A 58498-nucleotide genomic window follows, 5' to 3' on the forward strand; every position below is an offset into this window, starting at 1 on the left:
ACAAAAAGCTAACAATATGAAATACAAGAGAATGCTTGAGTGTGTGTGTGTGTGTGTGCGTACACATATGGATAGAGGAAATGAATACACTATTTATAAGCTCTGAAATGCAGACCAAAAGTCATGTAAAATTAATTAACTCAATTAATTAATCTTGCAATTAACTCAAGAATACGAAAAGTCAAAATTTTCGACTTAACTCAAGAATGTAGAAAATCAAAAGACACTTCCGCAATAATGAGCCACAACTAACTCAAGAATGTGGAGAGCCAAAAGACACTCCCACATTCATGAGCCATATTTTCATTCAAACTTTAAATTTAATTCAAATTTCCAACAGTCTTCAACATGAATGAAATTTACAAATCTTGGTGATGAAATTTTACAATCAAATCATGCATAAAATAGGTAGGTGTTACCCTCTGAACATTTTCTTGTGAAATATATTTGCTTTACTAACTGCCCAGTAGGCATGATGTCTTTGAATTGTTCTGCTGTATATGTTAATTAAGATATATTTCACAGATACATTTTTTGCCATGAACACACACCTGGTTATGCAAGAGGGTCTAGATTTGAGTTTAACAATTCTTTCGAAGCGGTCACACTTCTCTCTCACACATGTGATTCTTTATTGCTTCTCATCAGAATCATTAAAAGTCTGTTTATCTTCAACGTTCACTATTTCATGATAGGAATAAAATAACTTCTACAGTGATCCACCAAATCAGTACAATTATGCTGTCTCATTGTGTAGTAGCCCGAATTCCAAATTGGGTAATTAACGGAGTAATGGTGATTAAGAAGGTTTAAGGTGTAATTTTGGCTATGGTCATGATCGGACGGACCGAAGAGGGTTCGGAAGCACCGAAGAGTTCGGACGATCCGAAGTGTAGTTCGGTGAATCCGATCATAGGTGTCAAGTGTTGATCGACACGTCATTTTCCATGCATGTTCGGACGGTCCGAAGTGTATGATCGGAGGATCCGATCATGAGCTGTCAAGAGCCAATGGACACGTAGCGTTCGGACGTTCCGAAGTGTTGTTCGGAGGATCCGAACATGGCCTATAAATAGTGCTCGGATTTCCTCATTTTGACTTGCCAATTTCTTGAGTTTTCTCTCATTTTGGAGAGTTTGGAAGGTTTCTAGGGTTAGTTGTTGGTCGAGCGATAGCTAAGAGCTGCCAGGAGTAGTAGCGTAGCGGCGCCTGAGTTTCAAGGCAATCGACATCAAAGGGCTGTCGACGGACGAAGGTAAACCCTAAACCTTTGGTAGTACTAGGGAGTACTGGTTTTGCTAGTCGAGCATGGTAGTATTGATTGAGTATGCTTTTGATGCGTAGGCTTGTGCTAGACCTGATTAGCGGTGTTGCGTAAGGCTAGGCTTGCTGTGATAGAGGTACGAAAGTACTATCCGAGATATCCTGGTTGAGTATACATTCATATATATGTTGCATGAGTATTTGCTGCATTGTTATATGTCATATGATGCATGTTATTATATCACGGTTATTACTGCACGTTGCATTTCATGTTGAGCCGTATCTCCTTCGAGATAGCCTTTACTGTTGAGCTGTATCTCTTTCGAGATAAGCTATATCTTGGGGCCGCTCAGCCCTGTCTTGTGGACGCATGGACACCGAGAGTACACAGTGGCCGACGGGTCGGGAGGGCTTCGGTGGTCCGGGACATTTTAGGTCCACGTCTGTCTTGTAGTGGATGCAGTGACCCAGAGGTTGGACCGCGCGGCACTATCCACTTGGCGCCTCTAGACTGAGCATTTTGAGATCCTTTGTGATTCCTGTTTCTTGACTACCCTGGTATCATATCATAGCATGTGCATTTCATATAGGTTTGTATACTCATACTTTTGTACTGGGCGTTCTTATCGCTCACGTCCTCGGTTTTGTTTATTCTTGGACACCCCATTCCCACGGGGCAGGCCTCAGGTTGGATGGCTCAGGAGGAGCAGGAGGAGGACGTTGAGTAGCTGGTTGGTTTAGTTTTCAGTGTTTTCCATTTGATTCGATATGGTTGTACTGGATATTTCATTTTGAGTTAGTCTAGACTTCGATTTCGATTGGGTTGTATAACTAATGTTGTTGGCCATATTTCCGCTGTTATCTCTGATTATAATTAATTAGGTTAATTGCATGCTTAGTTTTTGATTAGTAGGTGATTCTGGAACGGGTCACTACATTTATGGTATCAGAGCATGCGTATGATTTTGGGATATAGATTCTGTTTTGGGATTTCCGTTGACCATTTTACCATTTTCCCTATTCTATCTTGTAGCGATGGCTGACCATTTTGATGACGGGAGTAGTCAGGGGAGTGTAGGTCGATGGGGTGACCAGGACGATCATAGACGTCATCGTGAGCATCGTCATCGTCGGGATGGTCCTATGCGTTTCGATATGCATCGTTTCATGCAGATGGGGCCTAAGCCTTTAGTTGGCGGTGAGACTCCCGATGATGCGGAGGATTGGTTAGAGCGCATGGAGAGTTGTTTCCGCGCATTCCAGTGCACCGATGAGCAGAAGATGGAGACCCTTAGTTTTCTTCTCGAGGGCCGTGCTCGCAGGTGGTGGCGATCGACTTCTGCGCCGATAGTTCAGTCGCAGGGTAGAGCGACTTGGGTCGATTTCCGTGCAGCGTTCATGCAGCTGTACTTTCCTCCAGCCCTTCGCCAGGCCAAGACGATTGAGCTCCTGAACCTTAAGCAGGGGAGTATGTCTGTTGATGAGTATCAGCAGAAATTCTTTGAGTTGTTACCCTTCGCTCCTCATATCAGTGGCAGTTCTGAGGCCAAGTATGATCATTTCCTCCAGGGCCTTAATCAGGAGATCTTTGATCGAGTCACTGTCTGTGATAATCCTACTTCTTATGATGGGTTAGTGAACCGGTGTCGCCAGGCAGAGATCAGTCTCCAGCGTGGTAGGGCTATTCTTTCTTCTTCTAGACCTCCGAGTACTTTGAGGCCTCGATCTCAGTCATTCAAGAAATCTGGTTCATCTTCTTCTGGATCTGGATCTCGATCTAGTGGTGTTTTCCGCTTTGGTAAGAAGAAGGAGTCTTGTGCGCATTGTGGGAAGAACCATCCATCGGAGCAATGCCGAGTAGCCGCAGGAGCTTGTTATCAGTGCGGAGAGATGGGGCATATTAAGAAGAATTGTCCTCAGTTGCGAGGTGGAGCAGGATCCGGTTCTGGATCTCAGACGACTGTTCAGCAGAGGAGGCAGGGTCAGGCAGTGGGTAGTTCGAATCTTCGACCTCGTGCCCAAGGTCAGGTTTTTGCGCTGAACCAGGATCAGGCTGCAGATGAGACGGAGAGAGTCATAGCAGGTACTTTTCATTTATGCGGTATTCCTGCTTTTGTTCTTATTGATACAGGAGCCTCTCATTCCTTCATTTCTGCACGATTTGTTAAGCGTCATAGGTTACCCTATGTTTCTCTAGACGTCATTCTTTCTGTTTCTACTCCGATGGGTCATTCGGTGTTAGCGAAGCGTCTAGTGATGGGTTGTCCCTTAGATTTTGAGGGTAACGAGTTGACTGCGAATCTTATGATCCTAGAGATGGAAGATTTTGATTGTATCTTGGGTATAGACTTATTGACTACCTACCGAGCTACTGTGGATTGTTACCAGAAGCTTGTTCAGTTTCGTACGACTGAAAGCTTTAGTTGGTTTTTCTATGGTGAGGGAGCGCGACCTCCGATGCCAGTGGTATCTGCTCTGAAAGCCTGTCGTGCTTTAGAGTCGGGCGGGGAAGGCTACCTCATCTATGCGATTGATTCATCCACCGGTAGTGTTGGTCTAGAGGATATTCCAGTGGTTTGTGAATTTCCTGATGTTTTCCCAGATGAGATTCCTGGTTTTCCTCCGGTTAGAGAGGTGGAATTTGGCATAGATTTAATGCCAGGGACTGCACCGATTTCTCGTGCCCCCTATCGTCTTGCTCCGTCAGAGATGAGAGAGCTGAAGCAGCAATTGCAGGATCTTCTTGATAAGGGTTATATTCGCCCGAGTGTTTCGCCTTGGGGAGCTCCAGTCTTGTTTGTCAAGAAGAAGGATGGATCGATGCGGTTGTGCATTGATTATCGCCAGCTGAATCGGGTGACGATCAAAAACAAGTACCCTTTACCCCGTATTGATGACTTGTTCGATCAGCTTCAGGGTACTTCTGTTTACTCCAAGATCGACTTGCGATCGGGTTATCATCAGATGAGAGTCAGAGATGATGATATTTCCAAGACTGCATTTCGTACTCGTTATGGGCATTACGAGTTTCTAGTTATGCCATTCGGATTGACGAATGCGCCAGCGGTGTTCATGGATATGATGAACCGAGTCTTCCGAGATTTTCTGGATCAGTTTGTGGTGGTTTTCATTGACGATATCTTGATCTTTTCCCACAGTGTGGAAGAGCATGCCCAACACTTGAGGATTGTGTTGCAGATTCTTCGCGAGAAGCAATTGTATGCTAAGCTGAGTAAGTGCGAGTTCTGGATTGATCGTGTGGTATTCCTTGGTCATGTGATTTCCAAGGAAGGAGTTTCTGTGGATCCCAGCAAGATTGAAGCAGTGCTGAATTGGTCACGTCCGACGACGGTGGCTGAGATCCGTAGTTTTCTAGGTCTGGCAGGGTATTATCGTCGCTTCATCGTGAATTTCTCTCAGATAGCCAGACCATTGACGCAACTTACTCGGAGGGATGTTCCATTTGAGTGGTCATCCGAGTGCGAAGATAGTTTCAGAGAGCTTCGTCGACTTCTGACTTCCGCACCTGTTTTGGCGTTACCGTCAGGATCTGATGGTTTCAGTGTTTACACCGATGCCTCCACTCAAGGCTTAGGGTGTGTGTTGACGCAAAACGGTCATGTGATTGCTTATGCTTCCAGACAGCTGAAATCTCACGAGGAGAAGTATCCCACTCATGATCTGGAATTGGCAGCTATTGTGTTTGCGCTGAAGATTTGGCGTCATTATTTGTACGGTGTTCAGTTTGAAATCTTTACTGATCATAAGAGTCTGAAATATCTGTTCACTCAGGCTGAGTTGAACATGAGGCAACGTCGTTGGATGGATTTGCTGAAGGATTATGATTGCGAGATCAAGTACCATCCAGGTTCTGCGAATCTCACAGCTGATGCGCTTAGTCGCAAGGTGAGAGCCTCTGCACTTCAGACTTGTGCTATGACTAGTGCCATCCAGGATAGTTGCTCGTTGGGGTTTAACTTCAAGCATCGGAAAGGTATGGAGAGCATTCGTGTTGCTACCATTTTATCTGAGCCCAATTTGTTCACTCGGATTCGAGAAGCTCAGATGTCTGATCTCAAGACTCAGAGATTAGCTCGGTTAGTTGGTGGTGATAGCAATTTCCATTATCAGTCCAATGGTCTTCTGTGCTTATCTAATCGGGTTGTAGTACCAGAGGATGACACTTTGAGGGACGAGATATTGTCTCAGGCGCATCGAAGCAAGTTAAGTGTTCATCCAGGAAGCAACAAGATGTATAGAGACTTGAGGATGCGGTTTTGGTGGAAAGGGATGAAGCGCAGCGTGTATCAGTTTGTCTCCAAGTGTCTAGTTTGCCAGCAGGTTAAGGCAGAGCACCGTCAACCGGGAGGATTGTTGTTGAACTTACCTATTCCAGAATGGAAGTAGGAGCATATTACGATGGATTTCATTACTCACTTGCCATTATCTTCGAGGAACAGCGATGCTATCTGGGTAGTGGTGGATCGACTCACCAAGTCTGCTCATTTTCTGCCGTATAATCGTGATTTCACTTTCGATCGTATGGCTCGATTGTACATTCAGGAGATTGTACGTTTGCATGGAGTGCCTGTCAGTATTGTTAGTGACAGAGATCCTCGTTTTACCTCACGGTTTTGGGGTAGTTTCCAGTCAGCTTTGGGTACTACACTGAGTCTGAGTACTGCTTATCATCCGGAGACTGACGGTCAATCAGAGAGGACTATCCGTACGCTTGAGGATATGTTGCGAGCCTGTGTTATGGATTTCGGACCCGCTTGGCAGGATCATTTGCCTTTGATTGAGTTCGCGTACAACAACAGCTATCATCGTAGTATTGGTATGGCACCATTTGAGGCGTTGTACGGGCGACGTTGTCGTACTCCATTATTCTGGGATGAAGTCGGGGAACGACAGGTAGAGGGACCGGAGTTAGTCCAGCAGGCTATAGATAAGGTTGCAGTAATCAAGAAGCGGATTAAGACTGCTCAGGATCGACAGGCTAGTTATGCGAACACAAAGCGTCGACCTCTTCATTTTCAGCCAGGTGAGAAGGTGTTTCTCCGAGTTTCGCCTTTTCGCAGGATTTTGAGATTTGGTCTCAAGGGTAAGCTGTCTCCGAGATTTATTGGTCCATTCGAGATACTGGAATGTGTGGGAGATTTAGCTTACAGACTTGCGTTGCCGCCGTACCTATCAAGTATTCATGATGTGTTCCACGTATCCTTGTTGAGACGTTATGTAGCAGATGAGTCGCACATCTTACATCCATCTGAAGTTCAACTTGATACGGATTTGTCTTACGTGGAGCGACCAGTTCAGATTCTAGATCGCAAAGATAAGGTGTTGCGGAATAAGATCATTCCTCTTGTCTTAGTGCAGTGGCAGCGTCGAGGCACTGAAGAAGCCACTTGGGAGTTAGAGAGTCGTATGCGTTCGGAGCATCCAGAGCTCTTTTGAGTTGTGCTTTGTATAAGTTTGTGTTTTCAGTTGTAATCATAGTATCAGTTGTATTCAACAACAATTGAGATGTATTAATGATGTTGTTATTTCATTTTGTTCATTCTCTAAGCCTGATTTCGAGGACGAAATCTTTTAAGGGGGGGAGAATGTAGTAGCCCGAATTCCAAATTGGGTAATTAACGGAGTAATGGTGATTAAGAAGGTTTAAGGTGTAATTTTGGCTATGGTCATGATCGGACGGACCGAAGAGGGTTCGGAAGCACCGAAGAGTTCGGACGATCCGAAGTGTAGTTCGGTGAATCCGATCATAGGTGTCAAGTGTTGATCGACACGTCATTTTCCATGCATGTTCGGACGGTCCGAAGTGTATGATCGGAGGATCCGATCATGAGCTGTCAAGAGCCAATGGACACGTAGCGTTCGGACGTTCCGAAGTGTTGTTCGGAGGATCCGAACATGGCCTATAAATAGTGCTCGGATTTCCTCATTTTGACTTGCCAATTTCTTGAGTTTTCTCTCATTTTGGAGAGTTTGGAAGGTTTCTAGGGTTAGTTGTTGGTCGAGCGATAGCTAAGAGCTGCCAGGAGTAGTAGCGTAGCGGCGCCTGAGTTTCAAGGCAATCGACATCAAAGGGCTGTCGACGGACGAAGGTAAACCCTAAACCTTTGGTAGTACTAGGGAGTACTGGTTTTGCTAGTCGAGCATGGTAGTATTGATTGAGTATGCTTTTGATGCGTAGGCTTGTGCTAGACCTGATTAGCGGTGTTGCGTAAGGCTAGGCTTGCTGTGATAGAGGTACGAAAGTACTATCCGAGATATCCTGGTTGAGTATACATTCATATATGTGTTGCATGAGTATTTGCTGCATTGTTATATGTCATATGATGCATGTTATTATGTCACGGTTATTACTGCACGTTGCATTTCATGTTGAGCCGTATCTCCTTCGAGATAGCCTTTACTGTTGAGCTGTATCTCTTTCGAGATAAGCTATATCTTGGGGCCGCTCAGCCCTGTCTTGTGGACGCATGGACACCGAGAGTACACAGTGGCCGACGGGTCGGGAGGGCTTCGGTGGTCCGGGACATTTTAGGTCCACGTCTGTCTTGTAGTGGATGCAGTGACCCAGAGGTTGGACCGCGCGGCACTATCCACTTGGCGCCTCTAGACTGAGCATTTTGAGATCCTTTGTGATTCCTGTTTCTTGACTACCCTGGTATCATATCATAGCATGTGCATTTCATATAGGTTTGTATACTCATACTTTTGAACTGGGCGTTCTTATCGCTCACGTCCTCGGTTTTGTTTATTCTTGGACACCCCATTCCCACGGGGCAGGCCTCAGGTTGGATGGCTCAGGAGGAGCAGGAGGAGGACGTTGAGTAGCTGGTTGGTTTAGTTTTCAGTGTTTTCCATTTGATTCGATATGGTTGTACTGGATATTTCATTTTGAGTTAGTCTAGACTTCGATTTCGATTGGGTTGTATAACTATTGTTGTTGGCCATATTTCCGCTGTTATCTCTGATTATAATTAATTAGGTTAATTGCATGCTTAGTTTTTGATTAGTAGGTGATTCTGGAACGGGTCACTACACATTGAACCTAGTTCTTAGGATCTCCAGTCAGCTTATGTTGGGTCTTTCTTCACATCAATTTATTCTATAGACTTGAGCCTTATTCCGCATGATGATTTCACAACTAACTCTCTGTTTAATTTTTCAGTTAACGGATCCTCTATATTATTTTTTGATTTTACACAGTCAATAGAGATAACTCCAGTTAAGAGTAGTTATTTAATGGTATTATGTATACAGCGTATATGTATATACTAACTATTACACATATTGTTTTGTGCACATCCAATCTGCGACTGACTATCACAATCTATATATATAGTTGGCATATGTTTTTCCATCTTGGAAGATCTTCTAAAAATTAACGCAATCATTTAGCTCTTCAGTAAGTTTTCCAAGAATTATAAACTCAGATTGGATTTGACTATATATATATATATATAAAGTCAAATCGAATCTGAGTTTATAATTCTTGGAAAACTTATATATATATATATATATAAACACACACACATGACAAGTACATGTACAGTACATGGAATACATCTGTGTCTGCATGTTGCATACGCATAGAATAAAAATATTATTTATATTTAAAATTTATTTTTCTAGCTTTTAATCTAATTATAACTTTTAGTGCATGGAGTACATGTGCGTGTGTGTAGAATAAAAGTATTATTTATATTTAAAATTTATTTTTGTAAATTTTAATTTAATTATAACTTGTGCTTCTATGTTAGGATAAGATGATAGTCGAAATTTGAAAAAAAAAATCAGTGAAGAATTTGTTTTTCTTACATCTTAATTATTAAATATTTTAGAAGAATAATAAGAGTAAATTAGTCTGATCACGTCAAGATTATCATTGTAAAAGATGAGAGCACTATTTAATAGTAAAAATAGACACATACATAAATCGCTAATTATGGTTTGATTCCAAGTATACACGCTCTAATTTGACAATTTCAAAAGTGAATTATTCCAATAATTATATAATAGGAGATATATTTAATCCAATTCAACCTTATTTTCTCCGTCAAGAACTTATTTTACAAGATCTTATTATGTTGGATGCGACAGGCTTCTATGAAATCAGACTATTTAAACTAAAATTTAAAGTCGTTTTATTTTAAAAAAATATATAATTTTATATTTTGATAAAGAAGTAAAACACAACCTTTTTCTTTTAATTTCTCAGAGAATTTATACGAGAGGTATAAAACCATATTTATCTTGAGTAGGTCTCTTGTGAAACAATCTCACGAATATTTATCTATGAAACAGATCAATCCTACCGATATTCACAATAAAAAGTAATATTCTTAGCATAAAAAGTAATAATTTTTCATGGATGACCCAAATAAAAGATCTGTCTCATAAAATACGACTTGTGAGACCGTCCTTATTTAATAAATAGGACAATTATTTTCTAAAACAAGTTATTTTGAATATGTTCAGCTTGTTTTGGATCAAGTTATCATCGAGTCACAAAGTAATAATTTCTACATGACCATAAATTACAGTAAACAATATTCAAATTCGAGGATTCTAACACGATATCCAAATAAAAAGAGTGTGAACCTGATAAAAGTGCTTTCAAGAAAAGAGATACAAGTTACAAGACTTGTTTGTCGCCATAACCACAACAAGAAATACCTTTTAGAGCAGTGATCCACAAACAGGACACTTGAAAAGCCAACGAGCTTGAGTCTGACTTAATTCGTAAATATCGTATCAACCATGCCTCCATCCTTTCCCAACTCCATCGAGGTTGATTCTACTAGTAACTGCAAGCAATAAGTCCGAGTTAACGATATCAGCATGACTCGAGTGTTACAAAGATTTCCCAAAGACAGTATTTGGATCGATGAATTTGGAGTTATAAAATTTCACATTATCGATGGACATCGATTCAACTTGTTTTAAATAATTTCCAAATAAATGGATTTGAAATCATTATAAATACACCTTCAGCCAAACAGAACACCCTCATCTCACATCGAAGGCTTCCTAAAACTTAGAATTGCAATATCTTACTCCTTACAACTAGTTTCCTAGGCGTAGATTAGGTGATAACAGAATTCACCTCCACGGGCTGCTAAAGCCCATACGACTTTGATTTGTCATCTATTACCAGGTAACTTGACTCATCGATGGAGTTTTCTTCATCTCTCACCAGTTCTTTCCAAACAAAGTAGCTAATGAAGAAAGATAAACATGATTTTCTGCTCAAAAGAACTATAAGTGAACTTGTAAGCTTTATGCTACCTGATGAAAACTTAAAGCCAAAAGGTTTATAGAAAAATAACTAGATAATTTTTAACTGAGAAAAAAACTAAAACAGACGGGGAACATGAGAACATCACAGTGACCAAAGCCATTGCGTAGACTTGCAAATGAACATATAGACAGATATACGGATTCTAACCTGGAGTTCTTGTTCAGAGCTTTTGAGTCTCTCGTCATAGTCTCTCACTTGTAGATATGATTTATGCAACTGTGCAATTGTAACATTCAGGGAAGATGATGACCAAATTTAAGAATTTATACTGGGAATGGAAAATTGGTTCCTGATATATCATGAATTACCTTCGCTAATTGTTGATGTCGATGTGACGTGAGCTTTTTAGCGGTGATTAATGAATCCTCCAATTTCTAAAGGAACGGGAATATTCTTTCAAAAGGAAACATAGAGCAACCACAGCAGTGGAACTTTATATTTGGAAACTCCAGAAAAAACAAATTTTACCTGGCATTTTGCCCGTAACTCAGAAACTACTGCTTGTTGGTCTACGGCCACTCCTCGCATATGAGATATCTGATTGAATGAGTTGAGCATCATTCTCTATGATAATATGAAACATGACGAAGATTCACAGAACAAGAAAAGATGGACCACTGACTAACGGTCTCCAAACAACAAAACAATTGCATGCTAAAGTGTGTGTGTGCTGTGTTTCATTGCAGACCAGAGTATGAAAGTGCTTCAGAGTATGGTTATGATAAAGAATTTCATGTACAGAGTCAGCAACTGAACAACAGAGTCAGCAACTGAACAAACGAAAATTTGATTTTAGGGAAAACATTCCTTCACTTGAAGCTAGCTGCAACAAATCTACACCAATTTATCAGGTAGGTAATTTTGTGAGAAAGGTGAAGTACATGTAAAAATATCAACCCAACCCATTAACTCAACCAAATCCACTCATCCTTATTGGGCAAATACAAATACTGAAATGCACATAAAGGGGTCTGTCAGGATCGGTTAATGAAGATGCTATGTTTAGAAGAAAGTTGAATAAACACTTCGGTTTTTGAAATCTTTTTGGATATAAATAAGTTCTTCAAAAAATTGATTCTGCAATCTTGTGTGTTGATATCTATCCGTTAGTAGTAGTGCATAAATAATCTGAAGGATAAATTGAATATTTTTTAGTAAGGTATTGAAAACAGAATGTACATAATGATAGACACAGAGTTTTATGGATGTTCGAAGACTTCCACTGCTCCTACGTCGCCCCTTCTATCTCAAGGATATGAATTCACTAAAAGACTTTGATTGATTACAAAGTATTTAATAACTCACTTCAGTTGAACTTATACACTGTCAAACTGAAACTCTTAGCTTTTCTTTTTACTTATCGGTTGACAACTGATTTGCCCTAATAAGTAACTTGAATACTACGAATAAATCAATGAAGAAAGAGCTAAATTTTGCGATTTGTAAACTGAATAATCTTGAGAATGAATCGCAATTGACTGACAGTTGTTCGTGTATAGTTCATTCACTGTGTATCATCTTTCTTCAACTGAATTCATCAGCTATATATAGTCTGCGATTCTAACGGTCACATTGAATGCATTTAATCATCAATATCCGTTGAATCGTTGTTTAGTCCATGTAGATGACTTTTTCTAACAGAAGTACGGTGTATCAGACTGTTCTGCTTTGGTATGGACTATCAATTTGTCTGATGAGGTTCAAATTGCAACTGAGGACGTGGCTAACTGATCAAAAGTCAAACTGGTCGATTGATCAGTTTAGCAGGTCTCCATCAGTTCTAACTAATGTCTTCTCAGTTTGAGCATTTCAATTCAGTTTTGCGAAGTCTTTAGTTCTGATATTTGATCTATTTCACGAACTTCGAATCATTAGTTTTACGACTTATTTATACTTAAGAACTTTAGTATATTTACTTCAGTTCTTTATCCAGTTCATTCCGATAAGTCTTATTTGATATCAGTACGAACTTTCAATTGTGTCACTTCAGATTAGTTTTTCAGTTCTTTTACCGATTTGTTTGTCAAACTTTGAAACTCATAAATTCTAACAGGGTCTAATATGGTGATGTATTTCTCATTGGGGCATCAAATCAAAACTCAATAGGTCAGTTATGCCTAAATTTTAATCCAACCACGTCCACTGGTGTTGTCCATTCCCTCTTCCACGACTCTCTTCAATATACCAACATGACTCTCCACTATACCGTCCATCCACCACAAGCTTTTTGTCCACACCACAGCCGCCATCCACTACCACCCCCCATAGTTTTCTACTTCAACCAATTCACCATCCACCAAATGAATAAAAATTTTAAATGGACGGATTGGGTTATTGCCTATATATTTATCACCCCTTTAGACCCATAAAGCTGCATACCAGGGTCAAGTATTAAGGAATTTTTAAGCCCGATATGTTGGACAAATAACACAACGAAATATGGCTGCCTAACAATATTAAAAATTTCAACACAAGAGAGCAAAGCTATACACAGACTAAACTTTAATCTAATGAACATGTTTGCGATGTTATGGTGCTACTCTATTCAATGAAAAATATCCACATTTCCTAAGAGTCAACATGTTAGACACTAAGCATGATTGCTGATGTTTTTGGCCAAGATATCATCTGAAACTGAAAAATAGATATATGAAAGCTTCCAAAGAACTAATAGAACACATGACAGTGAAAGAAAACCTAATAGCTAGGCCATATGCATATCTCGAACTCAAGTGAACAACGTCCTAGCAAATAATGGAATTAGAACAATAACCTAACTAGGCAAAATGATCAAATTAAAATGCAAGCATAACTAGCCAAAACATGAGAGCCTGACCTACAGCAATGTCAGAAGCATGTTACAGCATATTCTCAGGTTTAACTCAATTAAAAAATGCAGACCTCCATCTGAAGTTCTTCAAGATTCTGACTTGAAATTGCCAGTTTTCGCTCGACCTGTTGACACGTAAAATTCTAGAACTCAAGCAAACTTCTAAAAAAATTTACTCCTATAATATATCTAAGCAAAGGAACAAGAAATTCAACCTGATCCTGATCATTGAATGATTCTGATGAAAGCTCTCTATTCGCATGGTTGTCAAAACCAGATCTGATTAGGGGTACTTCGTTAGAACACTTGTAGCAGCTTGTCATAAAATAAATTACAGTGAAATTCAGCACCAATTCACCAAGTGAGGCTCTTGATGAATTCCAAAAAATCTTGCACAGTGTAGGGATCAATTCCAAACAATCTATGTTATCAAACTTGTCAGTCATTATTATCGACGTTAATACAGTTATACCTATTCACCAAGTGAGGATCTTGACGTATATCCTTTACTCCAGTTTTATGATGGCCATTGTTCCTCTGTTCCTCAATATTTTCATCACTGTCTCTTTCCCAGTCACGCTGTCGCTTCCTCTCCAGCTCCTTCTCAACGCCATCCATATGAGTATCATAGTCCGGAAATCTCTCTTCATCCAAATAGCGATCCTTTATACCATCATGACTGCGAACACGACTCTGATCTCTCTCCTTGTCCTGGTCATAGTCCAGAGACCTTTCCCTATGTCCATCCCGATGAGTGTGCCTATGGTGACTATCATTTCTTCCACGATCTCTATCTCTATCACTGGCAAAACCCCTCTGCACATCACGTCGAAAACTCTCACGGTTGAAATTTGGTCTCCCGCCTCTGGTCCTCACATCATTTACCTTTACAACTTTTCCATTAATGGACTGAATAAAAGATTTATTACATCAAATACTCAGAAGAATTAACAATATAAAAAAGGTCGTATAACTGCAAATAAATGAAAGAAGCTTATAGCCCAATGTCTTGGAAAATAGCAATCAGAATGAAGGAGAGAGAAAAGCACCTTGCCATCCATTTCCTTGATAGCTTGTGTTGCTGACCTAGGGTTAGCAAAAGTAACAAATCCGTAGCATTTTCCACCAGAAGCGCGGTCATTGACTATCTGTAAATCAAAATAAATCCTTTATTCAACAAAGGTTCTTTTAAACTGAAGATAAATTCAACGAGATTTACCATTTTGCAAATTAATTTTTTAGGCTGCCTTGGAATTGATGATGCAATGGCCAATTATACATGTGCAAAGCCGAAATTTGCTGAAATTTGTACACCTATGTCCACATCAGCTTGTCTACAAGCCTTTGCATGACTAATTACCAATTACATATCGTTTCCTCATCATATAACTTCTTCAGCAGTCAATACATTTCACATACTTCAATTCTTACGGGAATCAATGATGTTAGTTCAATACGTTTAGAATATGCTCATGAAAATTATCCCAGTCAACTTCGTATTGAAGCTTAATTAGAAATCGAATTTCTAATTTAACATATACACGAGTTCTCATTGTGTAATGGACCTAACACTAGAATTCTCACTCCACATTTTAGGATCTTTTTGTGCTTCTACAACTCATTCCTAAAAGCTCCTTTGCAAAATTTTAAGCTAGAAACTTGTTTTAGATGCCAAGAATAAGAAATGAGAATTAAACTTTCAACTTACTTTTAAGAGACGTGCACAGATGCATTAAGGAAGGATCACTAGGATGAAAGATGAAAATGTATTTAAGATAGCAAAATGATCATCCTGGTGGATAAACCGGTACAGACAAGCAATTACATGGCAATTATGACAACAAAAATGTTTACATCAAAAAGTACAGTACCAAACCATGTTGCTACAAAGTATTATCAACTTATCTTTAAATGGAGTTTTTTTATTGGAAATTTCATCAGTGTTCAAATATACAGTTCGAGAACAATCCAACGACGTTGATGTTGTTGGATCTCGGTTTTCTCGTGCCCAAAATGCAGGGGAAGTTTAAAAATTTTTAGATCTTGACATTCAAGGTGTATTTAGACACTCGTATGGTTTTATAATTAAACATTTATAGGGAGTTTAAACTTTTATACTTTTTATGAAAGATTCACACGGCTCCAATTATTCCGAGGTTAGCGGAGATAACTCTTGATGAATTCCCTACGAACTTTCTTCAAATCTCCTTTCTTTAATCCTCCTATCAAGTCCACTAGATCATTTGTTCCTGTTCCAAATAGCACTAGAATATTTGAAAGAAGTTTCAACGTTGAGATCAAAAATCGAGAGACGGCTCAATCTCTTTTTGCAAGGAGGGTGGCCGAAAATTTTGAGGCTTTGGGAGAGGGGATTTTCGAAAATTTGGAGTCCCTTTGAGGCTAGGGTTATGGCTTGCTTACACTCTTTTATAATTAAGCCATGACCTAATATACATAATTAACATTAATGGGCTTGATTAATTAATTGGGCTAGTCAAACTAGTTTAATTAATTAATCAAAGTCCATTAAGAACTTTAATTATTTAGTATGTTGGACTTGTACTCCTACAGACCCATTAAACATACTTCGCACTATATTTAATTTAATATTTAATAAACTCAAATTTTGATTTTAATAAATTAAATTCTCGAATTTTATAAATTCAACTCCTTGAATTTATTCTCTCCAAATTTCATAAATTCAACTTCTTGAATTTACTCTCTCATAAATTCAACTCCTTGAATTTATTTTCTCAAAATTTAGTTATCATAAATTCAACCCCTTGAATTTACTATATCATAATTTTATATAAATTCAACTACTTGAATTTATTCTCTCAACTGGAATAAATGATCTAGTGCTTGTGTGACCCTCAATGGTTCAGGGATAGAGCCAGTCGTGTGTTCACAACTCATTGTGATCCAGGACATAATCCTTTATTCGGGCTTACCCTAAATTGCTCCATTCTATGTATCAACAATTGATCATTAGAATGTCAGAAATCATATTTTTGATTAAACCATCGAATCATGGCAAGAGCGTCTAGTAGCATCGCCTCATGATTCTCTAGATATCACTGATAGTGCCTGCAAGAACCAGTCGGTTATGATTAACGTACAGTACGGTCCCTTCATCTCATATATCTTGATCGAATCTGCAACCATTGGTTCATCAAGGATTGCATAATAATTCGATAACTATGACACATATAAATAGTGGCATCGCATGTACTATTGGAAAACTCCTTCTCTAACGTACATCTCATACTCTGGCCAGATATTCCATGCACTATTATTTCATCAGATCACATAGGATATCCACACCCGTAGGTGAGAGGTGAATTCCCGACTACAATGCACTGGCTCCTACTTGTGTCGCAACTGTACCCAATCTCGTCACCTAATGACTCTCCTGGAGCCGGTAAACGAGTCAAAGCACAACCCTAGCATATAGAGCCTCAGTGTTTATCCCGGGTCGTGAGGAATAATGGTATACAATCATAACCACATACTTATCCTCTCGATGAATGATAACCATTTGGAAAGTCCGAGGGAGGGTTGTTCAGTATAATCATCATATGACTACCCATTTGCATGTTTGGACATCTCTATGCCCTTACCAAGAAACGCAGTACACAACATCACAGATGCTAGTCTCAAACTCAAGCGACTTTTATCCATGTTTTAGGCGGCTGAATCGACTAGGAACGAATTTAAATCATACAGTGTTTACAAATGAGTTTCAACATCGAATTATGACTCATTTGTATTAAAGTATAATCAATGTCTTTATCTATGTTGTTAACATGAGTATACAGATAAAGAAATAACAAACCATTAAATAATGAATTATATTAAAATAAATATTATTTATTACAACTGAGTTAATAAAATCCCTAGCCAACAGTTAGCTTACAGAGCATCTACTCTAACATATGTGATATGCATGACTAAGAAGACAAGGGGCGGGTTTTCTCATCATCTAAATTGATGTCTGTGACAAAGTGATTAAACTACTCTCTGCTGCTTCATTCAATTATTTATTTCTGTGTGACAGAAAATAAGAAAAAATTTAAAATATCAGAATGTCACCGGAATATCACCTTCCAGTGATTATTTCGGTTCCTGTTGGTACCACTAGAAATTGATCTGGTAAAAATATAATATATCACACCCATGTTGGTCAGCTAGCATAATTGCATATAGAACGGATTTTTCAAATAACTAAACCAACATAACTTCATTCAGAAACACTGTATACAAATTTGAATCACAGCAAAATTGCTTCAGTGTGGCAACAGCTTGGTTTAACCTCTATACACGCCTTCAGTTCAATGTAATCCTAAGAACAGAGCAGTTTCTTCCAAAGCTGGAACATATGATTTAAGCGAAAATGAAGTAACAAATTAACATATAGATATTGGTTGTTAACCTAAACTGGAGTTCAACAGATAATGAATCCATATAAAGTACAAAAAACAGATTGATAATTATACCTATAAGTACCTCAGAAACCAGAAGCACAATTAAGAAATCAATAGACAAGTCGAACAGCTGAACCAGTAAGCAAAGAAAGGCATAAAATGGGGCGGCAGCGGAAAAGACGAGACCTTTACGGCGAGAACGGCGCCAAATGTGTAGAATGCTTTGCGCAAGGTCTCTTCAGCGATGTCGTACGGTAGGCCACCGACGTAGATGGAGCTTTCGTCGTCGATTGTCATCGCCTCCGCCGCAGCACCGATTATAAAAAATATATATTAACTATTTAATTTTTTATTATGAAATAAAACATTCATTTTATATCATGTCATGGAACAGCTTTACCCTTAACCTAATCTTCACAAAAATCAAAGGATGTAGATTAGGCGCATATTTATGTTATATTGAAGGTATTTTTTTTTGTAAAAGTGAATCTCATGTGAGACCGTCTCCCGGATCTTAATCTGTGAGACGGTTAAACTCTACCCATATTCACAATAAAAAAATAATATTTTTATCATAAAAAATAATACTTTTTCATGGATGAACTAAATAAAAGACACGTCTCACAAATATGACCTGTGATACCGTCTCACACAAGTTTTTGTATTTTTTTAATGTTTAAATGATAGTAATGTATACCTCAATTTTTATATATGTCAATTTTTATAAAAATAAAATTCATATTTTAAATTAAAAGAATAATTTCAATGTAACATAAACTAACGCATCAGCTCATCTTCACTTGTATAAGCTAATCATGATGTCAAAGTATAGTGAAATCATGTTCCATTTCAATAAGAACGGATGATCCAATAAAATTTTTACCAGTAGTATATATAGAATCCACTAGACCTTACTCCTTTTACGACTAGGGAGCACCTATCTTGTTTGTCAAGAAGAGAACGGAAGCATTAGATTGCTGAGAGTTGAATAAGATCACAATCAAGAACAAAAATCTACTCTCGAGAATCGACGATCTTTTTGATCAACTGAAAGGAGCTAGAGTGTTTTTCAAAGTATTTTTCAAAGCTCGACGATCCTTCGATAGCAGTACCACTTACAAAACTCACTCAAAAGAATTATAAATTCAGTTGGAGTAAAGAATGTGAGAAGATCTTTAAAGTATTGAAGAAAAAGTTGACTTCTACTCTAGTTTTTGTACTGCCCAAGAACGATAAGGACTTCAACATTTACAACGACGCATCGAAGCAAGGACTTGGATGTATACAAATATTTTGAAATTTCCGCATGCGTAAAAGTATAAACAGGCGTGGCAGATGGATAAGCACAGACACAAATACAAACATCTCTGATAAAAAAGTTTGCTCATAGGCGTTTGACCCACATACACTACAAAAAAATCAGGAGGTAGCGACGGTTTTTCAAAAACCGTCACAGAGACAATTTAAACAAAAACCGTCGCAATTTATAAATTTGCGATGGTTTAATTAAAACTGTCGCAAACTTTAGCGACATATTATAAAACTGTCGCTGGTTAGCGACGGTGCAAACGAAACGTCGAGTTAGCGATTTATGAGAATCGTCGCTATAATTAGCGATTGTTTTTCATAAAACTATTGCTAATAACGACAATTCATAAAACCGTCGCCAATAGCGACGCTTTTTTGAGAACTGTCGCTAATAGCGACGGTTTTTTGAAACCATCCCAAATAGTCTATAAATTTGGGCGTTTCGGTCCATTTTCTCTACACCTCTTCACCTTTGTAATATATTTTTATCTCTTAAGCGATTTTGTTGTTTGTTTATTATCGCAAGATTTAATCATTTAATACATTATTTACAAATTTGAAAATCATTAATTTAGATGAGTTGAGGAGATTTTTTAAAAATTTGTATAAATAATTATAAATTTTTTTTAAAGAAATTATAAAAAACAATTTTTTTTATATAAAAAAGAAATAATTAGCGACGAAATATGAAAACAAATGTCGCTACTAGCAACGGTTTCGTAATTAGTGACGGGTTTTGACAAAATAGTCGCTAATTAGGTCATATTCAGTCGCTGATTAGCGAATGTTTACTCAAACACCGTCGCTAATGAGCGACGGTTTTGGTCATATTCTGTCGTTAAATTGGGGAGGGTTTAAATCAAAACCGTCGCTAATTAGCGAAGGTTTCAAAACCGTCACAATAAGCGACGAGTTTTGAAAAACTGTCGCAATATGTTTGCAATGGTGACTTTAGCGATGATGGTGATTTCTGTTGCTAAGTAGAATTTTTTTTCTGTATTGATAAACCTCACTTTTCTTCCTTTGTTCTTGGCAGTTCAATGACATGTTGGTCCCACGTGCGGAATTTGAGATAGTAAAAACAGGAAAATAAAAAATAACTGGACACCGAGATTTACGTGGAAAACCCCTAAAAATTATTAGGGTAAAAACCACGGACAAGATGAAAAGAATTTCCACTATAATATTTTGTGGTGTACAACTCACTCACTGTGTTTCCAAAGAGAACACACACTCTCTTAATACAGGAGAACAAACACCTCACAAATATTATAGAACTAAGCACGCAAATGCTTATAAGATGAGAGAAAACTCGAAGAAAGGATGAAGGGATGATTTCAGAATGAAGGAGGGAGCTCTATTTATAGAGCCCCCTGACCGTGTGAACACGCGTTAAAAACGCGTATTCCATCAATTCTGTGAAACTTCCTACAAAATAGGCAACACACGTTTATTACATGTTTTCCTTTCATGTGCTGCCTTTCTTGACTTTTCCAACATTTCTCCCACTTGGAGATTTGATTGAGAATCAAACACATCTCCACACATCCTTTCAATCTTGCCATTACCTGCTGCTTACGTCTCTGCTAGGCCACTTGAGAATCTACACCACTCAAACTTATCAGTGTTCACTGGCTTGGTCAGAAAATCAGCTATGTTTTCCTTCGTATGGATCTTCTGCATATCCACGTTTCCTTCTTCTACTACTTCCCGCACAAAGTGAAATTGGACTCCAATGTGTTTCGTCCTGGAATGAAAGGCTGGATTCCTTGCGATGTGCAAGGCACTCTGACTGTCACAAAACAAAGAAACATTCTCTTGTTTATGCCCGATCTCCTCCAATAACCTTTTAGTCCATATTGCCTCCTTGCAAGCTTGAGTAGCTGCCATGTATTCTGCCTCTGTTGTAGATAACGCCACAACTGTCTGCAGTTTTGAAACCCAGCTTACTGCTCCTCCTGCAAGCGTAAACACATAACCAGTAGTAGATTTTCTCTTATCAGGATCACCTGCATAATCTGAATCGACAAAGCCCCTGAGTGTAAAATCCGATCCTCCATAAAATAATGCAGCATTCGAGGTACCCTTAATGTATCTAAGGATCCTCTTACAGTGCTCCAATGCTCTCGTCCAGGATTCGCCATATACCGACTAACTGCTCCCACTGCTTGAGCAATGTCCGGTCTTGTACATATCATGGCGAACATCAAACTTCCCACTGCTGATGCATATGGTACTCGAAACATCTCCATCCTCTCTGCTTCACTGCTAGGACACATCTCGGAGGATAACTCGAAGTTAACAGGAAGAGGGGTCGAGATTGGCTTACTATCTTGCATGTTGAAGCGTTGCAAGACTTTCTTCAAATAATTTTTCTGGGAAAGCCAAATCTTTCTGTTACTTCTGTCTCGGTGAACTTGCATCCCTAGAATCTTGTTTGCTGGTCCCAAGTCCTTCATATCAAATTCCTTAGCCAACTGTGCCTTCAATCCTTGGACCTGATATTTGTTGGGGCCTGCTACCAACATGTCGTCCACATACAACAGCAAAATAATATAATCATCACCAGACCTCTTGAAATACGTACAAGGGTCTGCACTCAGTCTGTTGTATCCAAGGCTCGTGATATAGGAATCAAATCTCTTGTACCAACACCTCGGCGCCTGTTTGAGACCGTACAGAGATTTCTTTAACCTGCAAACCAAGTTCTCTTTGCCTTTTTCTGCAAAACCTTCTGGCTGGAGCATATAGATTTCTTCTTCAAGATCTCCATGAAGAAACGCCGTTTTCACATCTAGCTGTTCTAGATGTAGGTCAAACACCGTACACAATGCCAGCACCACTCTGACTGTTGTAAGCCGAACCACAGGAGAAAATATCTCATTGAAGTCAATGCCTTCTTTCTGAGCATACCCTTTTACCACCAATCTAGCACGATACCGTTCCACTTGGTTATTGCCATCACGCTTGATCTTATAGACCCATCTGTTTCCAATGGCTTTCCTTCCTCGTGGTAGTGTAACAAGATCCCAAGTTTTATTCCTGTCTAAAGCCTCCAACTCTTCTTGTATTGCTATCATCCATAAGGATACATCCGAGCTTTGAGTAGTCTCGTGGAAACTCGATGGCTCACCATCCTCTGATAATAGACAATATGCAATGTTGCTTTCAGTGACATAATCTGAAAGCCAACCTGGTGGTCTTCTGTCTCGAGTTGACTGCCTCACATTGGAAACCTCAGACTCAACATGTTCTTGTTCTTCGTGCTCTGGTACTGCTTCATAAGAAACTTGACTTTCGTCCGTCTTATTTTCCACATGAAAAATAGTAGTTTCTGAATTCGGTGTGCCTTTGTCTCCCTTTACTTTATCTTTCTCGAAGATAACATCCCTGCTGATGGCAAGCTTGTGAACAGTAGGATCCCACAAGCGAAACCCCTTTACTCCATCAGCATATCCCAAGAAGATACATTTTCTGGATTTCGAATCCAACTTTGATCTTTCTTGATCATTGTACAAAACGTACACCGGACTTCCAAATGTATGCAAATGAGAATAATCTGCCGGCTTCCCGATCTACATCTCCATCGGAGTCTTCAGATCAATCGCCACTGAAGGAGAACGATTGATAATATAACAAGCGGTTTTGACTGCTTCAGCCCAAAATGACTTTTCCAGACCTCCAGTACTCAACATAGCTCTTGTTCTGTCCAACAAGGTCCTGTTCATCCGCTCTGTCACTCCATTCTGTTGGGGTTTGTAAGCCGTCGTGAATTGTCTTTTGATGCCCTCATGTTGACAATATGCATCAAACTCATCACTGGTATATTCTCCTCCATTGTCAGTCCTCAGACACTTGATTTTCTTTTCAGAATCAAGTTCGACCCGCGCTTTGAAATCTTTGAAGATCTGAAAAACATCTGATTTCTTCTTGATTGGATACACCCAACATCTCCTAGAGAAATCATCAATGAACGAGACAAAATATCTCGCTCCTCCTAGGGATACAACCGGTGCTTGCCAAACATCCGAATGAATCAGCTCCAATATACTTTTGCTCCTGGTAGTAGAAGTGCCAAACTTTAATCTGTGTTGTTTACTGGTAACACAATGCTCACAAAAGGGTAATGACACTTTTGTAAGTCCCGGCAGCAGCTTCCGTTCTGAGAGAATTTTCAACCCTCGTTCTGACATATGCCCGAGCTTTCTATGCCATAACACTGTTAATTCTTCTCCTGAACCATTTGATGCAACAGCTAGCTCCGCCTCTTTGTGTGTTTCTCCCAAAAGTACATACAGATTGGCAGCAACCTTTTCCGCCTTCATAACCACAAGCGCGCCTTTGACAATTTTCATGATCCCGTTCTCGATCCGAGTTTTGCACCCGATGTCATCCAATTGCCCCAAGGACAAAAGATTTTTCGTCAGTCCTTTCACATGTCGTACCTCCTGTGTGGTGCGAATGGTTCCATCAAACATTTTTATTTTGATAGTACCGACCCCAGCGATTTCCAAGGCATGATCATTTCTCATGAATACAGATCCTCCTGAGACTGGTTCATAATGATCAAACCATTCTCTACGAGACGTCATGTGCCACGTCGTTCCTGAATCCATAATCCATGTGTCACAAAATTTGTGTCTGCCTTCTGCAACAGTTGCTGCTTCGCTGAATAATATTTCACCACTGCCTGAAGTACTGGCCACATTTCCTTGAGAACTTTTATCAATACTCGTACACTCTTTCTTGAAGTGCCCTTTACCGCCACATTTAAAGCAGTAAATATTTTTCTTCTTACTTCTTGACTTTGATCTACCTCGTCTTTGGCTCCCACTGGAGTCAAGGTCCATAAATCTTCCTCTTATCATCGGTAATGCCTCTGCCTGCTTCGAGGATACCAACCTATCTTCCTTATTCTTGCGCCGGCTTTCTTCTCCGAGAACCGCAGTTAAGATATCGTCGAATCTTAGAAAGCCCATCAGAATATTGTTGGTAATGTTGATGATAAGTTGATCGTATGAATCTGGTAGACTTTGAAGTAGAAGCTCTGCACGTTCATTTTCCCCTATTTTATGCCCCATGGAAGTGAGTTGGGCAAATAGAGTATTTAGTGTATTGATATGGTTGGTCATCGATGAGGATTCCGCCATCCGAAGAGTATAAAGTCTTCTCTTTAGGAAAATCATATTGTGTAGCGACTTGACCTCGTACATCTTTGTTAGAGTATCCCAGATAACTTTGGCTGTTTTTATCTCAGAGATACTTGATAAAACTTCGTCTGCTATAGCCAAGTGTAAATTGGCAACAACGTTATCATTCATCTCATTCCACTTTCCATCATCTGTAATCTTCACCGGTCTATCTCCAATAGCCGCCAAGCAATTTTCTTTTCTTAAAACTGCTTGTATCTTTATTTTCCACAACATAAAATTGCTTCCATTGAACTTTGCTATCTCGTACCTTCCCGCCATTATGTCTACAACAATTTTATAGACTGGACAAAATAATCCCGCCTTAAATAAAAAATCTCAAAAAATCTTTTCTGATGTGGAAGATCAGTCTAGGCTGCAACCACAGAGCATACTCAGAATTTTAAGAAATTTTAAACCAAGGCTCTGATACCACTTGTTAGTCCCACGTGCGGAATTTGAGATAGTAAAAACAGGAAAATAAAGAATAACTGGACACCGAGATTTACGTGGAAAACCCCTAAAAATTATTAGGGTAAAAACCACGGGCAAGATGAAAAGAATTTCCACTATAATATTTTGTGGTGTACAACTCACTCACTGTGTTTCCAAAAAGAACACACACTCTCTTAATACAGGAGAACAAACACCTCACAAATATTATAGAACTAAGCACGCAAATGCTTATAAGATGAGAGAAAACTCGAAGAAGGGATGAAGGGATGATTTCAGAATGAAAGGGGGAGCTCTATTTATAGAGCCCTCTGACCGTGTGAACACGCGTTAAAAACGCGTATTCCATCAATTCTGCGAAACTTCCTACAAAATAGGCAACACACATTTATTACATGTTTTCCTTTCCTGTGCTGCCTTTCTTGACTTTTCCAACATGACATGGTCGGCGTCCCCTTCTCGTCAGAAACTTCCATTCGTTTTGGACTCCAATCTGCACAAGTAAGGAAATACAGATCGAGGCAAACATTGGTGGGACATGAAGTTCCAAATCATAAAAACACACAAGAAGCGACGAGAGACTCTCAAGCCCCTTCACAACCACTTCAGTAGTTGAAGTTAGAAGTTCTTTTGAATTGGCTTAGAAACATTTGGATGGTCGTTTTGGGATATTTCAAACTTGAATAGTTTGTATAAACTTTGTGTGTTGCTTGTTGGGAGTCCAATTTCTTGAAATCTTAAAATCCACCCAATAAAAGAAGATCTCATCAACGCACTGTATTTACAATTTTTTTTCTTTCTCGATATCATTTATTATGTATGTTGTCCTCTGTCTTTATTTCCCTTTCAAGTTTTGTAATAATATTTTATTCTTGCTTTTATTGTTAGTTCAATTTCAATAACAATATCACTAACATAGGAAACTTATGATTTTTGAAGGAGATTTTAAGAGATGAAATATTAAAAACGATATAACCTCACTTGAAATTATATTATATGATTTGATCATATATATTATTTCATAGTTTTGATGTGTATCGATCTATGAGTTAATTTATCCCAACATATGTGGGAAATGTCAAATTCTTTAGATGTGTTTACATAGAATTTATAAACACCACAATTTTTATAGAAAATATTTTAATTAATTAATACGGTTTATCTAAATATTCTGTGACATTTGGCTTAATTTTGTTTCATAACTCTTTTGGTTCTTAAAATTATATTTGTTGCTTTATTTTTTTCTCTTCTTTTAAATATTCATATTTTGGTTTTAATGATGACAGTAATACAATGAATTATAATATGTTTTTTCATTAGTAATAGAGAAATAGTGGCTCCTAATTATATATCTTGCTCTCGAAAAGGGGGAAAAAACAAAGAAGAGGCATTGATTCAAAGCTCGTCACGAGAAGTGGATTTTTTGTGAGACGGTCTCACGAATTTTTATATGTGAAACAAGTAAATCCTACCGATATTTACAATAAAAACTAAATCTCACAATCGTATTTTGTGAGGCCATAAGCACAATCGTATTTTGTGAGGCCATAAGTATTAATTTTTATTGTGAATCAACGTTACGAACTCATAACTTAAATATTGAATAAAAATAAAAATAAATAAAATGAACGCCGTTGATACTCGACACCCGAAGAAGACGGCGGCGCAGCCAGTACTCTTGTCCTGCTCCCTCTAGTCCATCTTAGATTTTGGGTGAAGTTAATTTCTCCGCGCTAGAATATAACGGTGTGATTCTAACCTCTGCATTCGCTGTAGTTTTTTGTCTTTTTTTTTTCTTTCTAATTTGGAAAGCCTCTTTGTTTATTTATTAGTATTTTGTTCCCAAGACAAATCTGATTGGATTTTATTTCCCGGTATCGTAAATTTGTGATTTTTATATCTCGAAACCTTTTATGCAGGTTATAATGTCCCGATCATCCGAAGAGAGGGGCGGAATTCGTTATGATTCCCAGTTTTTGAGAATCGAGGAGTGGATTAAGGGAAGAACTTTTTCTAGGTACATCGTTTTTTGCGTTTCAGAAGTCTGACACTACCCAATTGAAAGTAGTGAGAAAACTCGTATCTTGAATGGGACTTAAATATTTTACTAAGAAATCATTTAAAAAGATAACATATTATATTTTATAATATATTTATATTGTTAATTTAAATAATTGTATCAAAACCGAATTAAACGACCGAAATAACCGAACCATTTCGGTAGAAAATCGAACCGAACCGAAGAAAAATGGTTCGGATATCGGATTATATATTTGTAAAATCGAAAACCGAAAAAACCGAAATAAAAAACCGAAAACCGAACCGAACCGACCGATGAACACCCCTAAGAATGCATACCTTCATTTTAGGCCAGTGAAAAAGATGTATGGTGAGGGTTAAAAATATGGCTTTGATTACAATAGAAGCATGAAGGTTTTGCCGAGTGAATGAAAAGATGAGAGATATTGGAGATTTTATTGGCAATATTGTGAATAAGGAATCTTAAATATCCCTATGACAGATTTGGGTATGAATACCCTTCAAGAGTCAGCCTTTTAGTTACTGAGATTATAAATATCTTAGCTGCGATCATCTGGCCTGGGGACAAGAGATCTGGCTACTGACATTAGAAGTTCTTGTACAAGTGTTGGGAGGGAGGATTTAGAAATGTGGAAACTTGAAACATTTGGTCTTAAGAAATCCCCATCTTAACTTCGCATTATTTCCTTGTAATGCATGGTCAGTTTATGCAGTGATACACACTTGTGTATATGCTTTCAGGGAATAGGAATCTTGTGCGTTTGAAAGTGTTATAGATCAATCTTATATCTGATGCAACTGGAATGCAGGGAGGAAATCAGCCATTTGGTGGCAATATTAAATTCTAGGCTGGACATTGAGTCAGAGAAGCAATCAAGAAGGGATGATAGAGGAGACAGTGAGCAGGTTCGGTGGATTCATGAAATTCCAAGTACGCTCGCAGCAGATATACGCCATGCTATGGATAGAGACACACTTGGCACTTTCCCTGAAAAATCAGATGTGAGGGCGCCTTTATCTATTTCCCCTTCTGATTTTATTACTTTACCTACGCAGAGCTTTTTAGTTGGTGATCTTTTCATCAAGATTTATGTTTGAATTCATAATTTTTTTGTATGATATGTGTGTGTGTGTGTGTGTATATACAAATGATAAATTTGATGGAAGACACTTTATTTAGCTCTCATATGAGTAGTGCGCTAAGTATTAATCCAAGGGGTGCAAAGAAGTCACATATTTAGTTTTCATGTAATACCTTGTGTGAGCTTATGTGAAGAAGTACATGTAATTCTCTTGTGGCTCTTGGATTAAGGGCGGAGGCATTACTTGTAGCATCGAAGGACCTGCACAGTGAATATGATATATTAGTGCCAATAATGCCGTGACAGAAACTATCGAGTGTTGGACCCATTGGAATTGGACTTTGGGCTCAAATGTTTGCGTCTCTTGATACGGATTTCTCTTAAATTGTATAGAGAAAGATAATAAATATGGAGAAATATTTTAATAAGTTTAAAAATTTTGAAAAATAGAAAACTGAAATGTGCAAATCTTGAAAACAGAATATTAAAATAAAAAAAAAGTAGTTTGTCATTCATTAGGTTGGGGAAGCTTTGACAAACCGTTGACTGTGTCTGCCTGAGTTTACACTGCATCAGATCTGGAATCCCCTCGCAATTTTCATGTATAGAAGTCACTAATTCACAAAATTGTGCAGGTTCCGGTTGGAGTTGGTGCTTCTCCAATTGATATTGCTCGTGCGTATATGGCTGGCCGCACTTTAGAACAAGGCCACAATCTTCTTAGTTGCACATCAAAAGGTGAAAGAGCTGAACCAAGCAACAAATTTTCACAACAGCCACCTGTGCCATCACCTTTACCTACGTCATCCATTTGTTGGCCTGGTGCCATACTCAATGATCACCATGGTTACAACACACCACAGAGTCAGAGTAGCAGATACGGGCTTCGTGATTTTCCAAGAACTCCTTATGCTAGAACTATCTCGTCGAGGTCCACAGCTAAGGTATATGAGGTTATGGTTGAAGTTTATGCATAAAGATTATTTGTCTTTGTTATCTAAATGTTATTTGTTGGTGCAGTTAAATGCCAATAGCAGTTTTGCTAACACATTAACCCCCTTTAAACAATCTCCGACTTCCATTTATGGCCAGGTACAACCTTTGATTTTTCTTATTGTGGTTCTTCACTTGTGTTGCATTAGTTATATCTTATTGTACGTAGTTAAATCTGTTCAGGAATACAGTTTGGGTATGAGAGGTGAACTTGTGTCTTCTAATGTAAAATTAATAATACCTAGATGGATTCTTGGCTAAATCCATGACTATGTTAGCGAATGTGCATGAGTTGTTCTCTATGAGCATCTAAAATGACTTTCAGGCAAGGTCGACGGTCGACAGTGTTGATGTCTGTGGATCTGTGGGCCCTGTTCGCCACATCAGGAAGAAATTTGATTCAGAAGTCCGTCCCGGAGAATCTATGATCCTGAGCTCACTTAAGGATGTTCCATCAGAAAATTTAAATTCCAATTCTTTTAGCGGTTTCTTGCTTACTACCAATAAAAATCTGGAACCTGGTAAAAAAAGTTGCACTTCAAAATGCTTAACAGATGCCAATGCATCAGGTTTCTCTGATAGGGTTTTACAAAATGCAAATTCATTCTGCAGTCCGGCGGTTAAAAGAATATTGGAACACCTGGATAGAAAAAAACCGACACCTAAAGAAAAAGAAGCTGAAATAAAATTGGTGACTGAATGGAAAAAAATTTCTTCCGATGCCGATGATACCGTTCACGAGGAAAACATAAGCTCACTTCACTCAGGTGAGCTTGCTTCTCTTAAGAATGCTGGTTTATCTGGCCTTAATTCCCCTTTGGAAATTAACAAAGGTAGCAGCAGTTCCAATTATTTTTTAAGTTAAATGACAAAGGCATGGATATGGCAGCTAAAGATGCAGTCAATGTGAATCCTAAGGCTCCTAGCACCATCTTTGTTAATTCTGGCATGGTACCTGGTGCAAATGCAGTGTCATCTTTAGGTTTTGGGGCATCTTCTGGTCATGTGGGCAAGAATTCAAATGAGGTATTTAATCTTTTTCAGAGTGCTGGTTTTTAAATTATGTGGTGGTTTCTTTTTCCCCATGAGGTATTCAATCTTTTTCAGAGTGCCGGTTTTTAAATTATGTGGTGGTTTTTTTTTATGTGCTTTGTATCTGTTGTCACATCATTGATTATCTATTGTCATATCATTGAAGATCGATGACTTGACTAGCATGACAATGAAGCACGACCTCTTACGGGTTGACATAGCTGTATAAGATAGTGGCTGCTGACAAAAAAAGAACAAAAAAATTGGCAACCTACTGAATTGAGCTGAAGCACAAGCAAAGCATCATATAGCTGCAATAAATGCTAGATGCTATATTGTGCTATAGATTTCTTTGTTCTACAATTAGCCTGGTAAAAATTGTTCTTAACCGTTAAAAGCTGCTGCCATCCTTACGAATTTGGTGATGTTTTGGAACAGTACTCTTTCTCCATGCTTAATACTGGAACTTGGAATATGACACTGAAGCAAATCTCTAATGTTGATTCATCTGCACCCGGAAGATTGTAGTTTCATTAATGCCTTAATGATGGCCTTGCTTGACACACCAACCTTCAATTCATGGGCTTTGTTGGGACAAACACGTCACCACCTAAGATGGTATGAACACGATAAAGGCGACCAATAGAGGCTGCAGTTAGGAGATGCGAGACCATGACTAGCACCCATATTGAAAGACAGAAAAAAGACTTGAATGCTAACAATTAAACATGATATGCATTATCTAAATATAGATGATGATATAATAGGAGATAAAGCACAATGGGGTAGGAGGATCCATATCAAGGCTTGTGTATGGTTAGTTTCAATCATATTTTGAACCATTTGTTGAGCATGCAAGGCAAGTTTTACTAACTTATAAGTCATTCTGGTTTCTGTTGCATATCTAATTCAAGATATACGATGTGTGAGGAAACATTTCGAGGTCCTAACTGTATTGAAAAAATATGTCCATATTTACCGATACAAGTTGGAATTTATGTCACCAAGCAGTTCTTTCCACCCGAGTCTTATGTCAAAAGTCATCACATTTGTCAGTGATTTTTATTGCCATAGAAACATGGGTTTCAACTGCAACTAAGACATAGAAAGTTTGTTTACATTCTTAGTGTCTGAAATTTTTGACTTATAGTAGTCTGAATGTTTTTGCTCTTCCAAAAGGCAAATATTAGATTGTAGTAATCCGAAGAAAACATGTAGGTAGCGTGCTAAATAAATGACAGATGTAGATCGTGGACAAACATATATGATCTCAATTATAATTTTCTACCTTCGAATTTTTATCTGGATTACAGTTAACTTGCACGTCAGTACTCTTAACCACATTTTTTCTTATTACAGAATGCTTTTCTTACAACTAGCCATGGACAGGAAAAAAATGTGATTTTTCCTCACACACGTCTGAGTAATGGACCTGATGTGAAGGCTTCCACCAATTCTACTGCTTCAGGGCTTTCAAAGAATCACGAGACTAAGCCTTCTTTGCCATCAATTTCCATCAACAAGCATGAAATTCGTGCTTTTAACTCGGACAATGTCCCGGGATTCACTTTCCCCGTATGTACTGCTGCTGGTGTTCTTTCTGAACCACCAACAACACCTTCCATCCTGCCATCTACAAGTATTACTCCTCAGGCCTGCTTACAGTTTCGGAGCAAATAAATCAAATCCAAGTCTTATTTTCTCTTTTCCATCTACTAGCAATGCCTCGATGAATGATGCATCTGATCTGAAGTTCAGCTTTGGTTCGGATGAGAAGACTAGGTTGTCCTTTAGCTCGATCGATGCCGATGCCATCTGCTGCTAAATAGGGACTTCTTTCTTCCATTATGACTGAGAATTTGATAATTTGTTGCTCATATGTTTTCTAGCTGACTTGGTTGTTCTAATATTTTTCTTTTTAAATTTCATAACTCAATCCTTGTGCCATTTTGTTTTTCAGTTAGTGCTATTTTTGAATAATATTCATGATAAAGATATATGATATGATGTTATGTTGTATTATTCTTGTAATTTTATCAAATTAGTTATAATTTATATGACTAAAATAACGCCATTGTTAGGATCGTTTAATTATCTAGCAAAATGGTTTTCTCAGATCTTGTTTTATTCGAAGTTTGATTAAAATGTCCAGTTATATGTATAAATTATGAGCAAAGACTTGTGTTAGACGGTCTCGTGAGTCGTATTTTGTGAGACGGATCTCTTATTTGAGTCATCCATGAAAAATATTACTTTTTATGCTAAGATTATTACTTTTTATTGTGAATATCAGTAAGATTGACCCGTCTCACAGATAAATATTCGTGAGACCGTCTTACAAGAGACTTACTCTAAATTATGAGTGTTGGGGGTAAAGTTTGCATCGTTTCTTATTATTTATTAAAAATATTCATAATAAAGTTAAATAGTGTATGTTATTTTGTCTTTTTCTGTAGTTTTAAATCTAATTTTTTAAAATTGCAATTTAGATACTTTGTTTTTTTTTAAAAAAAATTATTTTAAATTATATTTCAGTCTTTAATTAATTTTTACAATTATGAAATCCACAATTAAGTATAAGAATTTCAAATTCATGTATGAAATTTTACTAATTTTTATCATATTATCTCGATTAAAATTTAAATCAAATTAATTATAAAAAATTATACAAACATACAACACGTCTTAACATTACAATATCATACATGAAAAATGAAACAAATAATGTATAAAGTACAAAGGAGCGTTGAAATTGGAAGAGAAATGGAGAAGTGTGTTGTCCAAAACTATCGAGAGATTAAAAGTGTCAGGGAATGACATTCGTTTAGGTACAATTAATTAAAGCGACATAAATCCTTAAACAGACATGAATTTGACGTTTCAGATCCCCTCGAGCCGTCCTATCCAACCACCATCCCTATTCTTCCTCAATTTAACTACATTAAATAAATTATTTTAAAATAAATAAAATTTGTACATTTATTCAAAAAAAATTAAAGTAAAAACTTGTGTGAGACGATCTCTCGGATAGTATTTTGTAAGACAGGTCTCCTATTTGGGTCATCCATGAAAAAATATTACTTTTTACTATAAATATCGATAGAGTTGACCCGTCTCACAGATAAAGATTCGTGAGACCGTCTCACAAGAAACCTATTCTAAAAAAAATTATATGATAATACTACTTAGAACTGTGTTAGTCAAAATTTTGAAACTTAACGATTAATGATATTGTTTGTGCAATTTTTTTCGCATGTTTTTATGACACCTACGAAACGTATCTTGTATGAATATGGCTAAAGTCGCTACACTTATTACAAATTTAAAACTAATATAATGCTAATCTCATGAATTTTAAATTATTACTGATATATTACCAAATTTATATATTTAATTAATTTAGATTATATCCTTGTTGTATATTACCAAATATATGTAGAATTTTATAAATAATTCCTAATTCAATTAAGGTAAAAAGAAAAAAAAAAGGGTTAATTTTGCAAATCAGTTACAACATAAAGTATCAATAAAAATAATTTTATAATTTAGATCTTTTGATTTTTCAAGTAAATAAGTTTTCTCTTCACAAATCTAGTTATAAAAATTCAATTCCTAATTAAACATAATTATTGCAATAAATTTTATTTGAAGTTTTCACATATATGAGATTGGAATCCAGCTGCCAAACAAAGGTGGTCCATGGTTCTTTCTTTCTTCTTCTTATTTTTTCTTTTTTTTAACCAACTGAGGAAGAATTTGCAAGTTGATAAAACCCGGTGGTCGAATTTTCTATCTCCAAAGAAAAACACTCCGATCTCCTATCATAAAAATTCCCAATTCGTCTTTTGGTGCTTCAACTCTTATATAAAGTTCTTGTTTCGACAATTCAAAAGTTGGAGAAGTTTTTTTAACTAAAAAATCGATATTAAAAATCATTCAATTCAGGGTTTTTTATTCTGTCAAAGCGTTTTTTTTAATCTTAAGCTTTTTATAATTATTTTTTTAGGAATCAAAGCTGCTTATTTAATGGTGCCTCCCAGTACAGGGACATCGAAAGGATTTTTCTCTCTTTCTTTACAACAGGTGAAGCTTAGTCACTTTTCCCCATTGTTTGGTTTAATTCTTTGAAAATGTTTTTTTCTGGTTCAAAACTTATATTCTAATTCCATATATATAATCTTCTATAATTCAAAATGATAGAAAACATCCTTTTAAAAAGTAAAGGTTTATAATTTGACTTTAGGGAAAACTATATTTTTTTGTCATGCACATTTACATTTTGCGATTTTGATAATATTTAGTTTTTCGTCATATCAGCACTCTCGATTAAAAAAAAAAACTAAAATTGTCAAAGATTGAAAGATATTAGAAAACAAAAATTATAAAAGAAGTAAAAATGTAGTTTCCTCGTTTACGGAAATAAGACAGAACGGGGTGGATCAAGTACTTTCAGAAGTCATAAATCACGACGAGCTAGGATAAAGGATCCCATTGATGCGGTTCGTTGCCAGCGCCAAAATTTTCCCATCCCTTATCACAACCACATTTATTTTGAGCAACAACCCAATAGTAAATAAAACCTTAAAATTAATTTTAAAGAATTGTATTGATTAAATTTTATTTTTAAAAACTATTGAAATTCCATAATGTTTGGTGGTGGTTTTATTATTTTATTATTTTTTATTTTTTTAAATAAAGTGGATGGTGGGGATTTGAAACTAAAGCAAAAATCCACCATCAATGGTGGACGCTCCGCGGATAATTTTAAATTTTTGTTAAATTATTATTATTAGTATTTGCTTTTTTAGAATTCAAACACATATCTTATTTAATAAATAAGACCTAGGAGGACATATAAAAAATGTGAATTGAAACTCAAATTCAATAATTTGAAAGATACTTCGCTTTAAAATGGTGAACCCGTCAATCAATTTTTTTTTTACAAAAAATCTTTAGTTGTAAAATATTTTATAATTTATCTTTAAATTTTTTTTATTATTTTTATTGTTTTAAAAAATTCTTTAATTATTTAAATATGTGTTGGTTTAATTTAAAAAAAAAAACTAAAAATTTAGTACAAGTTTATCTTTCAAATTATTGAATTTGAGCTTCAATATTTGTTTTTGGTATGTCATCTCAAGTCTTATTTTATTAAATAATATATGTTTCCAAAATATAAAAAACAAATAATAATAATAAAAATATTTTTGAATTTTTTTAAAATTAATTTTTTTAAAAAAACCCGAGGTGGCGGCGTGGAAGTGGTTGAAGTATTTGAAGAAAGTGGCACCATAATTAGAATGAAGACCACACGGTGGAAAGTATAAACGAATGGATTACATAGCTTTATGTTAAAATATGGAACTCTTATGAGACGCCATATTTTGGGAAGGAGTATGCATTTTGTACAATGTTCTCATACATCTGTATTTGTGAGATAGGTCGATCTGATCCATATCTATAATGAAAAATAATATATCTTACACAAAAACAATATCTTTCACTCAAATCAACATAATTTTCAAAACATAACTAACAAAAAAAAATATTCTTATAGTGAAAAATAGTAATTTAGACGTTACAAATATTTATTTCTCATGAGTCGTAGATCTGTCTAACGGAATTAATCAGTGCTATCTCTGATAGGAGCTTGTTCGAGAAAGCTGATCTCCTAAGAACACAAGAAGGTTGAGAGAGAATTTTACAGAGGAAGAAGAAGAATTTGGGATTTTATTTATGAATGCCGCTTCATACACAATTCCTAGTTATTTATAGAGCTTACACGTATGCCTCCAATATACCTATACTTGTTTATTTCCCTATGGTTGACTTATCTATTATTTCTTTATTGGACTATTTAGAAGTTACATAGTCTACCAACTTCTTAGGAATACTCTTCACCCTTGTGCTCTTGCTCCTTTCTCCACTGCTTGTAGTCGTATCATTACCCCCTGTATTTGGAAGCACCTTGTCCTCAAGGTGGAAATCTGGGTAAGCATGCCGAAACCAGGTGAGGTCCTCCCACGATGTTTCTTCTAATGGTAATCCATCCCACTGAACCAAAATTTGAGGAATCCAAGAGTGATCCTTCTTGATTCGTCTCACATTAAGTACGGCAAGAGGTGTTAACAATGGCTGATTGTCGACTGATGTAGAAGGCAATTGTAATATGTCAACACCCTCTGGATTGGGGCACCCCTTGAGAACCGAAACATGGAAAATGGGATGGATTTTGCTGTGGGTTGGTAATGCAAGTTTGTAAGCAACAGGACCCACGCGCTTCAAAATCTGAAAGGGCCCATAAAACCTTTTACTGAGTTTAGTAAATTTCTGGCCAGAGATTGAACTCTGCCGATGTGGCTGCAACCGTATATAACACCATTGTCCTGCCTCGAAAATGACCTCTCGACGATGCTTATCAGCCTGCACTTTCATTTTAGACTGAGCCTTTTCTAAATTTGTTTGTAGCAATTGCAATATGGTATCCCTATCCTTCAGCAACTGATCAACGGCCTCCACCGACGAGGAATCCAAAATATAGGAGGGTAGGGAAGGTGGTGATTTACCAAACACTGCTTCAAAAGGAGACATTAAAATGGCCGAATGAAAGCTAGTGTTGTAACATAATTCGGCCCATGGTAAAAAAATAAACCATCTGGTAGGGGAGTCCGACACAAAGCAACGAAGATATTGTTCCAAGCAACGATTCAAAACCTCTGTTTGCCCATCAGATTGTGGATGGTATGCGCTGGACACCCGTAATGACGTACCACTGCTGTTAAACAAGTCTCTCCAGAATCTGCTTAAGAAGATTGGATCACGATCCGAAACGATGGACTTCGGAAAGGAGTGATGTTTCACAACAATATCAGTGAATAAGGAAGCCACATGAGTTGCTGTAAAGCGCTCCTTTAATGCACCGAAATGGGCATACTTGGAAAGACGATCAACAACCACCAAGATTACAGAAAAGCCATGAGAAGGTGGCAATCCCGTGATGAAATCCATGGAGACATCCTCCCAAATGTTTCGAGGAATTGGAAGAGGTTGCAATAGTCCTGCAGCCTTGTCTGTACTGTACTTTGTCTGTTGACACACATGGCAATTGGCAACATAATTCTGCACATCCTTGTTCATTTTAGGCCAATAAAAACAAGCAGCCAGACGTGAAAGAGTCTTCTTGACTCCGCCATGACCTGCCAAGGGAGTATTGTGGAACTCAAAAAGCACCTTTGGTTTTAAAGGAGAAGCAGGGTTAAGGCACAATCGGTGGTGTTTGTAGAGGAGACCGTTCCTAAGTAGGAAAGGACGAGGGCATGAACCGGAAGAATTAGTGTTGACGAGAAGATATTGATAAAATGAATCACTACGCACCTCAGCCTTTAAATCAGTCAGGAATGGAAAAATAGGCCCTGTAAAAGCAAGAGTTGAAGAAGGAATATTATTGGAATCGGAAACAGCTTCAAATTGCCGAGATAAAGCATCAGCGACAACATTTGTGTTCCCAGGTTTATATATCACCTCAAAATCATACCCCATAAGCTTGACAATGTATCGTTGTTGGTCTGGTGTATGTAAGGCTTGGGTAAGGATGTCCCGTAAGCTTTGGTGGTCAGTGATGATAGTAAAGTGATGGCCAATGAGGTATTGTCTCCATTTAGTAACAGCATGGGTTATGGCTAACAATTCCCGGACATAAGTTGAAGCTTTGGTCAGTTTGGTGCTAAGCTTTTTGCTGTAGTAAGCTATAGGATGATTGGATTGCATAAGGACAGCCCCAATTCCTGTCCCAGAAGCATCCGTTTGAACTTGAAAGGGAAGGGAAAAATCAGGAAGTGCTAAAACCGGAGTTTGTGTTAAGGCTAATTTAAGAGAGTCAAAAGAATGTTGGGCTTCTAGCGACCACCCGAATTGATCTTTTTTGAGAAGATCAGTAAGAGGGGCTGCTATTGAGGCATATCCCTTCACAAATTTCCGGTAATAACCCGTGAGGCCCAAGAATCCCCGTAAAGATTTCAGTGTTTTGGGATGAGGCCACTCTCGGATAGCAAGAAGTTTAAGAGGATCCGGTTCTACCCCTTGAGCCGAGATAACATGGCCCAAAAAATCAATTGAGGTTTTCCCAAAAGAGCACTTGGACATTTTGGCTAAGAAGGAATTCTGTTGGAGACAGTTCAAGATTGTGTTTAGATGTCCGAGGTGAAGACTCCAGGTCTGGCTAAAGATTAAGATATCATCGAAAAAAACAATGACAAATTTCCGAAGATATGGTTTAAAAAGGTTATTCATGGTGGCTTGGAAAGTGGAGGGAGCATTTGTGAGCCCAAAGGGCATGACAACGAATTCATAGTGACCGTCGTGAGTTCGAAATGCTGTTTTAGGAATGTCACGGGGATGAATGCGAATTTGATGATAACCCGCACGCAAATCTATTTTGGAAAAAAATGAAGCTCCATGGAGTTCATCCAGAAGTTCATCAACGGTTGGGATTGGAAATTTGTCCTTGACAGTAACAAAATTTAAAGCTCTGTAATCCACACAAAAACGCCAAGTCCCATCTTTTTTTTTTACTAAAAGAACTGGAGATGAAAATGGGCTCTGACTAGGACGGATTAATCCAGAATGTAGCATTTCTGCCACCAGTTTTTCAATCTCCGCTTTTTGAAAGTGTGGGTATCTATACGGCTTTACGTTGACAGGGTTAGTGTTTGGGAGCAAATGGATTTTATGGTCGATTAGGCGGTGAGGGGGAAGTGCTTTTGGTTCGTCAAATACAGCCTTGTACAAGTTAAGCAAAGAAGAAAGCTCACCCATGTCAGGAACTACCTGATTCCCTGGACCCTGAGAAGTGGAAACAGAGAGCAGCTGGAAACACTCTGAAATACCATCAACCTTGGCCAACTTGCGTACTTGATGAACCTGAAGTTGATCCCACTGTAACAAAGGCTCTCCTTGCAGCCTAACTAATCGATGCTCCCACATAAACTCCATATACAGATGTTGGTAATCAATGATAATACGACCCAACAATTTCAACCATTGTACGCCTAGCACGATATCTGCCCCTTGTATATTTAAGACATATAGGTCAACCTTAAACATTTCTGACCCAAGCTGGATGTGTACTTGAGGACAATATCCTTCGCAGCTCAAAGCTTGTCCATTACCCACCAAAACTTGAAAATGCGGCGAAGGGCAGATTGGGAGGCATAAAAAATTGGCAACACGTTCTTGAATGAAATTATGTGTGCTCCCACTATCAATCAAAGTCTGAAGTTTTACCCCAGCAATTAATGCTTGAATCCTCAAAGTCTGAGGTGATAAATGGCCTTCCATGGCATGCAGACTAATTTCTGGAATATTGAATACATCGTCAGAACTCTCCAATTGTGGTTCGTCCTCCGTATCCAAAATGGTGTCCTCGTCCACCATGAAGAATGAAAGGCGGCCTTTACATTTATGACCCAACGAGAATTTTTCATCACAATTGTAGCAAAGGCCTTTCTCTCGTCGGGCAGCCATTTCCGTGGAAGACAATTTTCTGATGATACCCTGCATTTTAGGCTTCGAAGGTGAAGGTAGTAATGCCGAGCTTGGTGTCGGTAGTAACGGTGGGAGAGGTGGAGCACCAGAATTTCCCTTGTAAGGACCTGCTCGATATGTAGCGTCTCCCAGTTTCGGACTCCATTTGGCATCGAGAGACTTGTCATCAAATAGTTTAGCAAGTCCCATAGCTTGTACCACTGATCGAGGTTTGTAAACTTGAATCTCCTTTCTTAGCTCCGTTCGAAGCCCCGAAACAAAACAACTTACGAGAGCATGCTCCGGAACCCCCGGAATCTTATTGGCAAGTTGTTCAAACATGTGCTGGTAAGTGAATAATGTCCCTGTTTGAACCAATTTTGTCAATTTACCAAAAGAATCCTCATACTCCGATGGACCAAAACGTTTCTCAACTGCCACTAAAAATTCCTCCCAACTTGCACACAATTTATTTTTACTCATCCAATCATACCAATCCAACGCTGCTCCATCGAGATGAAATGAAGCAATCAGCAACCGTTGTGGATCCGGTGTGTTGTAAAAATCAAAATACCTTTGTATTCTGGAAAGCCATGCCATCGCATTTTCACCAGAAAATCGAGGAACATCCAGCCGCATGGTTCGAAGCTGATTGCCACCATCCGCATGTGCAATTGTCCAAGGTGACTGCGGATTTTGATTATCGGAGCCTGTAGCCGATGGATCTACCGCGGAGACCACCGATTTGCGAAGTTGTTGCTCGACTTTCGCATCCAAAGTCTGCAATCCAATCGAGAGATCCTTCAATGAATTAGACAATAATTCCATATTGATGTTCTGTTTCTCTTGTGCTGCTGTAATTTTGGATAGAATCTCGTCGAATTTAGCCAGGCGTGTCCCCTCTGCCATTTACGAACTCAACGAGAGCAACAAATGATAGGAGCTTGTTCGAGAAAGCTGATCTCCTAAGAACACAAGAAGGTTGAGAGAGAATTTTACAGAGGAAGAAGAAGAATTTGGGATTTTATTTATGAATGCCGCTTCATACACAATTCCTAGTTATTTATAGAGCTTACACGTATGCCTCTAATATACCTATACTTGTTTATTTCCCTATGGTTGACTTATCTATTATTTCTTTATTGGACTATTTAGAAGTTACATAGTCTACCAACTTCTTAGGAATACTCTTCACCCTTGTGCTCTTGCTCCTTTCTCCACTGCTTGTAGTCGTATCAATCTCACAATGTTTTTATGTTTGATTCATAACAACATTACACATAATAGTATAGATATATTATACATACATATATATACACACATGAAAATATCATTAAAAAGAGAAAATTATTGCTAAATTAAAATTTTATGTTCACTTTAATACGAACATATGATTAAAAATAAAAATAAAAAAATGAATGGGTGTAGATGTCGCAGTGCGAGTGACAAGACTTTGAGGAAAGTTTGATAACGGATTCACGATTTGACAATGTTATCTTGTTATGAAATGACTCTTCATTGCCTGAACAACTAAAGTTGCTAGCTTTTAATATACACTAGTGACACGTCATGTTATATTAAATTTTTTTTTGGTTTTCTATAGTTTTTATGTAAAAAAAATATGTTATTTTATTAAAATATGATATTTATAGAAAAGATGAGATTATTGAGATAATTTGAACTTTTAGTTAAATTAAAGATAATTTTAAAAAAAACAGAAAAAGATAGAGAGATGTACAAATATTACTAATAAACTCATAACAACGAAGTTAGCTGATAAATATTATGAAAGGTAAAGCAGTGAAGAAATTTTGATGTCACATTGATATATCAAAGTTAGCTAATGTGAGGTGCTCAAGTTTAATTATATAGATATTTGAACTTTGTATAACTTAATATTTCATTAGCGGAAAATAAATTTTTTTGGTTGATTAACTTCTCATTTTGCATTTTACTTAACTGATTATTCAAATTTTGATTTTGATATATTAACTTTTAATTTATGGCAATTTTGATCCATTTGTCGATAGTGTCGGCCACATCAACAATTCATAGTGCAACATCAGTTTTTTTTCCATGTCAAGTTAGCATTTTATGGTGTCATTTCAGTATTCTGATAAAATAAAATTAAAAAATATTAAAGATACAAACTTTGAATGCTTAGTATAACAAAAAATTATTTTCCCTTTCACTATTACATGTTGAAGTAGTCAACATTTAAGTGAATTAAAATTCGAACATATCGATCAAACTCGTGTTAACTGTCATCTTAAAAGTCAAATATGATCCAAATGATGATGGATATATCCAAACGGATGCTAATGTTTGATGGTTGCTCTTTTGTTTGTTTCAACACAAAAAGAGAGCAAGTTTTTGTTTGCATGGTTGTGTTCAAAACAAGTCAAAGGAGAACATTGTTAATTTAATGTTTATTTATTATATTGTTTTGAAGAGTTAGATAATTGCCTTATTTGTCTTTTTGGATATCCTGGTAGCTTTATCTTAGAAGATTGAGATAAGATTTTACTATATTTAATTTTATAAGGATATACTTATCTTAGCTAATTATATATTTGATTAACATACATATATTTCATTGTCATATATTGAGATTTGTTGTTAATTATCTTGATTACCATATCAGATTTTAGAAAATGGTATATGTGTTTGTTTATATGAAGTTCATGAATATGTATTAGAAAAGTGTTTACTCTACCTGTGTTTAAATGAGATGAATGATATTTATTTAATTTTATGAGTATTTTTTGTGCAAATACAATCTTGATTTTTCGGGAGAGAGACATTCACAAAGATGTTGGATTTTTTCTTAACGTACACAAATTCAGTATTGAAGATTTCGTGTGAAGTTTTGGTGTGATCAGATTGATTGCTTTATCGTGTTGCTGATTGGTGTGGACAACACTAGAAGAACAACAATGACGCAGAGTGTTGATCAAAGAGTGATTTCGTTTGGTTTAGTTAAAGCAATTTAGTTTTGTTTTATGCATCTAGTATTTACCTTGAGTTTTTGATTCATCTTAATTCTTTGGCGTGTCAAGAAATTTAGTTTTGTTCAACTCACTAATATTTTTTTGGTATAAACAATCTACATAATTTTCTAGTGAATTTTTGCCATATGATATTGCACAAGTACCAATACTTGTGCAAAATTTAAATATGATGTTTATTTATTAAAAAATGTACGCGTGTGTTAAATAAACAATTTCCGCTACATGTTGTGTACTAATGTTGTCAACTCCAGAATACAACACTAACATCTGATACACGCACACTATATATATATATATATATATATATATATATATATATATATATATATATATATATATATATATATATATATATATATATATATATATATATATATATATTTGAAATCTTGGAATTGAATTGAAACGGCCTCAAGTCAATATCAACAAACCATTTTGTGAAAGCAAAGCCATACAATTATAAAATCTTTAGTTTGATGGAAATGGGTACTCACACATTACAGAATAATGACAAACTATTTAAACATTGTTTGTTGGATTGAACTTACAATATTAAACTGGGGAAAAAGAAGTCATAATACAAGACAGAGACTTGAAATTTCTTAATAATAATAATAATAAGGTTTATTGTAGAGATCGCATTAGGCCTGCGGAGATTCTCACTTGTTTATTATGGCGGCTCTGCGCATTTGGTTCTTCTCAGACCCCTTTGTAAGACAAGAAAGTTGAACAAATTATTAATTATCGATTATTAAAAAATACATGAAATTAAACTATAATACATGAAATTAAATTATAATATATTGGTTATCGATGATAATATTGAGACTTGAACCTAACTCAACCCCAAAAATAACTCAAGTTGGATGATTGTCCATATATGCAGCTCACATTAATTATGTCTAACCGATGTGAGATATCTTAAGTTAAGATTAGCTCAAGGTAGATGATTATCCATATATGCAACTCCCATGAACTATGTCCAACTGATGCAGGACATCTTAACACACGCCTCTCACACTCGATAATGAACATTTGGAGCGTAAAATTTATAAATGACCCAATTATGGGCAGAACGGGTAGCTCAACAATGGGTAGTCCAACACATTACGGGGTGAGTCTGAGCTTTGGTACTATGTTAAGATTGAGACTTGGACCTAACTAAACTCCAAAAGGTAGCTCAATGAGGGAAGATTGTCGAAGTCTATATATGCAACTCTCATGAACATTATCTAACCGATATGAGACATCTTAACAATCGACAACTAAACAAGATAAATAAATTCATAAATATAGGAAATAATTAGAGTTTTGATTCTTGTATATTTCATATTTGCAATTTTGGTCATAGACGAGATGTTGTGTGCAGTGTCGTATCATACTTCAACTGAGAAAAATACTGAAATTGCAAAATTGTGAGATATGGTATTAAAACTAAAATTTGACAACACCGAGAAATTAAATCACAAAAAAGTTGACACACAAAACCAAGATTGTAATTTTGCCTAAATACAGTGATAGATCTATCTCGAATTTGTATACCCATGTTAATATATGTTGTGCAGAAGGTCTCTTATTTTTTTCACAGATTTCATCAGATAACAAAGATTTACTAATGCCATCCATCCCGCATTTTTTTCCCGGTTCTCCATCTGTGTTATATTAATTGATCCCAACAAAAATATGATTTATTTCACCGTACGAAAGAAAAAAAATACCACAAATTCACAACAATTAAATCCCATAGTTTTCAACAATAAATAACCATTTTTTTAATAAAAAATAATAAATAAGCTCACCACTTTACCTGATCATTATGCTTAACGTGATTGTTGCTCTCCAACATCAGTCCAAAATGAATGTGAGGGAAGTGTGCCCACTTTGCCAAATTTAACAGAAAAATAATTCACTAATTAGCGAACAAATTCAAAATACCAGCACATAATCAATTCTTTAGGATATATTTTCTACTATATGATTATTATTTGAGGCACACATCATATTTATCTATCTGTTACGGAAAATAAAAAAAAAATGTAACATCGAATGTTTTAAGCAGCTCGATCAGAAACATTTTTCGACGCCTTTACTTACATTTTTTGCAGCAGTACTGAATGCTTCCCTGTGAGTGATTTCCGGATTATTGGCTTTGATTCTTTGAATCTCCTCTCTGAAAATTTGCATTCAATAATTAGACATATTTAAGGATTATTTTTGTTGGGTGATAAATTGATATATACTGATTAAATAAAAAAATATTGATTACTTTATGTATATATATATGATTTTTTTTTTTTTGAGTTACACATTTCATTACTTTATGAACTGGTTGTATGCAGATGGGACTCGTTGCCTCTTCTCTGGTGCTGTTACATAAAATCGAAATGAGAAATTGCAAAATGCATCAAATTAAGTCGAAGATTGAAGAACGAATAAAATGTGTGACTTGGTCGCGAAAAATTGCCAGTGCCGTAAATCTAGATTCAATATAAAACCACAAACTCACGTTTGTTGGCGATTTTTGGCTCGGATTTCTTTGTGATGGAAGGTTGGATGGCCAACTTGTTGTTACATTTGGAAGAAGAGGCTAAGTCAACCTTGAGCTCGGTTGAAGAATGGATAGGACCCTGAATTAATGTAAGCAGAAAGTTAACACAAAGTGTGAAGCTAATACAACATTTATTACAATTAAATAAAGTAGATAATCATTTAATAAAATTTAAAATGTTTCATAATCCTATTAGCTTGTGAAGTGTGAAAGATGAAGTTGAAAAATCAAATGTACCTATGGCTTAACATGGATTAGATTTTGATCAATAATCTTTTTACATTTTGTGGAGTGGAGAATCTTATAAATAAATCTTGAAATTGTATATAATATGCATAATAATATAAGAAGGGGTGTTTTTCAATTATTGTAGTATCTTTAAAATAAAATATATATTTTGACCAAAAGTTTTGCATGAAAAGATGTTTTCTCAGACACCCAAAACAAAAAAAAAAAAGATTAAAATAATTAACGACATTGAAATGACTGGATCAGTTAGGAATGATAAAGAAAATGGCTGCCTGATTGACAGTTGCTAGATCTAGCTGGGATCTAAGAGAAATTCATGTTTCCATACTAGAAGACATGAATTTAAAAATAATCAATACTTAATTATTTATCTAATTTCTTTCTTCAGACAAAAAAAATATACTTTAACTAAACAAAAGTCGAAAATGCTGCATAATTACTTAGATTCTGGCGGCTGTGATTGTAGGTGAGTGGCTAGGGTTCTGAAATATGTAAGATCTTGAAAATTAAAAAAGAAAAGAAGAAGAAGAGGGTTTGATTCCCTTAAAAGAAGCAAAACCCAGATATATATGGAGCCTAGAATTCAGAAGCTACAAGTGTTTTGATGGATAAATGGAATCCCCCAAAAATTAAGCTGAAATATATTGGGAGACCTGAGCATTTTGTTGCTGCAGGCATTGGAAGGCAGCTGCCATATTCACTGTCCAAAGATTGGTGCAGTGCCCACATCGAACTGTCACTACATCAAACAAGCTACTGCATGGGACACTCACCTGCACATTCAATTCAAACCAGAAACATTGAAAACAAATTGCATTACTGAAATGGAAAAAGAAAACTAATAAATCTGTCAAGATTCTAATTAGAAACAGCCTATAACATATATCAACAGTTCATGATGGGCAAAAGTTTGAGATTTAATCTATATATATGTAAACACCAAATTATATATCAAGACCCCAACCAACAAGAACTGCACGGAAGAACCCTAGAATCTTGAGAGAGGGGTGGGGGGGGAGGGGGACATGGGTTTTGATTCCATGTTCATGGAAACCACAAGCTGAGAAAAAGCTTAAATTTGACAGCACTCAATCAACACTTGGGAGATGAGGAAAAAAGAAAGCTTCGGCGCAGAGAAGGCGAAATCCGGAGACGAAGGACTTGTCTTCACAAAGCTTATAAATAAACCAACCACTTTTAGATCATGATCAACACAGTATTTATGAACAATCCATAATTCTTTTTTTTTAATTATTTTTGATCTGATAAGTAGAGGTGATTCATTCTCGAGGGACTGAGTATTCATGACTTTTTCTTTGACTGTACTAAAAGAAGAGAGGAAAAGGAAAAGTCTTGAAGATGTAGACTTGACTGTATCAGAAAAAAACAAGGGAACCTGAACGAAAAATTTAATGTATTTCTGCATAATAGCACCAAAGCACCATATCTGAACCCAAGGTCAGCTTTATTCATCAATGGGTTCTTTTTTAAAACAACACAAGAAAGCGAACAAACTGAATCACAACAAAAGAAAATAAAACAGCAACATACAAAGTGAACGAACGATTCAAGTTATAATCGATTTTGAAGTTACTTATTCATAAAAAAAAAAAAAAAAACAGATCAACCGATCGATGTCGGAAAACAATGTTATCTATACCGCGAGAACGATATTGCAAAAGTTGCAAGGAATGTAGCAGAGTTGATCAGGCACATCCATTTTACTGTTGCTGCTAAAACAAAATTCAGAGGAACACAAGCAGATGAAGAAGAAGAAGTGAAAACAAGAGTACAAATAATGAAATCTATAGATCAGAGGCCAATTTATATTCCCTCTTTCTCTCTTATTTTTTTTCTTTCTTTTCAAGATGAGTTGTGTATCAAAACAGGAAACAACTTGTGTCTATATAAAGAGGTAATGTAAGGGCTAAAAATTAATTTTTCAAGCTAAGGGAACCCTTTAAAAAAGAAGACATTTTCTATGAAGTAAAAAAAGAAAAAAAAATACTGACTAGGGTAGAATCTGAAGTGGGATATAATAAGAATATTAAGCAAAGGATTAGGGTTTGAACGTGGTGGGAGAAGAGCATTTTGGCAGCACTAGGGGAAAAAACAGTCCATGTGGGTGATTATTGCAATTATTTATGAACTGAGAGACCAATCCCTTTCGCTATCTCTGATACACCACGGCGGACGAGGGGGAGGATTTTCCATCATAAACTAATTATAATATCTATATTCTATGGTTCATGGTAAATTAAAATGTCGGGTATGCTTTATTTCTTTGTTTTTCTTTCTTTCTTTGAATAAGTAGAAGTTTGCTCGTAAAGAAGAGTAAATGAACTACAAAGTGTAATTTTGTAGCATCCAACGCTTGCTAGCTGTTATAGCTGGTAGTTATTAGATGAATTCAATTTTTTAAATCGTACAATAGAAGCGTCAATCACTCGATCTCCTAGCAAAGGCCATTATTGTACCCAATAAATATAGTTTTTAAGAAAACAGAAATCGCTCGGTCCTACAATAGAAATCAAAGTCAATGTCACGTATTCGGTTTCCATGCATGTAAAGAGTGCAATTATTAGAAAGAGGACGGTTGTGGTACAATAATTGTCCTTGTCAGGAGAGTGATCAACACTCAGAGCTTAAGATGAAGTACGGTGTAAATATTTAAAATTGCACTGTTACCATTAGTTTAGCTCTTGGGAAAGCGACAAACGCTATCTTCTAAATTTTATAAATTAGACGACCTGGGATCGAAGGGGGATTAACGATTTTTCGGAGTGATCTTTACATTGAATTTGAATTCCTCCATTTATTGTCCTCAACGGTCCATAGGGAAATGGCTCAAGATATGGACGGATGGATCTTTAGTGAAGGAAACGCCTTTGCTACATATCATCTTGTGAATCTATCAAAGTGGCCATCAAAATTACCGCAAATTAATTCATAAAGGAACAAGAATAAGCGTAGCAAGCCGAAGAAATACAAATCTCAACCGAAACAAGACGAAAGCTATGTATAAAAAATGGAACATCAACTTAACTGATCTCTCGGCTGCTTAAAGTGGATAAAACTGAAAGTGTCTTAATTAAAAGTATTACACCCAAAAAAAACATTGTCTACTGCTCAGAACCTCCGCCACTTAATAAATCATAAGTTCCTGCTAATACAGAAATCAAACAATTAAAATATAGGGGATCATAGACGACATAGGTTAAAACTAAAGAATTAAAAGATACATACATTTCACAGAATGCATAATCCGAATCAAAACTTAAACTGGTCATTCATTAGGCGGTTTCGGAAGTGAATTATATGTCCTCTTGCCTTAAATAATATCTATACCTTAGAGTTAATTTAAACAAAAAACCAGTTGAGTCATCGTGAATTGCATCGTTATTTTTGTGAAGATGAAACATAGATATATACTAACTATTGATAACTAAATAGAATGATAGTAGTAAAGACCAAATTCACCATACCTCAAATAGACGATTTGTTTGATCAATTGCCAGGGGCTAAGGTCTTTTCATGGATAGATAGATCTAAGGTATAGATGTAAAGTGAAAGGAGCGAACATTCAGAAAACGACGTTTTAAGCTTGGCATGGACATAATGCTCCATCATAAGGAACCATTTTGTTCAGAGAATGGCTAGATCTACAAGTTTCAGGTGATTTTACTTACTGATCAGGTGTAATCGAAATGCATAACAAGAGAATGTTGAACACATGGTAATAAGTTCAACATGCAAGAGTGAGTTCTGATTGAAATAGGTCACATTTTAGGACATTTGATTGATCAGTAATCAGGGAATATATGTATATCAAATGATATTGGATATATTTCAGATCCACCATAATTATATGCTATTGAAATTGTTCAATTTGATATTTGGTCAATGGAGGTACAACTTATGAAAACTCTGAAGTTTTAGATTTGTATCACTACTATGTATATAACAAAGGATATTGTGTTGTACTTTTGGAGAGGAATGTCCAGAAACAGTGAAAGATCTATACCATCAATATATCAAAATTAAAATGATCATTTTGAATTGCTCCCAAGTAAATATCCTAATAAATTCTATTGTATAATGTTGTGGACGGATCGGAGAGATTTGATTTGGAGAAGTATTTTAGGAATGAATATCAAATGACGCTCATCTTTAGTATATTTGAAATCTATCATGATTAATTACTACTGAAATTGTATAATTTGACATAGCGGATTTGAAATCCATTTGAATTTTTTCTATCCGAAAAATTCAAGAAATTTGAAATCTACAGTCTCAAAAAAAAAAATGCAACCAAAAGTAACTTTTTTTCCTTGCAATCATCGTGAATGTCAATTTATAATGTTTCTTTCTAAAACTACATACTTTTTTTTAGTTGAAAACTAAGAACTTATAAGTACTGATGGACTTTGTGTAAATTGACTTTATCTCATTATATTTGGCCCTTTAATTAAAATATATATCTTTATGAAAAGTTTTAGTGTCATCTTCAGCTTAACATAATTATACGAGGTCCGAATCCTTCTAAAATCTAAGTATGTTACTCTTTAATTCAACAATATGGTCCCAAATTTATACTAGCATTAGATGTTGTATGCAAATTAGGAACATTTTGAAATTAATATAATATTTTAATTCTAATAAATGAACATCCCAAATATTTTGATACACTCCTTGTTTCTTTAATTTTTTTTGTTTTGTTTTTTTAAGCAAATACACAAGCTAGTAGTTTCGAAATTAAGAAATTAATAGAGACCGAGCTTGTAGCCTAATGGTCTAATCCCCTGCCGGATTAGCCGGTTCCCCGGGTTCGATCCCTCTCCCTGCGTGAGTTGTAATAAAAACAAAAAAGAAATTAAGAAATTAATATGCTTTACTTAAAGTATAATATCCAATAAAGCTAGATTTTTTATATTGCTTTAGATTAGATGGAAGCTCGGTCTTTTTCAAGGTTTTATCCTCCAAATGAGCCACACATGCCCCAATTTTAAAGTATTTGATTCTAGCTTCTGCACACTACACACGATGATCTACATTTCATGTAGCATGGAGAAATCGCAATCCGAAATCCTCTTAAATTATACGACGCTCAGATGATCCAAAGATGTTGGATGTCCCGAATATGAAGGTCAATTCTTGCAGCGATATCATTTTTTTCGCGTCAAATATATAATCTCAACTACATAGATGCAACAATGGCACTTTGATTTTCTCTTTTTACATTCGATCCCCTTCATGTGACTGGGACGCACTGCATAATGTAACTCATAGGGACCGGATGAAAAGGCATGTGGAAAATGACTCGATCGACACCAATATATCTTGTGACTCGATATAATATCAGTAAAAATTTCCCAAACTTTTCGGATCTAGTAAATTATTTAATTGAGTAGGTCTCTTGTGAGACGGTCTCACGAATCTTTATCTGTGAGACGGGTCAACCCTACTGATATTCATAATAAAAAGTAATATTTTTACATGGATGACCCAAGTAAGAGATTCGTCTCACAAAATACAACTCGTGAGACCGTCAAAACAAGTTTTTGCTTATTCAATTAGATTTATGGGATATGATACGTCGAAAATACTGTCGAATGTTTCGATTTGACATCATTGACAAAGTGTCTGTTTCTATGTTTGTGTCCTAATTGCTGTTGTTCTAACACTTGGTTATGACATGTTGATGTTGTCTTATCGAAAGGACACGAAATATTCAGCTTATTTATTAGAGGTGGACTCGTGATCTTGAAAGATTTATATCTCAAGCTGATAAGTCAATATTTGGAAAGTACAATGGAACGAACTTGGATACCTTTTATAACAAAATTAATTTGATTTATGTCTAATTATATCACATTCAAAGAATTCGATCATTATACATACCATGTTGAGCTTGATCCATTTGCTTTCTAGAATTGACTCGAGCTCGACTCATTTACAGACTTTAACTGATATTATATATATTGTTCTATTCAGGATAGCGGAATATAATCTAATATATATCCGAGAAATTCTTGCTTTTAGATGGCAAAGAATACAATTTAGCAGCAACATATCTAACTTTGAGGTAGCAAAGAATTAACTCATGTATATAAGTTTGCGTGATGGCATAAATGCCTTTCCCATTATGTAAATGCCTTTAGCACAAAAGAATACTAAACAACAGAGAACATAATGCCTTGTGGAGCCTCATGTCTAACAATGATGCATGACAAGCAAAGGTATCATTAAATAATAAGACTTTTGTGGATACAAATGAAGTGTGTGAGTGTGTGTGTGGGAAAAAACTTGTTAGTCTTATTTTGTGATACAGATCTCTTATTTGGGTTATCCATGAAAAAATATTATTTTTATACTAAAAGTATTACTTTTTATTGTGAATATCGATAGGGTTGACCCGTCTTACAGATAAAGATTCTTTAGATCGTCCCACAAGAAACCTGTTTATATATATATATATATATATATATATATATATATATATATATATATATATATATATATATTCATGAATATATTCATTGTTTCGAGTATAGATTTCTGTGGTCCTTTTTGCAATTTCGTTAGTTATGTCATATGTGCAGTATGCAAGTTGTAACATAAAAAATATTTAATTTTATTTGATAAATTATGCTTTTTTACTGAAAATAAATATTTTTAGATATTTTACTAGCTCGTATCCAACACTCCATCCCGAGTGGGTGGTGTTTTTGTTAAAAAAAATTAGATAATTATATATTTCAGACCCAGTTGAATGATTTATATTAAATTATGAATTTAAAAAATATTAAATAAATTGCTATTGTCTAATCTATGTATAAAAACTCGGTTCAATTAAATACTTTATGATGGGTCGAAGAGTTCTAAATTAGATGAATTTTGGTCCCCAAGCAAAGAGAAAAATTTAGAATAAACACATATTTAATACATATTATATATTTTTCATGTCAAGAATAATTTTAGGTCAAGTGTTTGAGCTGTTGAACGACTTGAAAAATTAAAATTTCACAGTTATCAACTGTTATAATTTTTGATAAATCGACAAACACTTGACCTAAAATTATGATAAATCAAGGTCAAATGTTCGATATCAATGGATTGAAAAAGTGCAATTATATCACATGACTAGTTCACGGCTTTTGTTGGAAGATATGAGAATATATTCATAATATTTTATAATATTGTGTGTACTATTAATGATTGTTTTAGTTCCTATAATAGCGTATTCCATTAGAATAAAATACTGTTCTCTAATATGGCATTAGAGCCACACCGATCCATCTAAAAAACAAATAGCCTATCCACCATGTCTGAAGCAGATTCTGAGCAATTCACTGGCCCATCCACCCACCTTGGAATTTCACTTCAAAACTAGTTTATTTCATAAATATCATGAAATAGAATCTTTTTTACAATATTAATTCTGAAAATGATAAAAATATGCGAAAACATTTACAACTTGAATTAAAACTAAAATAAAATTATGGATTCCTCTTTTTACCAGCCTCAAAACTGGTCTTGCTTCTCTTACTCGATTTTTTCTGCTGGCTTACCTGGGGAAGGTAGAGTAAGAGATGAGTGATATAATTATCATTGAGTAAGCGGAGGTCGTTCGAGCATATATATAACAAACACGTGGGCTTTGAAAAGCAATATATATCATAAGCATAAACGTAAGCATACCATTGGCATAATTATGGAAATTCATCTACTTTTCATGGTTTACCGATATCAGTCATTAATTTTTACTACTCTAAAGGGATGAGGTCGTATAAAAGTTACACTCCTACTGTGTAAGGATCATAAACTTATCGCATATTAGGATTCTCACTCATATCTAATTGAATCATCACCATGATATCAAAATATAAGGTATTGTGTCACAAGAAGGGGAAGAATAATAATAATGATCGACCGAAACTTACAATATTAAAATAACCCATTTACCTTAGAATTTTTCTTGAAGAAAATGAGAGAGATAAGTCAGTTCTTAACTAGGAAATCTCGAATTCCTCCTCGGATCAAGATTGTCGCAGAGCTTCGTACTTGGCAGAACTTGGAGATCAAGAACTCAAAAATTGAGCAGCACTTGAAGAGCAACTTTTCGAAAATACAGAGTAATTGAATGATGTATACTTCGAATGACATAGATGTGGTATTTATAGGTGGTGAGGTGCAACTCTTACCGTAATTCGGTTGATATTTCTTTTATAATTTAGATATGCTTCTTACATACATAATATCATGCCAAATTTTGAAAACCTTGGTGACCAAGTATAATAAATTTCGAAATTATGTACTGGCTTTGATGGTTGAACGTGTACTGCTTTGTACAGATTCATCATGTAATTACTAGACTGTACTTAAATTTGTTAGCTTTCTTATGTAAAAAACTGTCTCGCATATAATATTTTCTTCCAATTTGATTGATATTTTAGCCCTAAATTTTGAAATCCTTGAATATATTGCACTGAATTTTCGAATTTAATATATTTATTGGCTTAAAAATTCAGAACACCGTGTATTATTTAATATTTTTGAATTTATTATTATTTGCAATAATACCAAAATTTTGAAAATACAATCCTATGCATGTCTATAATTAAATAAATAATTACATGCCCACAAATCGTTCTCACAAACTGTTAGGTGCCAATTTTTCGTGCCGCTGTATCTTCTTCTATGGCTTGCTAACCTGCAACTTTCAACCAAAACAAAAAACAATGCAATATAATATGTTAGGATAAAACGGGGCTCAGACGAACTGATTTTGGCCTCTCCAAATACGCAGTGAACCAAGGCGAAGACCACAAAGGTTTCCCGACCACAAAACCCGGTTACGATACACACAGTAGGTAAACTCGACCAAGGAGAGAAACGACACTGATCGAGACAGCACAAGGAAGAAGACAGCAGATACCAATCTCACCACACTCTCTCGTATATCGCTTTAGGGGTATAGAGGAGGGAGAGAAAAGAATGGCTCACATACACAAAGCAAAGAACCCTGCACGCCGAAGAAGAAGGGAACGAACGGCGCACAACTCAAGCTACTGCCTTCTCTCACAAAAAACTCACGCTCCTCGCATCTCTTCAAGTCGGCTGCACAATCTGATAATAAAGGAAAAGATTAGGCGGCCCTCTGTTAAGAAAGGAAAGAAGAGAGGCCAATTAAGCCCTACAGCCCATATGCAAAAAGAGCTATGGTAATGGGCTTGGAAAAAGTTGGGCCAAACCCAACATTTCTCCACCTTTCGGCCCGACGCCGGTTCACTCAGGAGAGTCACCTACAGCCATCATCATCGCCCCACTTGCAGAAAACACAAAGTTAGTACAAGTACCAATATGTAGCAAACACTAAGTAAGCTACACTACAGAACAGAAACAGAACACATCAATCAGAAGTATCAAAGTTTAAAATTTTTAAACAAGATCTGAGTTTTTCAACAGACAAACACTTAGTTCCCATATCAGCAGGATTGAATTGAGAAGGAATTTTTTCAAGATAGACTATGTCTTTAGCAACCACATCACGAATGTAGTGGAATCTAACATCAATATGTTTAGTTCTATCATGAAAAACAGGATTCTTACACAGTTGTATACCAGACTGAATATCAGAAAATACTACAACTTCGCCTTCAAGAAAACCAATTTCAGAAATAAGACCTTTCAATTAAATAGCTTCTTTTAAAGCTTCAGTGACAGCAACATACTCATATTCAGTGGTTGAAAGAGCAACAATGTGTTGTAATTGAGATTTCCAGCTAATACAAGCACCACACAATGTAAACACATAAGAAGTTGTTGATTTTCTATTGTCCCTATCATTTGCATAGTTAGAATCGACATATCCAACCAATTTAACACCAACATCAGATTTTGAAAATTTTAAACCATATTTCACAGAACCATTCAGATATCTCAAAAGCCATTTGACAGCTTACCAATGGTAAACACCGGGATTAGACATATACCGACTCAAACAACTCACAGAATATGCAATATCAGGCCTCGTGCTAACCATTAAATACATGACAGAACCTATAGCATTTGAATATGGCACATTCTTCATGCTTTTAACATCAAAATCAGTTTTAGGGGATTGCTTTTTACTTAGAACAAAATGACCGGCTAAAGGCACATTGACTGGTTTTGCATTTAACATGGAAAATTTACTCAAAACTTTCTTAACATAAGTATCCTGATTCAACAAAATGACAGAACGTTTTTTATCTCTATAAATGTTCATGCCAAGAATACGTTTAGCATCTCCTAAGAATTTCATATCGAATTTAGCACTTAAGCAATTTTTGACATGATCAATAGTTTTCACACAAGAACTAATCAAAAGCATATCATCCACATAGATAAGCAAGAAAACCGGAACTTTAGCATTTTGTTTGAAATACAAGCAATGATCATAATTACTTCTAGTAAAATTCATAGAGAGCATGCATTCATCAAACTTTTTGTTCCATTGCCTAGGAGTTTGCTTCAATCCATACAAAGATTTCTTTAGCAAACAAACATGATCAGGATACTTAGAATCAACAAAACCATCAGGTTGCCTCATAAAATTTTTTTCATCAAGTTCACCATGTAAAAAAGCAGTTTTAACATCTAATTGTTTCAACTCCCAATCAAACTGAGCAACAAGGGCAAGCATAATTCGCATAGTAGTAAACTTTACAACCGGAGCAAATATTTCAGTATAATCTATCCCTTCCTTTTGAGTAAATCCCTTAGCCACTAACCTAGCTTTAAATCTGACAGATTCACATTCATTCTTGACCTTAAATAACCACTTACAGTCCACAACAGAACAATTTTCAAGTTTAGGTACCAGAATCCAAGTGTTGTTAACATGCAGCGAATTAATTTCTTCATTCATCGCATTTAACCATTGCACAGAATTTTCAGATTTTAAAGCTTCTTCATATGACTTAGGTTCAACATTATCAATCGATTCAAACACACTAAATGCATGGGAAGTCATATGAAAATCATCAAAATGTTGTGGCTGCCTAATATTTCTTTTAGATCTATCCCTAGCCAATTGATAATCATTCAAATCACTAAGATCAGTTTCAGGAATATTTGCAGCAATTTCTTCATGCACATCAGCATCAACTTGATTATCAAAAAAAGATTCAGACAGATTTTCAGGTAAAATATTCACATCAGGAACATTCTGCACATTTTCAGAATCATAACTTGGACCAAGTAAATGCTCCACCTTGTTTGGAGTAGTGGCAGGTTCAGGAGTAGGTAAAGAAACAGATAAACAGGGAAATTCAGACTCATTGAAAACAATATCCCTACTGATTAACACTTTAAAACCAGGTTGGTCCCTTACCTATAATCTATAACCCTTAACCCCATCAGGATAGCCAAGAAAAACACATTTCACAGATCTAGGTTCAAGTTTGTCATTTTTCTGATGCATAAAAGTAGAACAACCAAAAACTTTCAAATTTGAAAAATTAATTTGTGTACCAGACCACACAGATTCTGGACACTTACCATTCAAAGGCACAGAAGGAGACCTATTTATAAAATAAGCAGCAGTACAAACAGCTTCACCCCAAAACTTTTTTGAAAGACCAGAACTAGCAAGCATGCACCTCACCTTTTCAAGTAAAGTTCTATTCATACGCTCAGCTACACCATTTTGCCGAGGCGTATAAGGGACTGTCCTATGTCTTTGAATACCAGATTCAGCACACAAATTGTCAAACAATCGATTACAAAATTCAAGACCATTATCAGTTCTTAGAATTTTAATTTTCTTACCTGTTTGATTTTCAATCAAGTTTTTCCAGTTTTTAAACTTCTCAAACACATCAGATTTGTTTTTCATTAAAAACACCCAAACTTTTCTTGAAAAATCATCGATAACAGATAGAAAATATTGATTTCCACCATGCGTTGGCACACTAGCAGGACCCCACACATCAGCATGCAAATACTCAAGTATTTCAGAAGTGACAGAGTGTTTGGGAATAGGGGAATTTGGAAACTTAACTCTGGACTGTTTACCCAGAACACACGAATCACAAAATGGCATACAAGACAATTTATCACTACCAAAATAACCATCTTTGTGCAAAATTTCAAGACCTTTAGAACTCATGTGACCTAATCTTTTGTGCCACAAATCAATTTTGTCACTTAAGACAACATTCATAGAATTTTGCACATAAGATTCACATTCAGCATGACAAACATACAAGTTTCTCCTTTTGGCAGCTTTGAAAATCACTAAAGACCCTTTCATAATTTTCATAACCCCATTTCCCCATCTACCCTGTAACCCATCATCTTCCAATGCAGCACATGAAATCAAATTATGACATAAATCGGGAACATGCCTCACATTTTTCAAAGTTAACACATAACCAGAATCAAATTTCAGTGATACATCACCAAGACCAGCAACTTGACACAATTTTTCATTTGCCATAGAAACAGACCCATGCTTCACCTCTTTATAACTAGAAAACAGATTTTTAAATGGGGACATGTGAAAAGTGCACGCAGAATCAACCAGCCATTCATTTTCACACAAAGAACTAGAATGCACAGAATTCACCACAGAAACATCACATGCCTCAGTCACCATAAAAATATCACACATGTTTTCACTACCAGAAGCCATATTTGCATGGCCATCATGCTGATTTTTAAAGTTTTGGTTTTGATTTTGGTTTTGCTTAGGCCTAGAACACTCTTTAATGTAATGACCAGTTTCACCACAATTATAGCATTTTCTATTCTTGGGTCTCGACTTGGATCTCGTCTTACTCTTAACTCTATTTTTAACGAACGCTTGGTTATGGTTGTTTGAAGGTTTTTGATTTTGAAATCTATGTTGAGACCTTCCTCTAACAAACATAACCTCACCAGAATTATTACCACCCTTATTTGTTTTTAAATCTATCTCTTTGCTTTTCAGAACGTTCACAACAGTTTCTAAACTTACCTGATCTCTACCATACTTAATAGCATATTTAACATCACTGTAAGAATCAGGTATTGCATTTAAAAGAACAATAGGGGTGTAATCATCAATATTCTTATCTCCTGTTTGCTTAATATCTTGAACTAATTTGGTAAACACATCAAGGTTTTCATCGATGTCCTTGTTTAAATCAAGTTTGAACCGGAAAAATTTCTCAAGCAAAAACAATTTACTGGGCAACGAAGTTTCAGTATAA

General features: G+C 36.1%; 3 protein-coding genes across 3 annotated transcripts; 1 reads left to right on the forward strand and 2 right to left on the reverse strand.

Annotated features, from left to right (window-relative positions):
• Window positions 1–9757: 9757 nt before the first annotated feature.
• Window positions 9758–18201, reverse strand: LOC140839640 (uncharacterized). Its single transcript, XM_073206479.1, has 9 exons — window positions 18020–18201; window positions 14459–14557; window positions 13882–14318; window positions 13625–13688; window positions 13481–13534; window positions 11048–11116; window positions 10888–10953; window positions 10727–10795; window positions 9758–10085 (listed from the first exon to the last, which is right to left on the reverse strand). Exons 1-9 carry the CDS (start codon window positions 18128–18130, stop codon window positions 10014–10016), a joined length of 1041 nt encoding a protein of 346 aa, XP_073062580.1. The 5' UTR covers window positions 18131–18201; the 3' UTR covers window positions 9758–10013.
• Window positions 18202–26432: 8231 nt separating this feature from the next.
• On the forward strand, window positions 26433–31949 carry LOC140839641 (uncharacterized). The gene is made up of 8 exons (XM_073206480.1): window positions 26433–26496; window positions 26703–26800; window positions 27633–27825; window positions 28541–28849; window positions 28926–28997; window positions 29224–29665; window positions 29788–29924; window positions 31290–31949. The coding sequence occupies exons 2-8, from the start codon at window positions 26709–26711 to the stop codon at window positions 31608–31610; spliced, it is 1566 nt and encodes a 521-aa protein (XP_073062581.1). The 5' UTR covers window positions 26433–26496; window positions 26703–26708; the 3' UTR covers window positions 31611–31949.
• Window positions 31950–42858: 10909 nt separating this feature from the next.
• LOC140839642 (axial regulator YABBY 5-like) lies at window positions 42859–47364 on the reverse strand. Its single transcript, XM_073206481.1, has 7 exons — window positions 46921–47364; window positions 45914–46033; window positions 44970–45090; window positions 44781–44829; window positions 44558–44633; window positions 44271–44342; window positions 42859–43170 (listed from the first exon to the last, which is right to left on the reverse strand). Exons 1-7 carry the CDS (start codon window positions 46978–46980, stop codon window positions 43123–43125), a joined length of 546 nt encoding a protein of 181 aa, XP_073062582.1. The 5' UTR covers window positions 46981–47364; the 3' UTR covers window positions 42859–43122.
• Between the last annotated feature and the right edge of the window lie 11134 nt (window positions 47365–58498).

Source organism: Primulina eburnea, chromosome 8 (genome assembly GCF_022965805.1).
Source record: "Primulina eburnea isolate SZY01 chromosome 8, ASM2296580v1, whole genome shotgun sequence".
NCBI lineage: Eukaryota > Viridiplantae > Streptophyta > Magnoliopsida > Lamiales > Gesneriaceae > Primulina > Primulina eburnea.

Coding starts and splice junctions, on each gene's coding strand:
- LOC140839642 (XM_073206481.1), bottom strand. CDS start 46,980: ATGGATGTGCCTGATCAACTCTGCTACATTCCTTGCAACTTTTGCAAT. Junction 44,343..44,557: donor TCAGTACTGCTGCAAAAAAT/GTAAGTAAAGGC, acceptor AATTTGGCAAAG/TGGGCACACTTCCCTCACAT. Junction 43,171..44,270: donor ACGTTAAGCATAATGATCAG/GTAAAGTGGTGA, acceptor TGTCTTACAAAG/GGGTCTGAGAAGAACCAAAT.
- LOC140839641 (XM_073206480.1), top strand. CDS start 26,709: ATGTCCCGATCATCCGAAGAGAGGGGCGGAATTCGTTATGATTCCCAG. Junction 27,826..28,540: donor CTTTCCCTGAAAAATCAGAT/GTGAGGGCGCCT, acceptor AAAATTGTGCAG/GTTCCGGTTGGAGTTGGTGC. Junction 28,850..28,925: donor CGTCGAGGTCCACAGCTAAG/GTATATGAGGTT, acceptor TTGTTGGTGCAG/TTAAATGCCAATAGCAGTTT.
- LOC140839640 (XM_073206479.1), bottom strand. CDS start 18,130: ATGACAATCGACGACGAAAGCTCCATCTACGTCGGTGGCCTACCGTAC. Junction 14,319..14,458: donor TCAAGGAAATGGATGGCAAG/GTGCTTTTCTCT, acceptor TCTTTTATTCAG/TCCATTAATGGAAAAGTTGT. Junction 10,086..10,726: donor GCTCTGAACAAGAACTCCAG/GTTAGAATCCGT, acceptor TATTGCTTGCAG/TTACTAGTAGAATCAACCTC.